This window comes from Cibotium barometz, chromosome 21 (genome assembly GCF_041138505.1).
Source record: "Cibotium barometz isolate CiBa-2024 chromosome 21, ASM4113850v1, whole genome shotgun sequence".
Classification (NCBI taxonomy): Eukaryota; Viridiplantae; Streptophyta; class Polypodiopsida; order Cyatheales; family Cibotiaceae; genus Cibotium; species Cibotium barometz.
The window spans coordinates 56,872,004-56,944,092 of NC_141066.1; the positions used below are offsets into that span (position 1 = coordinate 56,872,004).

The following is a 72,089-nucleotide window of genomic DNA, read 5'->3' on the forward strand; positions in this document are numbered from 1 at the left end:
GTCCAATCAATATACACATAGATTTTACAAGACATGGTGAGAGAGAGAGAGAGAGAGAGAGAGAGAGAGAGAGAGAGAGAGAGAGAATAGTGGCAATGGGGGGGCTACCATTTGCTTTATCTTTTTTGGGACCAATTGATGATTTTTTATTCATCTATATGTCGATGTCGGAGATGATTAAATGAAATTAAAGAGCTCTAATTATGGAGATGATTGCATGATATTATAGAGCTCTAATTTGATGCTAGATAGCTAGTGAGCTGCCAAATGATTTACTATAGGGATGTGGGTGCTATACAAAAAGATGCTATTATTGATGTGCAAGAATCTCCATCTACGTAATTGTGGAATCAATTTCTCAAGCATATGAATTGATCAACCATTTCGTATAAAGCAACTGCAACAAATTCAACAGTTATTACTAGTCATGCCTGTAGTAGCGTGTATAGCCGCGCGTAGCTATAGCCACAGACTATCTTTATAAAAGAAAGTGCGGACATAATGGGGGAGAGATATGGGGACATGTGTCCCCACATCTCTCCCCCATTCTATGCTCATTTTTTTTTAATCACATTATTTAAACACTACTTAATCACATTTTTTTCAAAACACTTAAATTATAAAAAATAATTACAATACAATGTCATGGATTATATTGCAAACCCTTCCTTGCAACCAATAGTTACTTACACAAAGTACTTGTATTACATGCTATTTTATTTTGTGATGCATATAAGTAGGTAGGTGCTTGCATAATTCAAGAACATGCATTGAGCATCTTTACTTGTTTCAACACACGCACATGCATTGACATCAGCATACATGCTCTCAACATCATCTGTCTTCCTACATATTACCATCTTTTCATACCATAACCAATATTATATACCTTCAACATTGTGCCAACCTCGAGCATTAATCCCTTGCCAATAATTCATCAACCTTGCCAATCGAGAATTCATTTTCTAGGCCCACAAATGGACCTAGGACCAGGAGGGGAGAATGTTAACCTAAGGTTAATGAGGACCACCACATGTATCTACAATGGGCTTACACCATTACAATGGACATGTGAATTGGCCATGAGTAAAGACGAGCTATCTACAATAAAATAAAAGCATGTAGAAGCACTTGACAGTCACTCACGAAAGGATACACAAGAACAATGGGCACTACCTAAAAGATCTTTATCCGCCCTTAAGAATGTATTATCTACGCAAGTTGTATTTTGTGAGACAAGTTGCATTGAGGCAACTCGTCTTGGGCAATCTTGGAACATGTGGTCAAGGCCACATCGTTCACGCATAGGTTGAAAAGTGTCAATGATTATGGACATGGAAGTATTCCAAACTATGCAGTCTCCACTTTGTGAGGTCCATGATAATAGAAACACTTAAGTGTTCGATTAACTACTTCTTGAGCGGTTTCTACCATTTGGACTGTTTCTGTTTGGTGCATGGGAGATGGAGGTTTTAGTTATTTGTAGATGAATTGAAACACGACGTAATATCATGACCAAAGGATTTACAATATATGCAGTACAAAAAAACAAGTGCCTTATATGCAAAATGGCGATTGGGATGTTCCTTTGGTATGAAATAGGCCCACTTGGGGTATGAAAATGTAGGAACTGGGCCTATGATAGTGTTGGTGTGCATGTATTGCATATTAATTGTACTTTAATTTCCTAATAATTACGAAAACAAATAAATTTCCTTAGAATTTGTAATTGGTACAGATTGTATGATAGGAAAATATATAGAGGACATGGCTATACGAGTATTTATGGCTGTAATAATTGGTCCACCTTATATTAGGTATGCCTATCTCTAGGCTCATGTTTAAAGGCTCACATTTGTAGGCTCATATGTCTAGACTCATGGCTCATGGCTCATGTCTCTAGCTCACGGCTCACCTATTTATGACCCATGAATCACATGTCTAGTCTTACGGCTCACACCTCCATGCTCGTCTACATGTTCACATGTGTTTATGTAGGATTGTGCGCTCATGTCCCCTACTCAAGAGCTAGTTTAACTTGGTTTTAACACACACTCATATCCATATGCTAAAGAGAATGGAGTAAAGCCAATAGCTTCCTTGTATGTTATATTATGCACCCACATAGCACGCAATGTCCCAACCTCTTTTATGCGATGCAATAGTCTTCCTGAGGATGGCAATCAATTGTTTATTTATACTCTCAACTTGCCTGCTAGTAGAGGGATTGGATGGTGTGGTCTTATGATGTCATATGTTTAGGTAGTCAGTGATGTGTTTGATGACATCATTTAGGAAATGAGTGCCATGATTTGAGACCAACTCTATGGAAGTCCAAACATTAGGGGGTATTTGGACATATTCTGGGGCTTTTACTAATGAAAGTAATTAGCAACGGACCAATAGGAATAGAGGATTGTGCACATTTGGTCTCCTTTGAGTATAGGGAGGGATAGGCTATAGGGAGGGGGACTAGGCTTTTAGTACTTATAATTACACTTGTCCCTTTAAAAAAGTAGGCAGTTTAGGGTAGGTATGGTGCCACCGTTTTTGTGGCTCAAAAAATCCTTAAAATTTTGAAATTTTTGAGATCCCCCCAAAACTCACATTTCCCCCCAAAAACCCATCTCAAATTTCATTGTAATCAAAAATTTCATTTTCAAGTTCACTTTCCCTCTTGAACGTTCAAATTAAACTCTTTCTCCCTTTCTCTTCCGTCTCTATCTCATTTGCCTACCCTAATGAAACCATCAAAGCCCAAAACCCTAAACTTTCTCCTCCATCTTAATCTCCCTCCCTTCTCAGAGCTCCATCTCTTTTATCTTCAAGGCTCCCATAAAACCCTAGTCTGCACATATCTTTCCTTTTTACTTTAACCCTAACCTTTCTACTCTAGCTTCTAAGAAGATATGGCCGTATCAAGAATACCAAAAGACGAGATTGAGGAGGTATCCTTGCACAACAAGAAGGACGATGATGGTGCTTGGGTGGGAGAGGCATTTCGTAAGAGCGCTTGGGTTTATCTATATAGCCTGCTGCAATCGGGCCTCACCGAGTTCGATGGCAAAATGTACTGGAGCACCATTAGAAAGGTCATTTACAAGGCTTCAAGAAGGCAAGCAGGAAAACTAGTGGCCATGGTACAACATGTTTACACAGCACGAGATATCCATCTTTGCCAACAAACTCGATTTCCATACAATTGTAAGTATCGCAGGTAGAAAGGGGCATGTGAGATTTTCTGACACAGATGTTTCAATCTAAGTGAACTTATTTCTTATTTGCAGATATTTTTCCTTCAAACATGGTAGAGGAGCAACCATTGGAAAGCCTTACCAGAACATTTCAAGCATTGCATGCAGACATTGGTGAGGCAATGTTTTCTTGTAAAACAAGTACATAACTTCTTAAGGAAAAGGTCTTCTTTTACCAGCACTCCTATCTGGTGCCAAAGCAGAACGGTGGGTTTGGTAAGCTACAGATAATCACATCTCCACCCCTATCTTCTATAGAATGGCCAATTCCAGATGCTTGGACTGTAATGGTCATGAAATCAAAGATGCTTTGTGATATACAAGGGTCTTTGAAGTTTGCAAAGCCCTCTCGATCTGTGAGTCTTAGTTCCGTATGCCCAATACATTTTTTTGCCAAGATGTTCAATCAATTTTGTTTCTCACAAACATCTACCATGTTTGTGTGCAAGAAGGTATTAGGTGATGAAATGGTAGGCCTTGCTTGGAGACCAGTGGAGGACTATAGAAGGGATACATAAGGATGACACAGTCAAGCGCAATATAGTAGAATCTAGTGAATCATTTCGGTATCTCAAAGCTCATGCCACACTACACATACGCTTCTATTATGAGCGGTGGATGAAAAAGAATAGTCGTTGGGTCCCAATGCCGGCAAGTGAACAAGTTGTTTTGCCTCTCGACATATGCGTTCGGTTGCCCAGTGGTGCAGTGGAAGTTGTAGGTGCAAGTAGACATTGGAGCCTCCTAAATATTTGAAAGCACCTAAATATCATGGGAGGTGAGGATGTTAGGAGAGCACAATTCAAGGTGAACAATAGGAAGATTTGAAAACGACTAGAGCCAAAGACCTTGGTAGATCTCGATTGGGATGTTGATGGTATATCACTCAGTTAATGGGGATTTTGAATTTTGTGAATTTTGAAGCTACTTCAAGTATGTTAATTTTGTAGAGTCCTTGCCCTGAAAAAAGTGTACCGATTTTGAGCAAATGAATTTTTGTCTTGTAACAGCTAGAATTTAGATTTTTATATTAAAGTTATAATGTAACTTGACAAATTTACTCTAAATCTATCTTGTATGTGCACAATAATGGTCAGCTCAGTGTAGGTACTAGGGTTCCTATTCCAAAAATGGTTTAGTGGCACAAAGATTTACAGCACATGGTTTTTTTATGTCAATGGTTTCGGAGTCCATCCAAAATAGTATATAAAGACCAATCCATAAGGGAATTGAGAACATAATATCTTACAACTTATAAGCTCTATACAAAAGCCGCCCATGGATGCAAATTCTTTTAATGAGAGGACTGTTCCTAGGCCAGCTATTTTAGCTGTTCCTTCTGATGATGACTCCTATTCCTCTATTGGGGATACAGATGATCAACCTATCCAGATATCTGAAAGCTTCAAAAAAGACCTTGAAGATGTAGACAAACTGATAGATGAAGCCACAGAGGTGCATCAAAGAATTCTTTAGATGAACAACCCAGAGAAGCAGATGGAGGAAAAATCTATCGTGCGGAATTAGAAAGGTCTTGTATTCAGGGACTTAGGCCCAATAGAAGTCATTGTAAGACTTGTACTGAACTATTGTATCCTAGCAATGACTAATGTGATGAATGTGTCTACTCTACAAAGTACTCATAATGATTTTGAAGCAAACGTCTTTAAAATTCAGTTTTAACCAAAGATGAGTTATGAGAATAAAAATTCTCAACAATCTTTTTTATTATGGCAAAGCACAATACTCACAAAATACAAAAATGAGTAGGGTTCAATAAAAATATCGAATGTTTATACAAAAATGAGCCGAGCTCAATAAAAATACAGAATCTTTACAACGTTGTCTCTGGATATATACAAAATGCCTCTAAAGCGGTTTCGGGCTCTGTAGCCTTAGCCTTGGCCTCCTCTTTTGACTCAGCCTTGGCCTCCTCCTTCGACTCAGCGTTCGGCACCTTGGCCTCCTTAGCCTTGGCCTCCCCCTTTGTCTCCTTTGTTGTTGGCACCTTGCCTGCCTTGTCCTTGTCCTTGCTTGCAAATGGCAGCTTCCTCTTTGCCTTGCCCTTGCTTCCCTTCTCAGGGACTCCTTGTTTAAAGCTGAAATACTTATAATAGGGAAATGAAACGGCATCTTTTTTCTGTTCTTTGATGCACTAGTGCTAGCAACTAGTGGAAGTGGCGAGTTAGGGTCATCAGGCATAATTGCATTGTTGAGGATAATGTTTATTGCCTTTGCCCGCACACTCCACAACCAGAAGTCATCTGAGCGAACAAACTGCAAAACAACATAAAAGTCAGTTAGAATAATGCAGGATCTCTCATGAAATGAACATAGAGAAATTATATTACGGTGACACAAGAAACTTACACAGCTATCAAAATTAGTGTACTTGGAAAGGAGGAACTTCTAGAAATTTGCGACTACGTGCCAACCACAAGAGTGTGAATCTTTTTGTATTATAGGAACGGGTTAGTTGAGAAATTTCCACTCTATATCCTTTTTCAATTCAGGAAATAGAGTTTCAATCAATGCAACGGCCCTCTTACATGCCCTACAATCAACGATATAAAGAATGACATACAATGAACAATTAGGAAGCAAGAAGGAATCGATACAAAGTATAATGACTTACAATTTAGACTATCCGTGCATTCCGAGAAGGCTATTCATAAAAAATTATTTGGCATTTCACCACATTAATTAAACAAGCAGACCAGTGCCCTCTGAAATTGAGAAAGTAAACAAAAAATAGAAGAAACCTAACACAGGCAACTAATAACTTAAATTCTATCAACTTGAAATCCAAAGAAAATACGTACTTCTCTATATATGGTAGCACAACAAAGCAGGTACCCGTAATAACTCCCTGGAAATAAGGAGCACGGTCCTCTTTAAAACTCGACAAGTCAATCATGATAGTTGATACTAAAGGATCACAAATACATCCTTGCTTTGCTTGGTCTGGCAAAAGCTCTTTCAACAGTACCCTACAGATTGAATTAAAAACATTAGGAAAAGGAAAAAGAAATCAAAATAAGAAAGCATTCAAAAAAAGGCGAAAAGTACACACCTTAAACAAGTAAGCACAATATTGTCATTAATCTCTCTATTCTTTTCAACGAGCATATAAACATCCGTTGTTGAAGCGATATGGAGGCACTTCTCCTGCTCGGCGTTGTACGAGACATTGCATATGATCTGACCAGGCACCGCCTTAAGTCTGTCATTATTCTTTCCCTCTAACTTCAAAAGGTTTTCTACCAATTCATCCCTAATGACATTCTCTTCTAATACTGTCTCCTTTCCCTTCATATCCGCCCCCTTTACAAGCCTCTTCAGCCCTTGTGGACCTAGTGTTGTGACCTCTTCAATAACCACCTTGTGAGCAACCCTGTTCCTCTTCAAAGCAGGAGGAATGGAGAGGATTTTTGCTGCCTCCCTATCCTTGAATGGTAGAGGTCGCATGAACATATCATACCTATACCTAACCTGCTTACTAATGTCATGTTCTTGTCCATTAGTGTGACCCTCCTGGCATGGGTTGCACAAATGTTACTATCATTTAATAAGTCTATAAGGAAGTCCTCTCATGACTCTTGAAGAAATGCAAGGGCGCTACTCTGCCATTTAAAGTAACTTTTGCACTTTATTATATTGCTAATGGATTTGACAATCCTCAAGAAAGGAGTTTTGGGGATGAGGAGATTGGTAGCCTGCACTTATCTCCGCAAACATTTTTCTTTGCCTCTACAAAGTGACCCTGACTTTTGAAATATTCCTGCTGGTGCTGGGTTTGACATCAGGAAGCACAGGTTCACTTGCAACATCCTTTGGAAGATCTAGAACCGGAACTAGATTTGGCGTTGGATCTAGCGCTGGCACTGAAACTCTCCTGACGGTCTGTTTCATGCGTGCCATTGTAGTACTAGAAAAGAGAAGGCAGAGTAATTAGCCAAAAGTCACAACCGCGCGATAAGGTGAATCCAAATGTGGACCAATGTTCATTTTGCATGGTGAACGAAACAAGAAATTATCAATAAAATTCACCCAACCTTCCACAGAGCGATATGTCAATTCGAAAACATGGAGAATGGCCATATCACACCGTGAACGAAATCAACAAAGAAAAAGGGAAGAGAGAACTTATCAATAAAATTCACCCAACCATCCATGGGTAGCGATATGTTGATTCGAAAACATGGAGAATTGCCATATCGCACCGTGAACAAAATCAGCGAAAGAAAAGGGGAAGAGAGAGAAAAACTTACAGGCGCTTGAAACAAGGGCTGGGATGGATGGATTCAGCGAGCTGCACGAGCAAAGCGCGGAGAAACGCAATGGAAAAAAAGCATGGAAAAGAAAATATTCCTCCTTTTTATCGAGCAAAATGCAATCATGATGTTGACTGCATAAGCCCTACACGTGGCAAGCCCTACCACACATGGCATTCAATCCTCAATCATGTGACATTAGCCCTATTATTCAAAAAAGGAAAAAATAATTTTCATCTTTCTATGTGTGTGTAAATACTTTTTTTGTTTCGCATTTATAGGCGCGTCTGTCAACACGTCTATAAATGTATCTATAAACACGTCTATTCTGCAAAATAGACGTGTTTATAGACTCCTTTTTAGACACACTTTTAGACGTGATTTTAGACGCGCTTTTAGACGTTAAAATAGATGCGCACTGTGTGACGAAAGAGATCGAGAATTAAACCCGAGAGTATTTTAAAAGTATGCAAAAAGGGGCAAAATGTAGTTCTTACGACGAAAACCTTCCCGCCCTATTTCTAATCCTCTCTCACTCTCTCAAGCTTCGAACTTCATCACCAAGCTGCAAATCTACTTTACAAAGAATTGTGGAGGAAGAGTTTGAAGGTACATACCTTGGTTGTGGTGAGTCTCTTTCTCTTCTTCTTGCTCTTGCTTCTTTTCTTCTTGTTCTTCTTCTTGCTCTTGCTCTTGCTCTTCTTCTTGAATTTTCTTTTGTAATAGACTAGCTCACTTTTGTTTTTGGCTATTTTATAGATTTTTATATACTTGACCTCAAAAATCACAAATAACCAAGGTAGGCCTCTTTTTACACTCATTTTATTTAAGGTGGTGGTTATTGCATTGTCTATGTATTAATTCCCAGGGTCATTTGACTTAAAAAGCCTAGACTAATTGTTTTTTAAAAAAAAAATTCTTGGTTTATTTATTTATTTTTGTTTTGGAGAATGAGATGATTCCCGAGGTCAATTGACTGAAAGAGCCGGGAAGTCTTTATTTAATAATATTTTCTTAATATTTGATTATTTTTTGTGTTTTGAGGAATGAGATGATTCCCGGGCCGGGGTCAATTGACTTAAAGAACTGGGAAGTCTTCATTTCATAATATTTTTTAAATATTTTCTTTGTTTGTATAGATGTGGCATGGGCCCTCGTCCCACAGACCCACAAGTTGAGGCTCTCATCGAGTCTCGATGATGGTTTGCTAGGGAGGTAGAGGGCATCTTTGGCTACACTCCCACTCTCAAGCAATTGCCTAAGTAGCAGGCACTCCTTTACCATCAGGTCCGTCCACAGCCCAACAGAGTCCCTTGCCAGTAGGCACTTCACCTGCCTTTACATTCACCCCTCATCTGTAAGCCCCAGTTAGTGCTATAGCATCTCCTACACCTCCACCTTCAGGAGATGTGACACCTCATAGTTATCATGGCTCTCATGAGAGTGGCAGCCGTCGTCGTAGGGAGGGTAGTCATGGAGATAGTGGCGGTCGTACCTCATGCCGCACTAGCACTCAGAAAGGAGGTAGAGGAGATAGAGTATGCCTAGGGCAATGCTTTGGGGGTGGGGATAGTTCTTCAGAGTCACCACCACATCATGGTGATATATCATATTATGATATCACAGATGTGGGTGGCATAGTTGATGACTCTCGTGGGAAGGAGGTGGTAAACTACTTGTGCCAAGTAGTTTTTGCACGCTATAAAGACTGCTTTATACATTTTAAGCGGCAAAGGAGGAGCCTAGTGGATGATTGCATTAAAGCTGTCCACAGGAAGTATCCTAATCCTCACAACCAAAGGTTTAACAGTAGATGGGCACGATACAAAATCAAAGACATACTTAAGAATAGGAGGTCTCTAGTAAGGAGACATGCAAAGGAGGAGAAAGCTCGAAATAGATGGTGGTCAAAATGGACAAGGTAAGCTATCTACTACTCATAGGGTGAGTGGAAGAAAGCCAAGGAGCTCTTAGAAGGAGTAGTGAACCAAAATCAAAGAGAAGCGCAATGAATACAAATGGAGCGATATGGATCGTCATACTTCGGATCTGGAGGTCGTGCATCATGGGAGGCTGAGTTTGTAAGTATAGGGCAACTTCATGTCTTCTCTCTGTATGCTCTCTATTTGAGTTGTGTTATAATTGTTGTAATGTTTATCTTGTGATGTAGCGTGACATTGTGGGGGTAGAGATCCTACCCTAGCAGAGACTGGCTACCATCGTCTCGCCACAGTAGAGGTGATACATGGAATTACCTTCACGATGAAGGGATCATCTCCGATGAACAATACAATCAAGCAAGGAGAACACCAATGCATGTAATACTTTTTATTTTTATTTAAAAGGCATGTTTTGACGTTTATAATACTGTTTATTTTTATTTATATATATCTTCACTTTGTGTAGGCACGACATGGACAAGAAGGAGGATAAAAAGGCTCGGAGAGTGATGACTCCTCCAAGTAGTCGCCCGCTAGTTTTCTTCATGTATAGTTTTGGTTTATGCAACTATGTTTCTTTTTCAAGCCCATCATGTATGGACAAATTCTTGGATATAGGATGAAAGTTTTCATCTTCTTTATGTATCTATGTTTTTATTCAAGCCTTATGTGGCTACAATCATATATGGATAAATTTTTGGATATAAAATGTAAATTCTCATCTTCTTTAATCAATATTCGAGGTGTGTTCACAAATCTTTTTGTGCATATCTATCTTTAATTTAAGTTTTTATGTTGATATCTTTGCTGATCTTGATTCGTCTATGTACAAGTAAGTAAAACCTTAAACTAGAGAGCTGCGTGTGCAGAAAATGCAGTTGTACATTTGCATAGGCAGCACTTTGGAAATTTTTTTAAATTCCAGAGCGCGTCTATATGCGCATCTATTATGTAGTATAGATGCGCTTATAGCCTCTATTACAAATGTGTGTCGATAGACGCGCTTATAAATGTGCCCGTTAACATTTGAAACCACGTTGTCAAAACACATCCATAAATGCACCTATGGTCCCTTTTCCTTATAGTGCTACCTTTCTCTCTCTCTCTCTCTCTCTCTCTCTCTCTCTCTCTCTCTCTCTCTCTCTCTCTCTCTTTGCTTCCTTGTGTTTTAACAATCTTAAGCTTATAATGTTTGAGTTTTACAATTTTCTGCACTTGAATGGTTAGACTTCATAAGCAATGCCCATGTTACTTTGGAGGATATCCTAAAGCAGTCCATAATGAAGTCCATATGGTTACATGTGGAGGCTTCTGTTGCGATGGGGCAACCCTCCCACAAATGCTTTGGGAAGTTAGATTTGATTGGCCTACAACATAGATGTATGGACTAAGTGCCTCTAAAAAAAAAAAGAGTTTTTAGGGTCAAAAGAAAGTAAAACAAAAATTTATTTTCCACAAGGAGATAATGTTTCGCTTGACGATAATCGTGAATGGCCAAAACTTTTGCCCTTGTGTCCATGCTTATTTGAAAGGCATTTTGGCCTTCCCAAGTGTGTTTTTGGACTATCAAGGGCATTACTTTTTTACTCATAAGTTAAGATATGTGGGTGTTGGTACTCTCCCTACCTTGCCCCTTCATGCTTATATAGGAAGGTAGGGATTGTACATATTTTCTTAACCATTGAGTTATGATGTAACCCTTTTATTATTATAATACAATACTATTCTTAAAAAGAAGAGCTTATTCTCATCTAGCTTGTTATAGAGCTAATTAGGATAATTAGGATGAGAGTGTCTAGAAGATTGTAGAGTTCACTATAATATTTAGCTTCCCTCATGTAATTTTTATTAGTCGTTTGTGTGTTTAATGATAGAATCAACCACTACTAATGATAAAGGTCCCAAAATGTGTTTTATAGACATAATATAAAAATTTGAGCTAGTTTTGAGATGGAAACTTGGAAATAGAAAAAGTGTTGTGGATACAGAAGTTGTTACGGATTTTTTAAGGAGGAAAAACTTTGAGCTTTTAAGAGGAAAAAATTTTTATTTTTAGATTTTTTTGGAGCTATTTTTCCCCTCTAATAGTAGCCCAATGAATGTAAAAAAGACATTTTGAGGCAAAATTTCTACCAAAATCATGGAATTTTGCATGCCCTACCCAAACATTAAAATTTCACTCCAAGGCATCTTGTAGAGGTCTAAAGATACTAGTTCCATATCGGTAGCAAGATATGGAACCCAAAACTTGGCCTTCTCAATTAAAGGTGGTATGGCATAAATTTAAGAACCCTTAAAGACTCCATGAAAATCAAAAGATGGTAGTTTGTGAAGCAAAAAATATGTGATACTTTTTAAGACGAAGACTTTTAACATTATAAGTTCTTTGATTATGGAAAAATGAGAGAGAGTGAGAATGTCTATGAATGTGCACATATATGTGAGTTACAAGTGAGAGTGGAAGTGATAGTTATAAGTGCAATTGAGTTGGGTGGGTGGTTTTGAGCTCATAAGAGCAGCTCTAAGTAATTTTCTAATTCGAAATGCAGTTGGACTACCTCTTGCAACTTCTTTTGTTCCCTTTTATGCTCTTTCAAATTTTTGTATGTCTTGTTTTTTGGAGCCCCACATCTCATCTATGTCTAAAATCGCACCTAGCTGTGGATCTTATCCTTAACCACTAAGAACACCTTCAGCAAGTGTCTGTACATACTGGCGCATAGTTGGCAAAGCCTTGATTCCATTAGCTAATGTATGGGATTTCATGCTAGTCTTTTTTGAAGCTTTCTTTGCCTTTAATGGAGGCTTTAGAGAAGCTGGAGTATCGAAAAATTTAGCATTCATGGGGCATGAGAGAGGTTTTCAAGCAATAACAACAAGGCTTTGTTAAGGGAGTTGACCATAGAGCTATCGTGAGAAGATGCAAGCTTGTTGGTAAGGGTAGCAAACATTTTAGCTTGCTCATGTGATTTATCCTCGAATGAACATAGTGATCTGTTGATATATAACTTCCTGTGGGATGATGAAAGGTGTATTATAACCAAGGAGAATGTTAACAATGCGATGCAGTGTATATCCAAACCCTAAAAAAATCATGTATTTGGTGTCTAATTTATCATATCCTTATGTGATTTATCCTTGAATGAACATAGTGATCAATGTTGATATATCACTTCTAATGGGATGATTAAAGGTGTACTATAGGCAAGGCGAATGTTTAACAAAGTGATGCAGCATATACCCAAATCTCAAAAAATTATGTATTTAGCATCTGAGTTATCCTCTGCATCCCTCTATTAAATAGAGAGCGATTCATGGTTTATGTAGAAGCTTAGATAAAATGCCAAGTTAGGCCATGTCCAGTATTGACATCAATAATAATGTATAATAAGTGATGCACTGTATAAACATGTAAAAAACCATGTTTTTTTTTGTGCATCTGACTATGTGCATTGGATTGCCATATGCATAGGGCAATGCAAACGATATACTTAAAAGCTTTGATAAGGCTAAATTTAGGCCGTGTGATTGATTAGCCAATGTTATGCAAAACGATGCACTGTATATGTGTCTCTGAAAAAATCATGATTTTGGAACTCAAGTTATCAAATGCATCTCCTTGCCTTTCCATGTAGCAAGGATGCTGCACGGTATACGTGAAAGCCTTGGCATCGTCTTCTGCTGCCATCACATCTTGGGCAACATATAATTATGGCTTAGTTCCACACACACTTGGCATACTAAACATTGCCTTTTTCTTGACACACCAATGGATTGTAAAACTTAAGGCTTAAAATCCATTTGATGAGACCAAACGGTAAATGTGATCCAAAGAATGGACACATTTGAAATTAGAAATTGTTCTACGATAGCAAGTCAATTCGTAAGAGATGGACACATAAAGCTTTGAGGACCAACAAACAACCAATGTAGTTTCACATAAAGCTAACAAAGAACCAATGTAGATTCAAAAGTTGTGAAGTTTACAAGAAAATATTGTATTATTTACTACAGCTTGTTGTCTTTTTGAAGAAATTCACGAGGTTCTTTTTTTTTTTCCATGTATATTGAGAAGCACAATTATCATTTTTGTGAAAAGATCAAAATATAAGGTGTGGGTAGTACATTTTGATTGAAACATGTTCTTTCAGAAAGACACACATTTTTATGTCAAAGGAGGAATGTTATCTATGCTTCTAAAATCCATGAAATATTATGCATTTTGCTTACAGTGTTCAGAGAGGGAATAAGCTTCTTGCTGGTAGGTAGTGAACATCTTGTCCTGGTGATGTGATTTATCCTGGAATGAACACATTGGATCAATGTTGACCCACATGGGTTGATTATAAAAGGTGTTATCGAACGAGTATGTAGGCGTGGTGTATCTGGGAGTCTCTTGGCTCAGATGCTTAGGTTCATGTATAGAGGCTCACACCTTCTTCTTTTGTATGAACTCAGCTCAATACTTCCTTCGTATGAAACAGGCCCACTTGGGGTATGAAAATGTAGGAACTGGGCATATGATAGTGTTGGTATGCATGTATTGCGTATTAATTGTACTTTAATTTTCCAATAATTACGAAATCAGATAAATTTCCTTAGAATTTGTAATTGGTACAGATTGTATGATAAGAAAATATATAGAGGACATGGCTATATTTGTCTATACGAGTATTTATGGCTGTAATAATTGGTCCACATTATATTAAATATGCTGTGTTTTGCCTCTCGACATATGCATTCGGTTGCCCAGTGGTGCAATGGAAGTTGTAGGTGCAAGTAGACATTGGAGCCTCCTAAATATTAGAAACCACCTCAATATCATGGGAGGTGAGGATATTAGCAGAGCACAATGCAAGGTGAACAATAGGAAGATTTGAAAACGACTAGAGCCAAAGACCTTGGTAGATCTCGATTGGGATGTTGATGGTATATCACTCAGTTTATGGGGATTTTGAATTTTGTGAATTTTGAAATTACTTCAAGTATGTTAATTTTGTAGAGTCCTTGCCCTCAAAAAAGTGTACTGAGCAAATGAATTTTTGTCTTGTAACAGCTATGAATTTAAATTTTTATATTAAAGTTATAATGTAACTTGACAAATTTACTCTAAATCTACCTTGTATGTGCACAGTAATGGTCAGCTCAGTGTAGGTACTAGGGTTCCTATTCCAAAATGGTTTAGTGGCACACAGATTTATAGCACATGGTTTTTTTATGTCGATGGTTTCGGAGTCCATCCAAAATAATATATAAAGACCAATCCATAAGGGAATTGAGAACATAATATCTTACAACTTATAAGCTCTATACAAAAGCTGCCCATGGATGCAAATTCTTCTAATGAGAGGACTGCTATTTTAGCTGTTTCTTCTGATGATGACTCCTATTCCTCTATTAGGGGATATAGATGATCAACCTATCCAGATATCTGAAAGCTTCAAAAAAGACCTTGAAGATGTAGACAAACTGATAGATGAAGCCAAAGAGGTGCATCAAAGAATTCTTCAGATGAACAACCCAGAGAAGCAGATGGAGGAAAAATCTATCGTGCAGAATTAGAAAGGTCTTGTATTGAGGGACTTAGGCCCAATAGAAGTCATTGTTGAAAGACTTGTACTGAACTATTGTATCTTAGCAATGACTAATGTGATGAAAAATTTCTACATGAACATGTGTCTACTCTACAAAGTACTCATAAAATGATTTTGAAGCAAACCTCTTTAAAATTTAGTTTTAACCAAAGATGAGTTATGAGAATAAAAGTTCTCAACAATCTATTTTATTATGGCAAAGCACAATACTCACAAAATACAAAAATGAGTAGGGCGTAATAAAAACATAGAATGTTTATACAAAAATGAGCCGAGCTCAATAAAAATACAGAATCTTTACAACGTTGTCTCTGGATATATACAAAATGCCTCTAAGTGGTTTTGGGCTCTGTAGCCTCAGCCTTGGCCTCCTCCTTTGACTTAGCCTTGGCCTCCTCCTTCGACTCAACCTTCGGCACCTTGGCCTCCTCAGCCTTGGCCTCCCCCTTTGTCTCCTTTGTTGTTGGCACCTTGCCTGCCTTGTCCTTGTCCTTGCTTGCAAATGGCAGCTTTCTCTTTGCCTTGCCCTTGCTTCCCTTCTCAGGGACTCCTTGTTTAAAGCTAAAATACTTATAATAGGGAAATGAAACATCATCTTTTTTCTCTTCTTTGATGCACTAGTGCTAGCAACTAGTGGAAGTGGTGAGTTAGGGTCATCAGGCGTAATTGCATTGTTGAGGATAATGTTTATTGCCTTTGCCCACACACTCCACAGCCAGAAGTCATTTGAGCGAACAGACTGCAAAACAACATAAAAGTCAATTAGAATAATGGGGGATCTCTCATGAAATGAACATAGAAAAATTATATTACAGTGACACAAGAAACTTACACAGCTATCAAAATTAGTGTACTTGGAAAGGAGGAACTTCGAATTCTAGAAATTTGCGACTACGTGCCAACCACAAGAGTGTGAGTCCTTTTGTATAGGAACGGGTTAGTTGAGAAATTTCCACTCTATATCCTTTTTCAATTCAGGAAATAGAGTTTCAATCAATGCAATGGCCCTCTTACATGCCCTACAATCAACGATATAAAGAATGAGATACAATCAACAATTAGGAAGCAAGAAGGAAACGATATAAAGTATAATGACTTACAATTTAGACTGTCCATGCATTCCGAGAAGGCTATTCATAAAAAATTATTCGGCATTTCACCACATTAATTAAACAAGCAAACCAGTGCCCTCTGAAATTGAGAAAGTAAACAAAAAATATAAGAAACCTAACACAGGCAACTAATAACTTAAATTCCATCAACAGCTTGAAATCCAAAGAAAATACGTACTTCTCTATATATGGCAGCACAACAAAGCAGGTACCCGTAATAACTCCATGGAAATAAGGAGCACGGTCCTCTCAGTACCCTACAGATTGAATTAAAAACATTAGGAAAAGGAAAAAGAAATCAAAATAAGAAAGCATTCAAAAAAAGGCAAAGAGTACAAACCTTAAACAAGTAAGCACAACACTGTCATTGATCTCTCTATTCTTTTCAACGAGCATATAAACATCCGTTGTTGGAGCGATATGGAGGCACTTTTCCTGCTCGATGTTGTACGAGACATTGCATATGATCTGACCAGGCACCGCCTTAAGTCTGTCGTTATTCTTTCCCTTCAACTTCAGAAGGTTTTCTACCAATTCATCCCTAATGACATTCTCTTCTAATACTGTCTCCTTTCCCTTCATATCCGCCCCCTTTACAAGCCTCTTCAGCCCTTGTGGACCTAGTGTTGTGACCTCTTCAATAACCACCTTGTGAGCAACCCTGTTCCTCTTCAAAGCTTTGCCCAAAAGTGTGTGTAAAACTAGTTAAACATCTCCTTGAGGTAATTTGTACGAGTCTTCCCTCCTCCATGTTGGGTGTTTTCAAAATATAATCCTCTAGCTTGATAGTGAGATTTCTCCATTCTTTCTGTGCTCTACATGTCCAGAGAACCATACTCATTCATGAAGTATGCACCATGAGCATAAAGAATGTGCTGCACAAAAATTAAGAGAGGCAGTAGTTATTCATACTCGTTTCTTAATATCCAGTAGGAAGGAGCAAATGTGTTTACCATGTAGTGCATAATGTTGGTTTCACACCATGTATCAACCATGGACTTAGTAAAATTAGAAAGCTCGTCTTGAAATTTTTGTCGCTCCTTTGTGGTTGTCGTGCTTTTGGTCAAAAGTTTCACCATCTTATTGAAGTTTGATCAAACCTTCTCACATATTACAAGGCTTGAATTGGTGCAGTCAAATGTTGTACATTTGCATAAATCCTTCCACAAGTTCCAAGGCTTGGTTGAGTCCTTGGCATTTTTTGGCTCCTCTAGAAAACGTCTTGCTTTATTTCCACTCATGGACACTTGTTGTGCAACCTCATCATTAGGACCTCAATGGAAGGCTTCTTGGGCCCTTTTATTTGGCAATTTAAGGAGTCAAATCTTTTCTCTTAAGAAGAAACGTTTTCTAATTAGAAGCTTCAAAACGGCTACTTTATTCGAATTTGAATTTTGGGGGGAAAATGGAATTTAAAATCTAGCGGACAAAACCATATCATGTAACATATCTATGGAAAGCTCTTGATGTGTAGATCACGGATCTATAATCTCCGCTCAAATCGGAGCTTATATGTAGAAGTTATGGAGGTCTGAAAATTGTAAAATTGCCTCCCCCCTTTTTGGGGAGAAAAGTGCACCCTTTGACCACTCTTACACCTCTCTTACAAACCCAACATTTTAGTCCACATGGCAACCCCCCATTTGGCTATTCCTTAATCACCTTGATTAGGCTTGGGCAAATTAAAGGGCCCAAGAAGACCCCATTCACTTCCTAATGGATTCATGCCAGAGGTCTTTTTGTTAACAGTAATTTGCACATTGCCGCCATGGCACCCAATTGAGTTGAGTTGTTGCTCTACTTTATGATGAAGAGCTTTCCTTGTCGTTCTTTGCCTTGCATGGTAAATGCATAATCTATGTGACACTTGAGAAAACGATCAAACACACGCATGAATGCATGAAGTGTATAAAATTGGGCATTCTTCAGTTCAAATGGAATTATAGGATTCCATTCTGGGTCTCTCAAATGCTTGTTTGTTGGCACAACTAGCATGTTGGCAGACAAGACACCTCCAACCTAGTTGCCAGCAACATCGTCCATGGGGTCGTGCTCAATATCTTGATTCTCAAGCATCGTCTTCTTTCCTGACTTTTGTTTGTTTTCCCTCACCATTCTCATGCACCACGGACAAGGATTTGGGGTATTGGCACCTTTTGGACACCCAAGCAAGCACTTTATTGTCTTCAGATCACCCCCCAAATGCCAATCTACTATACAAGTGCCCTTGCCCTCTACCTCAGTTTTTCTCCCTCAATCTATGCTTTGATGATAGTGGTAATCCAGGGTATCCTATCAAACATCTAAGCGAGAACTTCATGTGTCTCTTTTGGTACTTCAAATGCGCCAAGCCACCATATCTCTTTCTTAGATTGGACACTATATGAGGAAAAGTCTAGCTTGCAAATCCTCTCCCTATCAGGAGTTTGGTTGATCTCAGTATTCCCCTCAAATGTGTCTTCACTGAGAAAAGACGATAACTCTGAACTTTTTGCATATGCCATAGCCTCATTCATGAGTGTGATACTCGTTTGCTCTATCCTCTTTCCTTTCACAATCTAACACTCATCCATTTTCAACACAAAGCTAACTTTGTCACCTTGCATGACAAACAAAATTAAATAAGCTTTGATTTTTCATAATCTTTTTCAACTACTTTGCAAGAGATAAAAGTTACTTACAATTATTAGGTAATCCATAGAATAAGATCATAACTTTTTGAAGATGCTGTAGATCAACAAATATATTGTTAAACGCATTGTAAAAGGAACCACAATATTACCATTTTTGCCTTGTTTTTTTCCCCAAGCTCTAATGGTCAGCACATCATTGACGCAGTGGTACTCTCCAATCTTACGTTGCACATCTTTATTGCATGTTCTCTTTGCTAATCTTAATGTTCTTGGGGCACGAAAAATATTTCGTGTGATGCCTTGTTTTTGCGAAGTGTATCTTGTAGTAATTAGTATCCTTTTGTGCTTAGGCCCACTTCATCGCATGCATTCTGAACTTCCTTAATGCCTAAAATGTTAGTTATATCTTTCATTATCTCATTTGCAAGTATCTATCGTACCTTCTTGTAGCTTGGATCTTGAACTATGGAAAGAATGTCATGTTTTCTCACGCAGTTACGTAGCATATCTCCAATATCTTGAGAACCATTATCACCACACACATCTTTAAGAAAGGTCCTATAATTAACTAACAAAGATTACTTATAGCAGCAATATTATATAATGAATTAATAGTAAATGAAAAAAATCAAACAATAGATACACTCTAATAAGAATAACGTATAACCAAAAAGATGAACAGAAAACAAACCTTGCTGCATGAATTCTTCGCTTGAGAGCACTACCACCAATTGCAAGTGTTTGAATGTTGTTCATTGTCCTCTTTCGCTCTCTGGCTCCCATGGGTGTGCTCTTAATACACGAGATTGTATCCTGTAACTTCAGGATGTGGTCCTCTTTCTCTTTGCCCTCTCTCTATAGTTGTAAAATATTATTTTGTGCTATTTTGAGATCTTGTTGCACACTACTCAAAGTGACTTGCAAGCTATGAATTTGTGAGTTTAGAAATTGAACCTTTCATGCATCACATATACTTAAGCATTTACAATATCCAAGGAGCCCATTCTCACCCTCTCCAACACACTGAATGAATGAGGGTAGGTCTATGAAAGGTGGAGAGAAATTTGAAGAAGGATCATTAGGATATAAATACCCATCAACCCAAAGATCCACATTACAATGACCCTACTGTCTTCTTTCTTGCTTCTCCTATGCATTTAGACGTTCTTTTCTGATAGGTGCATATTCATTCAAGATGCGAATATGCAAGTCTACCTTCCTCACTCATGATGAATTTGAGGTGTTTGTTATTTCTGTGAGTGCCATAGTAGACACAATGGAAGATGGTAGATAGCTTGGATCCCAAAGAGAAGCTTGAAAGAGAGACCTGCTGCAATGAGAGAAGGGCTTGGGGGAGAGAGAGAGAGAGAGAGAGAGAGGGAGAGAGAGAGAGAGAGAGAGAGAGAGAGAGAATCTTTTAGTTGTTGAGTCGGATAGAGAGGAGATGTGATAGTAATCAATGAAGAAAATGGTTTTTTGGTGGGTTTGCTATAAAATATAATTTTTAAATTTTTAGTCTATCTGAGAATTTAAATTTAAATTAAAATTTTTATTTTTCATGCATTTAAAAGTGAAAAAAATAAAAAAACGTAAGTTTTCCTTGTCTTTTAATGACCGTTGATTTAGAATTTGTGGGAACTTCAAAAACGCAATGAAAGTGTATTAAATGGGATTGTCTTTTAATGACTGTTGATATGGAATTTAGAGGGAACTTCAAAAACGTAATGAAAGTGCATTAAATGTGATTGAAAGTTATTTTGAATTGTAATAAAAAATATTTTTTGGGGCCCCTATATGGACAAGATTGATGATGCTTCGAGAGTTTTAGTGGCTAGAAAGAGAATCCTAGAGTGAAAATCCTAGAGAGGGAAAACTAGAGAGATCCCCTACTTTTAGGGCCAAAAGTAGGCGTCATTATGAGGTTTGTCTCCTTAAGCCTCAATAAAATTAGTCTTAATTCCTTAAAATTAGGGATCCTTATAGGGCCCTTTTGATGTTCAAATGCCCCCTAATGAATCTAAATTTTTTTTGCTCAATTAAGAAATCAACCATTTTTCGGCCTCATCTTTGCTTATCGCATGAGCCTTAGACCATTTAGTAAAATAAGCGATTGTTACTATGAGGTAATGGATCCCACATAATCAATCTCCATTTATGGAATGGAAGGACTGCTAACATGGGTTTGTTTGGCCTTAGATGATTCTCAAGTCTACTTACACATTGACACGTCTCACATTTATTACACCATTCATAAGAACTTTTGAAAAGGGAACACCACAAATAATCGACCCTTAAAACCTTAAGTGCGGACGTGAGCTTTCCACAAAAATGACCTCCATATATAGTGTTATGACACTCCTTGAGGATGTTGAGATGTCAAGCTCAACATTAGACACTCACGAGGTGCCTGTAGTATGATCGTCCGACATTTATATTACTGGCAGGTTTGGTACATCAACATATCGCCAGAGACTCGACAGTTGGACTACACCGACTAGTCCACATCTACTCACTCCTCGTAGCATGTTCACATTATGGACCACTTGTACACACTCTATTATGTGTGTTAGTCACTTATCTTCTTTTGTAGACCTCTTTTGTTGTGTGAGAAGAAGAATTTTCAACCTCTCACCTTGTGTGTTCTCTTCTAGGGTTTGTGTGAGTGTGTGTGTGATTTCAAGAGCTCAAGCTCTCTTCTTGCCTGCATCTTTTCATGGTATCAGAGCCTGGTTGATGCTAAGGGCTAAGTGGAGCACAAGAAGTGGTACAAGGGTAAGAGCTTAATCTACTCTTCCCCCTTTGTGTTGGCTACTACACCCTTGTCGAGAGCTCTTCGGGAGGCACGAGCAGCAGACCAACTCTGATTGAGGAGCTTTATTCATCACGGGAGAGCTATAGGGCAACTACATTGTCTGTTGGACTGAATTTTCTAAGCCAAAAACGTGTTTTGGATGCATTTGGACCTCCATTTTTCAGTTCGCAAGCGTTCATGGTGGGCACTGCGGGTCAATTTTCGATTCTTTGCAGAACATGCTTCGAACTACCAGGAAGGGTGATTGGTTGTGCAGACATTGTGTCTACTGCAAAGAGATCTCAAAGTTGCCATTGGGTGTATGTATGCAAAGAAAGGTCACTGGTTGTGATAGTTTCGATGCAGTATAGTACCACTGGAGAGAATACAACAGTTTTTGTCCAGGTCAAATAAGAGTGCTGTTTTTGGTAAAATTTGTGTTTTGCAGAAAAGATGTTGAATGATGGAATAAACCAAATTGTTGTAGAGAAGATTGACAAGAACAATTTCCATGCTTGGAGGTTTAGATTGATAAATTTCCTGGTGGAAAAAGGTTACTGGGACTACATTGAGAAGGTGAACATGAGGAGGCACCAGAGATACCGAAGATTAATCCAACAACTTTAGATATAAAAGAGTTTAAGGATTGGAATCAAGGAGCAAGGAAAGTCATGTATTGGCTTTCCATTAGTATATAGGACACCATGATTCGGTATATACAGGATGCCAAGTCACCTAAGGAGGCATGGGACACCTTGGTGAAGCTGTATGAAACTAACAACAAGGAACGAAAGATTCAGTTAAAGAATGAGCTTCATACTGTGGAGAAGAAGAATATGTCTATGAATGGTTATGTATTGAAGATCAAGGGCATTGCGGAATCCCTTGCATCAATTGGTGTTTCTATTTTGATGATGATGATAAGGTGGAAGTGTGTTTACATAGTCTTGGGGGGCCACAATACAAGGCGTTCAAGACATCTATTCAGACTTGGGAGAACATTCCTAACTTCTTGCAGATTTGGTGTCGATGCTGATCATTGAAGAGAAGAACTTGGGTGAAGATCAACAGTCTTCATAAAACAAAAATAGTTCAGAGCAGCAGGCCTTCTACACAAGTTCAGGTAGAGGACGAGGTAGAGATCGTGGATGTGGCCAAGGTGGTGGCCAAACAGGTAATCAGAATTATGGTTAACAGCAGCAATTGTCCCAATATTCACAACAACAACACACGGGTGGAAGAGGCCAATTTAGAGGTAGGGGGAGTCAAAGAGGTTGTGGTAATTAGCAAAGGCAGCATAATGATACACGAGGTTGCTTTTATTGTGGTAAGCCTAGACATGTGCAGGCAGATTTCTATAAGAATGTGAAATGGAAAAGTGCAATAAAACAACTATGGATCCTCTAGGAGAAATAATGAGAGGTTGTTTGTTATGCAACATGTGGTTAATTCTGTGTTGTCTGGAAATGATGTAGCAGCATGCAAAGATGATGTATGCTATGTTGATTCAGGTGCTTTGAACCACATGACAAGTCATGGTGAGTGGTTCAAGGAAATAAAGAGCCTTGAAAGACGAGGTTTTGTTAAAACAGGGGGGGATGACACCACTCATCCGATTGCCCATTTGGGGATGTGCCATTGTCCATGCAGGATGGTAAGGTGAAGTACCGTGCAGATGTAATTCATGTTCCAAACATTAGAAAGAATCTAGTTTTTGTTGGCCAGATGATTGAGCAGGGTTTGCAAGTCCGGTTCAACCTTGATGGCTACTATGTAGAAGACTTTAAAGATAAGTGCAGGTTGGTTGCAAAAGGCAACAGAGTGGGCATAATGCTTACATTGAATGTAAATATGCCTGAAGTGAGTGATGCAATGTTTGTAAATGGTTGAGTTGTTGTTGCGCGGATATAGACATTCGGCAGCATAAGAGAATTGTGCAAAGAATGAAGTCTATGTAGACTAAAGAAATTGTGATAGGTCTCCCTAAGTTTAAAGCTAAAGGTATGCAGAAAGTTTGTGAAACTTGTCAATTTGGAAAGCAAACAAAACATGTATTTCCACATGACAGAAATGTGAGCAGGAATGTGCTAGATGTTATGGATTTAGATGTATGGGGTCTTGCGAAGACTATGTCTATGGGTGGTTGTAGGTACTACGTAACATTCATTGATCCACACAAGGAAAGTGTGGGTGTATTTCATGAAGGAGGAGAGTGAAGTATTAACTCATTTTCAGAATTTTAGAGTTAGCTGAAAAACAGATAGGAAAGCATGTGAAGTGCCTAAGGTCAGATGGAGGGGGAGAATACTTCTCCAATGAGTTCTTTGAATTCTTGCAGAAGAATGGCATTCAAAGACAATTTACATGCAGATACAATCCACAGTAAAATGAGGTTACTAAGTGAAAAAATAGGCACATTGCAGAGATAGCACAAAAATTGATGGGGCATAGAAGAATATGCCGCATAGCTATTAGGTTGATGCTGTGTCTACAACACTTTATATCATGAACAAGACTCCTATTGCAACCATACATGATGTAACGCTAGAGGAGAGGTTTACTGGCAGGAAACCTGATTTGTCTCACTTGAAAGTTTTTGGATGTATTACATAGTGCATGTGCCAAATGAGTCATGTACCAAGCTGGATCCAAAGGTAGATAAAAAGGGATATAGATGTTATAATACTGCTACACATGAATTGAGGGTAAGCATGGATGTCTTTGATGAGATGAGTAGCTGGTATGCTATCGAAAAAGATGCTGTTGGGGCTGATGTAAGTGGAAATGTGGTTGTACAGAATGCAAGTCAACGATCATAGTCATTGAGTGGACCAGGAGAGTCCTCATCTAGTGGTTCTGTTGATAGACCATGGAGTGGCAGGCTGTGTCATAATACTAGTCCTGAAAATGTAGCTGGTACATCACATAAAGGTAAAGAGAAAGTAGTTGAGCCCCTTGTATGCTTGATATTTCTCCAGGGCATTCTCTTGTTGATGGAGATTCGAGTGGCTCGGAGATGAGCCTTGATGAGGAGCTTGGGATTCTAGCAATGAGGACACCTCGTGTGAAGAAGGCTATGGAAGCCATGAATGAAAAGTTACAAAGATCTGGAAGAGGCAAAAATCTTGTGCAGAGGTTAACTTATGATGGTTATGTGGCACATCACTATGCGTATATATTAAAAGTTGTGCAGGTTGTAGAACCCACATGTTTTAATGAGGCTATTGGAAATGTGTGTTGGGAGAAAGCTATGGATGAGGAGATGGATGCATTATATGGAAATGAGACTTGGGATTTGGTGTCATTGCCTGAAGGCAAGAAAGCTATTGGTTGTAAGTGGGTGTATGAGGTGAAACATAACAGTGATGGTAGCATAAGCAGGTATAAGGCTAGATTGGTAGCCAAAGGATATGCACAGACACATGGGATTGATTATGAGGAGACATTTTTCCCAGTTGCAAAGATGGCAACTATGAGAGTTGTGATTGCGGTGGCTACAGCTAAAGGTTGGTTTTTACATCAGATGGATGTAAAAAATACGTTCTTGTATGGTGACTTGCAAGAAGAGGTGTATATGGATCAGCCACCAGGCTTTGAGGATACAGGTCACCTTGAGTATGTATGTAAGATTTGTAAGGCCTTGTATGAGCTGAAGCAAGCTCCATGAGCATGGCATGAAAATATTATTGAGTATCTTGTACTATTGGTTTTCATACGGCAGATTATGCTGATCACTCTTTGTATGTACGCAAGAGTGATAAGGGTGTTGTGATAATCACCATATATGTAGATGATCTTATTGTTGGAGGTGACAACTTGGAAGAGATTGAGCATGTGAAAATTATTCTCACAAGAAAATTTGAGATTAAGGATTTAAGAGATATGTGCTACTTTTTGGGAATTGAGGTCATTCACACACCTGAGGGTATTTGGCTATCACAGAGATAGTATGCATTGGACATGTTGTCGAAATATGGGATGGCTGATTGTAAGCCAATCTCGGTGCCATTAGATCAAAATAGCAAGCCTAGTGCGAATGTAGGTTATGTGTTGGGAGGACCCCACTATGTACAGGAAGACCGTGGGGTGTTTGATCTATGTCACGATCTCAGCAGCCTAGATTTGAGTTACAATGTTGGCTTAGAGAGTCAATTTATGCAGGTTTCGTGCAAACCACATCTTGATAGTGTGCGTCGCACCCTTTGGTATTTGAGGGCCACTGTTGATTATGCATTGTTTTCTGCAAAACAGGTGTACCATTGGCGCTATATGGTTATATAGATGCAGATTGGGTAGGTAGCATCTCAAATAGGAGATCTTATACTGGATTTATGTTTTCATTGGGGAGTGCTGTTGCTGTGACATGGAGCAACAAGAAGCAGCCCACACTTGCATTGTCGAGTACACAGGAGCTGCCATGGCAGCATGTGAGGTAGCTTGGTTACGCAAGCTACTTGCTGATTTGGGGTAGCATGTGAAGAGAAAGATTGTCATATATTGTGACAATCTTTAGCAGTATATAGTTGGCTAGGAACCTAGTTTTTCATGCACGGATGAAACACATTGAGGTGCATTACCACTTCATCAGAGAGGGAGTCTTGGTAGCGACATAGACTTGGCCTACGTCAACACACAGGATGAGGTCGCTGACATCTTCACGAAGGCCTTGGGAGCTGAGAAGCACCACACATTTCAAGATATGCTTAGAGTTCATGAGATGGAGTTGAGCTTGAGGGGGAGTGTTAAGATATCAAGCTCAACATGAGCTGACACTCACGAGGCGCCTGCATGACTGTTCGACATTTATATCACTAGCAGGTTTGGTAGCTGGGATCGACATATCTTCTCGAGAGATTCGATAGCAGTTGGACTACATCGACTAGTCCACATCTACTCACTCCTCTTAGAGTGTTCACATTATGGACTACTTGTATACAGTCTATTATGTGTGTTAGTCACTTTATCTTCTTTTGTAGACTTCTTTTGTTGTGTGAAGAAGAAGAAGAATTTTCAGCCTCTCACCTTGTGTGTTCTCTTGAACTAGGGTTTGGGTGAGTGCGTGTGTGCTTGCAAGAGCTTAAGCTCTCTTCTCCCCTGCATCTTTTTAGAGGATATGTAGGATCTCTTCTTCACACAACGTCTATAAAGTCCTCCCACTCCATGAGGTGAAGATAATTCTTAAGAAGAAGTTTCAAATGAAAGATTGGGTTAAGCTTGTGATACTTCTTGGGTATAGGAGACGATTATATCACATGATGGGATTTGGATTTTGCAAAGGTATTTTTCTTTGGAAATGCTATCCACGTATGGGATAATAGGGTATAAACCAATCTCGGCCCCATCGGAGCTCGAGGTTGTCTTTAGATATAGGTAATCTCTTAGAGGACCCTATTAACATGACTATCACTAGTCCATGTTTGAGCTATTTGATTGGATTGGTGAATTAGCTTGTGTAGGCCCCAAGTAAGCCATAATTAGATGCAACTTGGAGGATACTCAGGTATATAAAGTCCACAATACATTACTACAACTTCCTTGATCTTGAAGACCGTCCAATGCACTGATGCAGGTGTCTAATGTGCACATCACTTCAAGTTAGCTAATGACAATAAAACCAAGCTTATGTGCAATTACATCTCTCTACTAACACAAAGGCAACACGTTCTCTATACTTGATCATTCATTCAAATCAATATATGATCATCTTTTCCCCTACCTCTCTCTTGTCTTTGTTGTATCTAGCCCACTTTAAATGAATATATGATCATCTTTTCCCCTATAAACTACAACATAAAGCAATCATAGATGCACTGCATAGACACACAAGTTACGGGGGCGTCTATAATCGCGTCTATAAATGCATCTATAATCACGTCTAGTTCCTTTGAAACTAGACGCTCTTATAGATGCAAATTTAGACCCGCTTATAGACGCAGTCTGCAACAATTTCCTATGTAGTATGTCGACCTTGCAAAGAAAAACAGAATCTTCAACAATCCCCAAAAATACAATTTACTGAGTTATGTGCACAAGATTTTGATAATATGCATTATTTTTTTGTGCATTTATATATAAATAAATCTCTAAAAATATTTACAAGGAAAGAGAGAAAAATAGGTATAAATCGAGTAATGTGGTGAAAGGGATAGATACATGCAGAGGGTTAGGTATATCAAGTAATGCCATGAAAAACAATCCAAAGGACAATGATTCAATCCCCGCATCTTTTCATCAAAGTGAAGCTTTTTAAAAAAATCTTGAACCTTCACGGTTGGATACATGTAAAGGCTCGGGCATATCAAGTAATTCCATGAAAAGCAGTCCAAAGGTGAATGATTAAGTAATGCCACGAAAAGCAACATATCACAATAAATCTATACATGTAATCTCAAAAGGTATGAATCTTTACATGTAATCTCAAAAACATAATAGCAACATATCACAATAAATCTATATCGGGCTATCTATGTCTCATTTGTCTAATTGTAGTTCCATTATAAACATATTGGAATGCAATGGATTGATGTGGAGGATACATAAATAAGGTGATTTTCAAGACTCGCATACATTGTGAGTCTTGTTGATTCAAAGTGCTCAAATCCATCTCATATTATCCATGTCTCATTTCTCTAATTACAATTATGAATTACTAATAAAACAATCAATCACCAATAACAAATAACCAAAAGGAAGACTATATCCATAATAAAAGTACAATGAAAGAACTAGAGTTCAACCTCATCTTCAATGAGGTCAACCCTTGCTAAAGTATCTATCTCAATGTCCATGCCTATATCCAAATCTACAAAGAGATCAATCCCACTACTAGAATCATCACTATGAGAGGAAATATCATCATCGCCAATAGCACGATCATCATCTCCAATGACACGAGCATAATCAATGTTTTCCAAGCTATCCCCCTCCATAGTTGAGTTGACATGCTCCTCCATATGCTCAATGTGAGTGAATGTACTATAAATGGCTCTTGAACGTGGTGAGATTGGGATTATATGCCACCATCTCTTATTGTCAATTATTGGTTGATACACAATCTATTCAAGCACAAAGATACATCATATAAAAAAATTATATCTCTACTATCTGTAAATGCATATATTATAACTACCAATAATTATATGTACCTGTTCACAATGTTGTGGTAGCACTAGAGTCCCATCCTTTCCTTGCCAAAACTTTGTAGAGTCAATGGTCACAAAGCCACTTGCATGAGGCTTGATTGTTGCATTAGGACCTCTTTCCACAACATCCTTAAACCACTTGACATCCAAAATATATACAAAGAAGCTTCGAAAGTCAAGCTTAATGATATTTTCAATCCACAATAATCATCCATGGCTCCATTGGCTTCCTCAAAGCTTGCAATTATCCCACAATCTTGGGTGTTCCTCTTCTCTCATCAATCCTTTGTGTGCGAAAATGTTTACCCTCCGACCACAAAGCATTAAACATTGTGCACTATACCAAGACAAAAAAATTTATAAACACCTCGAAATAATTTTTTGCAAGTTTAACATACTAAAATATGATTGAGAACACAAGTTTGTTTACTTTTTTGAAGCATCCTCGGGCATACTCCCACTCCTCTAATGTGATATGCATGTTTTCGTCTTGCACCACTCTCTCCATCTCCTCATATAGCCAATCTACATCAAGATCCTTGGGAAGTGATCGTAGGTGCTCAGGGTATGGCACACTATGCTCATGGCTCTTACGGAATGCCGACCTTTCACTTTGTCTTCTTGCCTTTTCATCCTCATACTTTGCCACCCATCTTCTCATCACATCACTATTAAGCACACAAAAGGTATTAAGCTTACTACGCATCTATGTATCCATGACTTTGGTCTTTCCCTTTTCTTGAGAGGAACATGAGAGGTCATCCTCAAGTCTTCTTCATTTCTTCATAGGTGAGGGAGAGAGGGATCCACTTCGGCAAGGTATTCTGAGATATAAACAAGTGATTCTTGTACCAACCAACCCTTAGCCATACTACCTTCTGGCTTTGCATTTTACCTTGCAAAATCCTTCAAGGTCTTCATGAAATGCTTAAGAAAGAATATCCATCTAGCATGCACAGTGCCACATATGGCAGTCTGATCAATTAGATGAACCATAAGATGTAGCTGGCTTGTGAGAATTGACCGTGGGAATGTCTCCTCCACCAAACAAACCACCTCCACTGCCCATGACCCTTGCATAGTCAAGTGTACATGGATCGATTTCCTTTGAGCTCACATATCTACAATGCAAAATAATAAACAAGTCATTTTGAGAAAGACGCGTGTAGAAAATTTGCCATGAGGGTTTGGGGTACAAACCTCCTCACAAGCTCCCCCATCTTGTAAATCGTCTCTCGCACTTTGTGGAATGCACAATTGAAAATGCTTGTAGGAAGAATAAACTATAAACATTTACACACCATGATTAGATACATCATGATTGAACAAGTTAAATATGTAAAACTTCAATGTTTTACTTACTTGAAGCATCATGTGCCAATCATGGGACTTCAAGCCATATAATTGCTCAACACCTCTCTTCTTTGTCTTTGTGAAGGCACCTTTTAAACACCTCATGCATCCCGTTGGAGTACGGAATGTAGTAATGGCATCTTTCACCAACTTCTCCTCCTTCTTTGTCAATATCCAAGGTGCTCGAGGTAGATTTGTCTTCCCATTTGGTCCCTCTCGTGGCCAAGCTCTTTGCATCCTCTCTATGCTTTGTAGATCCTCTGTTACAAGCAAGGAGTCTCGTGTTCCTCTCAAGTGCTCCCAAATGTTAGAGGTGACATTTTTGAAGATGTGCATTGGATTAAGACGATGGTTGATTTTGAGGCTCATCCAATATGGTAGGCGAAACAAGATAGAGTACCTTATCAAATAACAATAAATATTAAGAGGATTATCTTTTCAAATCAAAGCCTGTATTGGAATTCTATGTCAAAGATATATTACCTATTCATGCTTGGGGGAGGAGGACTTTCCACTCCATTCCATAATGCCTTCCAATCTCCCATGCTTAGTGGATGTGGAGGGACTCCCATCCAAGAACGAACAAATTTGGGATGATGATGAGGAAGAATCGATGATGATTCTCATATATCACTTTCTTCAATCTCTCTGGCCTAGATGCCACCAATGATGGACCACAAATAGGACATGCATGGTATTCAGATGGGGAGAGACCTAAACAACATACACATTTAAGCATGTCAAAAAATAGTACAATGATAATAAAGAATCATCATGAATAGAAACCCATTTGACTCACCTGAACACTCGACATAACCAGGAAAGTCGTGCATCGTCCACATCAATATGGGCTTCAAGAGAAAGTCTCGTGAAGATGGAGGCCGACATATGTCATGCACATGGATACCTCTCCAAAGTATCTCAAGCTTATCAATCAAGGGATCAAGATATATATCCATATTCTTTACCTTATGTTGCCGAGGAATGAGAAGGGATAACATGACATGTCCTTTCTTTATTGCCATGGATGGAGGAATGTTGTAATTCACCACTACCACTACCACTGGCCATATGGAGGAATGTTGTAATTCACCACTACCATTGGCCATATGCTATATGAGGTGCTCTTGATTCCAAAAGGATTAACACCATCCATACCCAATCCAAGTGTCAAATATCTAGGCTCTTCCTTAAAGCTTGGCCACATTTCCTCGTGACGATGTGCTTCCATGCAGGAGTTTCTGCGGGAATTCTCATCTTTCCATCATTGGATCGATGAGAGGAATTCCATGACATGAGCTCTGCAGTAGTAGCAAAAGATTTGCACTTGAACATGTGTTGGATGCGAGGAATGATGGGAAAATGTCGCAACACTTTACGTGACACGTGTAGAGCTTTAAGGTCCTCTCGATATCTAGGCTCACCACAAGTAGGACACTCTTGAGCCGTCGCATGTATCCCACGGAAGAGAACACAATCATTGATACATGCATGGATGCGAATATAATCGAAGCCTCCAAGAGATGTCACAAAGCGCCTTGCTTGGTCTCTTGAGGTTGGCAATCTATTCTCCTTTGGAAGCATTTTTGACATTAAAGCCTATCGACAAAATAATCAAATACATTAATATAAAAAAAACTTAGATATCTATAATGGAAGTAGACAAATTATGAAAGTAGAAAACTCACTTGAGAAGTGCATTCAAACTTGCATTGCTCCATCCATAGATTGTTTGCAAGTTGAGCAACTCGAGAGAAGTGCATAGAATGGAATATGTGCATGCCTCAAAAAGTGGAGTCGAAGCCGCATTATAAAGGTGATCATTTTTCATGGCTTTTTTATTTTCACTACGCTCATTGAAAAATAGAGCACGTACCATATCTTCTAAAACCTCTTCCTCCACCATATCATCAGGAAAGGGTGGTGGGATTGTATCTCCATCATTCTAATCCTCCACCACTTCTACATTTTGTGAAGCTTCTGCCATTTCTCTACGACGCTTGGCCTCTTGACGCTGCCTATGAGTTAACATAGAAGGGTGCGGCACATTATCCTACACACGAGTATTTCAATGTGAGTCTCCACATTGAATACTAATTCCTAATTAAATTCTTACAATATAAGAAAAGTATACTTACCATTGACCCTTGTCGGTTCCCATTTTCCATACATTGAAATGTGATTCATCTCGTAATGCTATGTTGTCGATGCATACATCCTCGACAACAATCACACATACATTTTATTTTTTGTTGCAACACTAATGATCTTGATTTTGAACACGAAGGGACTCATCATCACTAGAAGAACTAATTGATGAAGACATCCTGCATATTCAAAAAAGGAAAAAATAATTTTCATCTTTCTATGTGTGTAAATACTTTTTTTGTTTCGCATTTATAGACGCGTCTGTCAACACGTCTATAAATGTATCTATAAACACGTCTATTCTGCAGAATAGACGCGTTTATAGAGCCATCTACTACTCATAGGGTGAGTGGAAGAAAGCCAAGGAGCTCTTAGAAGGAGTAGTGAACCAAAAACAAAGAGAAGTGCGATGAATACAAATGGAGCGATATGGATTGTCATACTTCGGATCTGGAGGTCATGCATCATGGGAGGCTGAGTTTGTAAGTATAGTGCAACTTCATGTCTTCTCTTTGTATGCTCTCTATTTGAGTTGTGTTTTAATTGTTGTAATGTTTATCTTGCGATGTAGCGTGACATTGTGGGGGTAGAGATCCTACCCTAGCAGAGACTGGCTACCATCGTTGCCATAGTAGAGGTGATGCATGGAATCACCTTCACGTTGAAGGGATCATCTCCGATGAGCAATACAATCAAGCAAGGAGAACAACAATGCATGTAATACTTTTTATTTTTATTTACAAAACATGTTTCGACCTTTATAATACTTTCTATTTTTATTTATATATATATTGACTTTGTGTAGGCACAAGGTGGACAAGAAGGAAGACAAAAAGACTCAGAGAGTGATGACTTCTCCGAGTAGTCGCCCGCTAGTTTTTCTTCATGTATAGTTTTGGTTTATGCAACTATGTTTATTTTTCAAGCCTCATGTGGCTACCATCATGTATGGACAACTTCTTGGATATAAGATGAAAGTTTTCATCTTCTTTATGTATCTATGTTTTTATTCAAGCCTTATGTGGCTATAATCATGTATGGATAAATTTTTGGATATAAAATGTAATTTCTCATCTTCTTTAATCAATATTCGAAGTGTGTTCACAAATCTTTTTGTGCATATCTATCTTTAATTTAAGTTTTTATGTTGATATCTTTGCTGATCTTGATTCGTCTATGTATAAGTAAGCAAAACCTTAAACTAGAGAGCTGCCTGTGCAGAAATGCAGCTGTACATCTGCATAGGCAGCTCTTTGGAATTTTTTTAAATTCCAGAGCGCGTCTATATGCACATCTATAAGCGCATTTATTATGCAGTATAGATGCGCTTATAGCCTCTTTTAACAGACGCGATTTTAGACGTGCTTATAAATGTGCCCGTAACATTTTAAACCACGTTGTCAAAACGCATCCATAAACACACCTATGGTCCCTTTTCCTTGTAGTGCTACCTTTCTCTCTCTCTCCCTCTCTCTCTCTCTCTCTCTCTCTCTTTGCTTCCTTGTGTTTTAACAATCTTAAGCTTATAATATTTGAGTTTTAAAAATTTATGCACTTGAATGGTTAGACTTCATAAGCAATGTCCATGTTACTTTGGAGGATATCCTAAAGCAGTCCATAATGAAGTCCATATGGTTACATGTGGAGGCTTCTGTTGCGATGGGGCAACCCTCCCACAAATGCTTTGGGAAGTTATAGAGTTGTCCTCCCTTCATGGAGTAGCTAAGAATGGACAAGAAATGGTTGCCCTATTTGGAGACCCTTTTAAGAACATTTTCTTAAAATAAGTTGTCATTCGATTGGCCTACAACATAGATGTATGGACTAAGTACCTCTAAAAAAAAGAAGATTTTTTAGGGTCAAAAGAAAGTAAAACAAAAATTTATTTTCCACAAGGAGGTAATTTTTCGCTTGACGATAATCGTGGATGGCCAAAACTTTTGCCCTTGTGTCCATGCTTATTTGAAAGGCGTTTTGGCCTTCCGAAGTGTGTTTTTGGGCTGTCAAGGGCATTACTTTTTTACTCATAAGTTAAGATATGTGGGTGTTGGTACTCTCCCTACCTTGCCCCTTCATGCTTATATAGGAAGGTAGGGATTGTATAGATTTTCTTAACCATTGAGTTATGATGTAACCCTTTTATTATTATAATATAATACTATTCTTAAAAAGAAGAGCTTATTCTCATCTAGTTTGTTATAGAGCTCTCTTTTAATAGAGATAATTAGGATGAGAGTGTCTAGAAGATTGTAGAGTTCACTATAATATTTAGCTTCCCTCATGTAATGTTTTTATTGGTCGTTTGTGTGTTTAATTATAGAATCAACCACTACTAATGATAAAGGTCCCAAAATGTGTTTTACAGACATTATAATATAAAAATTTGAGCTAGTTTTGAGATGGAAACTTGGAAATAGAAAAAGTGTCGTGGATACAGAAGTTGTTACGGATTTTTTAAGGAGGAAAAACTTTGAGCTTTTAAGAGGAAAAAAAATTGATTTTTAGATTTTTTTGGGAGCTATTTTCCCCCTCTAATAGTAGCCCAATGAATGTAAAAAGACATTTTGAGGCAAAATTTCTACCAAAATCATGGAATTTTGCACTCCCTACCCAAACATTAAAATTTCACTCCAAGCCATCTTGCAGAGGTGTAAAGATACTAGTTCCATATTGGTAGCAAGATATGGAACCCAAAACTTGGCCTTCTCACTTAAAGGTGGTATGGCATAAATTTAAGAACCCTTAAAGACTCCATGAAAATCAAAAGATGGTAGTCTGTGAAGCAAAAAATATGTGATACTTTTTAAGACAAAGACTTTTAACATTATAAGTTCTTTGATTATGGAAAAATGAGAGAGAGTGACAGTGGCTATGAATGTGCACATATATGTGAGTTACGAGTGAGAGTGGAAGTGATAATTATAAGTGCAACTGAGTTGGGTGGGTGGTTTTGAGCTCATAAGAGCAGCTCTAAGTAATTTTCTAATTCGAAATGCAGTTGGACTACCTCTTGCAACTTCTTTTGTTCCCTTTTATGCTCTTTCATAATTTTGTATGTCTTGTATTTTGGAGCCCCACATCTCATCTATGTCTAAATCGCACCTAGCTATGGATCTTATCCTTAACCACTAAGAACACCTTCAGCAAGTGTCTGTACATATTGGTGCATAGTTGGCAAAGCCTTGATTCCATTAGCTAATGTATGGGATTTCATGCTAGTCTTTTTTGAAGCTTTCTTTGCCTTTAATGGAGGCTTTAGAGAAGCTGGAGTATCAAAAAATTTAGCATTCATGGGGCATGAGAGAGGTTTTCAAGCAATAACAACAAGGCTTTGTTAAGGGAGTTGACCATAGAGCTATCATGAGAAGATGCAAGCTTGTTGGTAGGGGTAGCAAACATTTTAGCTTGCTCATGTGATTTATCCTCGAATGAACATAGTGATATGTTGACATATAACTTCCTGTGGGATGATAAAAGGTGTATTACAACCAAGGAGAATGTTTAACAATGCGATGCAGTGTATATACAAACCCTAAAAAAACCATGTATTTGGTGTCTACTTTATCATATCCTTATGTGATTTATCCTTGAATGAACATAGTGATCAATGTTGATATATCACTTCTGATGGGATGATTAAAGGTGTACTATAAGCAAGGTGAATGTTTAACAAAGTGATGTAGCATATACCCAAATCTCAAAAAATTATGTATTTGGCGTCTGAGTTATCCTCTGCATCCCTCTATTAAATAGAGAGCGATTCATGGTTTATGTAGAAGCTTAGATAAAATGCCAAGTTAGGCCATGTCCAGTATATTGACATCAATAATAATGTATCATAAGTGATGCACTGTATAAACATGTAAAAAACCATGTTTTTTTTTTGTGCATCTGACTATGTGCATTAGATTGCCATATGCATAGGGCAATGCAAATGATATACTTAAAAGCTTTGATAAGGCTAAATTTAGGCCGTGTGATTGATTAGCCAATGTTATGCAAAACGATGCACTGTATATGTGTCTCTGAAAAAATCATGATTTTGGAACTCAAGTTATCAAATGCATCTCCTTGCCTTTGCATGTAGCAAGGATGCTGCACGGTATACGTGAAAGCCTTGGCATCATCTTCTGCTACCATCACATCTTGGGCAACATATAATTAAGGCTTAGTTTCACACACTTGGCATACTAAACATTGCCTTTTTCTTGACACACCAATGGATTGTAAAACTTAAGGCTTAAAATCCATTCGATGAGACCAAACGGTCAATGTGATCCAAAGAATGGACACATTTGAAATTAGAAATTGTTCTGGGATAGCAAGTCAATTCGTAGGAGATGGACACATAAAGCTTTGAGGACCAACAAACAACCAATGTAGTTTCACATAAAGCTAACAAAGAACCAATGTAGATTCAAAAGTTGTGAAGTTTACAAGAAAATATTGTATTATTTACTACAGCTTGTTGTCTTTTTGAAGAAATTCACGAGGTTCTTTTTTTTTCCATGTATATTGAGAAGCACAATTATCATTTTTGTGAAAAGATCAAAATATAAGGTGTGGGTAGTACATTTTGATTGAAACATGTTCTTTCAGAAAGACACACATTTTTATGTCAAAGGAGGAATGTTATCTATGCTTGTGAAATCCATGAAATATTACGCATTTTGCTTACAGTGTTCAGAGAGGGAATAAGCTTCTTGCTGGTAGGCAGCGAACATCTTGGCCTGGTGATGTGATTTATCCTGGAATGAACACATTGGATCAATGTTGACCCACATGGGCTGATTATAAAAGGTGTTATCGAACGAGTATGTAGGCAAATCGCTAGGTAACCATTTACCTTTATCGTTTATCCGAGACATCGCATCACACGTAATGCCTCTCTCTCTCTCTCGCACATCAAGTTGCATCCCATGGATAATACACCAGATACGTATTTCTTAGGGAAATGTGTGGTCACAATAACTAGTCAATTACCTTTCCAGCCCTTTGGAGCATATCCCTAACCGTTCGAACCATCTTCGAAATCTTATCGAATTTCACATCCTACAAGTGTTTACTAGTGTGCTCCCAAAAGAAAGGTTTTGGGGCTCGGCATCAGTAACCTGGGCATGTTGGCAGCAAAAAAGACTCCATGAAAATCAAAAGATGGTAGTCTGTGAAGCAAAAAATATGTGATACTTTTTAAGACGAAGACTTTTAACATTATAAGTTCTTTGATTATGGAAAAATGAGAGAGAGTGATAGTGGCTATGAATGTGCACATATATGTGAGTTACAAGTGCGAGTGGAAGTGATAATTATAAGTGCAACTGAGTTGGGTGGGTGGTTTTGAGCTCATAAGAGCAGCTCTAAGTAATTTTCTAATTCGAAATGCAGTTGGACTACCTCTTGCAACTTCTTTTGTTCCCTTTTATGCTCTTTCAAATTTTTGTATGTCTTGTATTTTGGAGCCCCACATCTCATCTATGTCTAAAATCGCACCTAGCTGTGGATCTTATCCTTAACCACTAAGAACACCTTCAGCAAGTGTCTGTACATATTGGCGCATAGTTGGCAAAGCCTTGATTCCATTAGCTAATGTATGGGATTTCATGCTAGTCTTTTTTGAAGCTTTCTTTGCCTTTAATGGAGGCTTTAGAGAAGCTGGAGTATCGAAAAATTTAACATTCATGAGGCATGAGAGAGGCTTTCAAGCAATAACAACAAGGCTTTGTTAAGGGAGTTGACCATAGAGCTATCGTGAGAAGATGCAAGCTTGTTGGTAGGGGTAGCAAACATTTTAGCTTGCTCATGTGATTTATTCTAGAATGAACATAGTGATCTGTTGACATATAACTTCCTGTGGGATGATAAAAGGTGTATTATAACCAAGGAGAATGTTTAACAATGCGATGTAGTGTATATCCAAACCCTAAAAAAATCATGTATTTGGTGTCTACTTTATCGTATCCTTATGTGATTTATCCTTGAATGAACATAGTGATCAATGTTTATATACCACTTCCGATGGGATGATTAAAGGTGTACTACAGGCAAGGCGAATGTTTAACAAAGTGATGCAGCATATACCCAAATCTCAAAAAAATATGTATTTGGCGTCTGAGTTATCCTCTGCATACCTCTATTAAATAGAGAGCGATTCATGGTTTATGTAGAAGCTTAGATAAAATGCCAAGTTAGGCCATGTCCAGTATTGACATCAATAATAATGTATAATAAGTGATGCACTGTATAAACATGTAAAAAACCATGTTTTTGTTTTGTGCATCTGACTATGTGCATTAGATTGTCATATGCATAGGGCAATGCAAATGATATACTTAAAAGCTTTGATAAGGCTAAATTTAGGCCGTGTGATTGATTAGCCAATGTTATGCAAAACGATGCACTGTATATGTGTCTCTGAAACAATCATGATTTTGGAACTCAAGTTATCAAATGCATCTCCTTGCCTTCCCATGTAGCAAGGATGCTGCACGGTATACCTGAAAGCCTTGGCATCGTCTTCTGCTGCCATCACATCTTGGGCAACATATAATTAAGGCTTAGTTCCACACACTTGGCATACTAAACATTGCCTTTTTCTTGACACACCAATGGATTGTAAAACTTAAGGCTTAAAATCCATTCGATGAGACCAAACGGTCAATGTGATCCAAAGAATGGACACATTTGAAATTAGAAATTGTTCTAGGATAGCAAGTCAATTCGTAGTAGGAGATGGACACATAAAGCTTTGAGGACCAACAAACAACCAATGTAGTTTCACATAAAGCTAACAAAGAACCAATGTAGATTCAAAAGTTGTGAAGTTTACAAGAAAATATTGTATTATTTACTACGGCTTGTTGTCTTTTTGAAGAAATTCACGAGGTTCTTTTTTTTTCCCTTGTATATTGAGAAGCACAATTATCATTTTTGTGAGAAGATCAAAATATAAGGTGTGGGTAGTACATTTTGATTGAAACATGTTCTTTCAGAAAGACACACATTTTTATGTCAAAGAAGGAATGTTATCTATGCTTGTGAAATCCATGAAATATTACGCATTTTGCTTACAGTGTTCAGAGAGGGAATAAGCTTCTTGCTGGTAGGTAGCGAAACATCTTGGCCTGGTGATGTGATTTATCCTGGAATGAACACATTGGATCAATGTTGACCCACATGGGCTGATTATAAAAGGTGTTATCGAACGAGTATGTAGGCAAATCGCTAGGTAACCATTTACCTTTATCGTTTATCCGAGACATCGTCGCACCACACGTAATGCCTCTCTCTCTCTCGCACATCAAGTTGCATCCCATGGATAATACACCACATACGTATTTCTTAGGGAAATGTGTGGTCACAATAACTAGTCAATTACCTTTCCAGCCCTTTGGAGCATATCCCTAACCGTTCGAACCATCTTCGAAATCTTATCGAATTTCACATCCTACAAGTGTTTACTAGTGTGCTCCCAAAAGAAAGGTTTTGAATTTCACACCCTACAAGTGTCTATAGACTATGCTCCCAAAAGGAATTCCCACAAGAAAAAGTGAATAAAATTTCACCAAATGAGTGGGTTAACAAAACGTAAAATTGTCATACAGGAGAGAGGAGGACACATTTATGTCGTGTTACCAAACACCGGGGCCTTACAAGGCTAAAATGAGGAACGCACACGCGCCTACATTATTACAAGGCAATAGCATTGACCAGCAGAACGAGATCGGAGAAAGGGAGAGAGGGGTCCATTAAAAGATAGTTCGGTTCAAAGTTCAAACTTGAAACAATGTTGTCGTGACTCGTTCGCTATATACTCTTTTGCATAATATAGGACCTGCTCTAATAATGCGACTGGGTCTGCCGGGCTCATTCAACGTTGACATTAGGCCTAGTCGCAGCAGTGAGCACATATAATAAAACACAGGCCATCGGCGTCCCACAACAACTACAAGAAGCCACACACCTATCTTAAGGCTCTCTCTCTCTCACATCAGCTACCTCTCCTCCGAGCGATCAACAAGCTGCAAGCAAGCAACCACCACCAACCTCCTTGATACTGCAAAGTATCCAACGTCAGTACATGGCCTTGCGTAATCTAGGCACAGTCACTAGTCAGATCAGCAGCAGCACCGCTTTCTCCAGCCCGCAGCGACGCGTTTCGAAGGGGTCGCCAGCTGTGCAGGCTTTTGGTTGCACAGCACGCCATGGTGCCAGTAATTCAACAGCTCTGAGTAGTGCTAGGCTGCTTGATTACAGAAGCAGCAGCTCCGGTCGGCGTAGGAGCCTCCCCCCATCAACTGCCTCAATGTTTGTGCCGTCGGCAGAGCAAGAACTGCAAAATGATGATCATGCAGCCACTAGCAGTTCAACCAGCTCTTCCCCGCAGCGGCCCTTTTATACATCGATGAAGGCGGACCCTCTGGGTTTCTGGGACAGCCACAAGGGCCTACACAAAGCTGAGGAGGATGATGAGGAGCTATTCCTTGTGGCGGAGCTGCGGCTGCTGGCCAATGCGGCCAGTGACAGAGCCGAGATGCACGCCATCCTGGCTCAGCAGCGCGACAACTGGAATAAGCTCTTCCAGCGCATGCTCTCGGCGGCCACCATGACGGCGTGCCTGCTGGGTGGCCTGGACGGGCAGGCCCATAGCCTGAGCCTGAGCTTGCCGGCGCTGATGCTCAATGCCGGCTGCGCGGCCATGATGGCAGTCATCAACCTGTTCCAGCCGTCGCAACTGGCGGAGGAGCAGCGCACTGCCGCCCGCCTCTTCCGCAAGCTGGCCAGCGACGTGGACTACGCGCTGCAGGTGGCTCCCCATCTCAGGCAGCACACCCCGTTGCTACTGCGGGACTCTCGGCGCCGGCTCGAGGCTCTCGACAAGGCTTACCCCATGCCCCTGACCCCCGGCGGCCTCGAGAAATTCCCCGCCAAAGTGGCCCCTCCTGTGCTCAGAGCGCCCCCCGCCGACGATCGCAACACGGAGTCGACAATATTTATCAACGACGGAACCACGTCCAACGGTTGGGACGGACACGCCACCAGCGATTTGGAGCATGTGGCCGCCCTTCTACGCCGTTCCGATATCAAGACCTACACCAGCTGGGCGCAGAACCTGGTCAATGTGAACAAGTGCCTGGCAGTGGCCGCGCCAATGTTCGCCGCATCGGCCGCCGTCCTGAATGGATTGAGCAGCATGGGGCTCGGCATCAGTAACCTGGGCATGTTGGCAGCGATATGCAGCGTGCTTGCCGCCTTTGCGGGAAGCTTCTCGCACGACATGCAGCTCGGCATGGTGTTTGAGCTCTACCGCAACTCTGCAGGCTACTACGCGGACATCGAGGCGTCGATTCAGGAGACTCTGCGTACACCATTGGAGCAGCGAGAGAACGGCGTGCTCTTCCACCAACGGGTGGCTTACCAATTGGGCCGCTCCGCTGCTGCAGTCTCCAAGAAAGACCGTTCTCCCATCGTGCCCGCGGACTCCAAGGCAGCAGGGACCCTCTTTTGATGCGACTCAACGGCGTGACAGTCCATTCCACACCACATTAAAATGGTGCTCGCGGATTCTGCCACTGTCTGCTGCTCATCAGAGTCGAGCAGCTAGCAGCGACAGTGACAGTGAAGCCTTCAAAGGGCATCCAAACCCTTCAAACTTTCTAGAGAAGGCATCTCGAAAAATAGGGTTGAAAAAGAAGGCCACTATCTTGAAGGCCTCTTAGAAAACAGGGTTGAAAAAGAAGGCCAATATTTTGAAATTTCAACCTAGTAATGAGAGTCGACCAGGATGACTAATTCTTGTGTACCCCTGCCCTCTTTGTAACATATAAACCTCAATCACGAGAGTAAATTTTGTCCAAAATGGTTTCAGCTAGAGGGAGTCTCGGCCGATGCGCGTCTTGTTTATAGCCATAGATGATAGTGATGCTAATTTCTGTTCCCCCTTTTCTTCATCCTTGTATATTCCCACCAAAAACAATACATACGTGTACTCTTGACACACTAAGGTGGTCATGCCAATGGCATTTCTTCCTGTGTAACCCCTTTGAAGGCCAGAGACGAAGGCCTTTCAAGGCCAGAGACGAAGGCAGGCTTTTGGTGGCTTTTCCATTTTTATCAATCGTAATTAACAAAAAAAACTTGAATCATCTCGTGCATCTCGCATCGCATACTAGCCTTACACTGAAAAAACAAAATAGAAACAAAAATGGTAAGAAGGGGTGTACGGTTGATGTTGGTTTTTTGAAGAGGCGGGTATTGGAACCCTACATTGCCAATATTTAACCTAAGTCAACATAATAAAGTTTAAATACAAAGTTATTGGCACCCAAACTGCATATACACTGAGAAGACTAGAGACACATTTCGTGCAAGGACAAGATGCGACCTTAAGCATGAAGGCAAGGTAAGGGAGGTAAGCCCTATTCCTAATGCTATTGATACATGATGTGTGTGTTTGTACCATTAGGGTGTGAGGATCCATCAAGAAGGGTGTGCATGTATCCATCAAGAAGGGGGTGTGTGTGTGTATATATGTGCAGGTGTGTGTACGTGTGTAGGTGTGTGTAGGTGCATCGTGTAGATGTGTGTAGGTGTGTGCATGTGTGAATGTTTATTGATGTGTGTAGGTGTGCGCATGTGTGAATGCATGTAGATGTGTGTAGGTGTATGTATGTGTGTGTGAAGTAAAGAAGGATAGAGATAGGGAGAGCAGAAACCTTACCCATGAGAGCATCTTGACGAAGAGAACGACGAGAGAACCTTGTGGAGAAGGAAGGAGAAGGAGAAGGAGAGAGGGAGAGGGAGAGGGAGAGGGGAAACCTTACCCGTGAGAGCTCCTTGAGAAGGAGAAGGCAAAGAGCACCTCGAGGATTTGGTGTTAAGAAGGAGGAGAGCACCATGAGGAGGAGGAGAGCACTCGAGGAGAAGAGATGGAGACTCGCTCTAACAAGACACAATAAGGGAGAAAATGTAGGATTGGGGGGTTTAGGAAAAATTTCAGGACACGCCTCTCTCTCTCTCTCTCTCTCTCTCTCTCGCTCACTCTCTATCTCTCTCTCTCTCTCTCTCTCTCTCTCTCACACACACACACACACACACACACACACACACATACACACAAAGGAATAAATATATATGTTGTCAAATTGAACATTTTCATGCCATTTGAATGACTCTTAAAGTGACTAAGGTATCGATAAAAACATGTCATTTTTGTTTATATATAGATTTTTTATTTAATAAAAATGTTTTTTTCTTACATGTAGAAGTGAATTCAATGATTTCCTATCACCAAAAAGGGATCATAAGCAATTTAGTGCACTTATGATGGAGTTCATTTCTTCAAGTTCTCTCTAGATTCCTACCGTGATTGTAGGGGCTACATGGCTAAGATTCTCATCATGATTGTAGGGATTACATGGCTAAGATTAAGGCATTCATCAGGTAAGTTTATCCAATAGTCAGAGAGACCATGAAAGCTATAGATTTTCATGTCGTGAAAAAGATTTTTTCATCCCAAATTTTTTAACTATACGCCCAATTCATGGTTTATGAGTTTTCATATCGTAATTTTTCATAGTATGGCCATTTTACGATGTACAAGATTTTTATGCCAAAGGTTTTTTATACAGTACATCTATTTCATGCTCTACTAGCTTTGCACCCTCCAGTTTTTCGTTGTATGAACATACATGTTTTTCACCTAAGAGTTTTTAATATTGTAAAAAACTAATTTTTATGCCAAAGGTTTTTTTTTACAGTACATCTATTTCACGCTCTACCAGCTTTGCACCCTCGAGTTTTTCGTTGTATGACCATACATGTTTTTCACCTAAGAGTTTTTAATATTGTGAAAAACTAATTTTTTTCATGTCTTAAAACCATAACGAAGCTGAAGGAGGGGACACAAAAGGGCAAGAGAAAGTGGGGAGATGCTCTAGAGAAGTGGGAAGATGCACTCCACATGCTTAAAAGATGTGGAGAGGAAACAAATTCATATTTTTACGACACCCCTTTAAAGTGGACTCGTGGAGGAGATAAGAGGGAGAACCTTTCTTTCAAAAAAGGGAGCGGATGTAAAATAAAAACTCCTCAAAACCTTACACAAAGCATTCATAAGAAAACTACTTTTTTTAGAAACTTTAAAGTTAAGTGTGTGGGTCCTGAGAGATTTTTTCTCTATATATTTTGAAAGTTTGGAGTTGTGAGCAAGGAAAGTTGGAGACTCCCCAAAGCTCTCGGTTCCCCCTACTATCCAATACTCCACGACTCTAGCATGCATCGTGTAGCATAGTTCCACACCACCTTCCATGCAAAACTGCCACCCACCTTCACCTTCCAGTTACATTCATGCAATAGGACTTGTAATGTTTACACCTATGAGCTATTCAAGCCTTTGATATATTTTAGCAAAAAAATTAATTGCTAAGTCCCCTATAGGGGGTGTTCACATCTTCCACTACATTCCATGCATCACACAAGCCTTTCATACCATGCTTTATTGCCCTCCAAGTCAAGCACATTGTCCACACCCTGATGCCTTCTTGTTGACCGGAGAAAATCCTATCAACGTATGCACCCATGATCTGTCTTTAAGTGCATGTTGGGGTAAAGGCATTATGCCCACCCTTGTAGTGTGTACAAGCCCATAAGTTATAGTACATAGTACACTTAGTACTTTTAATGTACTAAGTGCACTATGTGTACTAGTGCAAATATACATGTATGATAGGGGAGTCACACACTCACACTTGATGAGTTGACTTATCTCCATATGTCTCTCTCTCTCTCTCTCTCCCTTCTTCTTTGTGTATGTCTCCCACATGAAACCCTAACTCTAATCTCCCTTCAACTGGTATCAGAGCCCACTTCGTCCATTGCTACGACTTCTGCTGCTACTTGTAGTCTTGCGTTTATCCCTTGGTTTTCTCACCATTTCGACACCAAACGAAGGAGAAGGTGGGGCTGCATCCACTCGTGGGCGTCCCAGCGGAGACTCCCCCATCGCTGCTTCCAACAGGAGTCCGGACAAGATATCCTTCGGGGACCAACTGCTTGACTATATCGAAGATATTGGAGAAGTGTGCTAGCGCTAGCCTGGCTGTCTGCGCTTAAACAAGCGATGGCGTTACTGTTGCGTGTTCTCTCATGGAGGCAATGAGTCCCTGACAGACCCCGATGTCCAGTGGACATTATACGCCTGGAGACTGGCAAGGTGAGGGTTTTTGACTACATCGACGAGCGCTACAAGCTCTTGGCGGACATGAGCAGGCCATAGAGGAGTCGGACCGCATCGCTGCTGATGCTCTCAGGGGTCTCGACGAAGCCAACGCTTTTCTAGCGCCGCCTCTTACTACACGTTGCCGCCACCTGGAATCTGCGCCACCTGGAATCTGCCGCTTCATTACTCTTCAGTGTTGCTGCAGGTGTCCTTCGCCGCCAAAACTACCTGGCAGCTACTGCCTGTACTGTGTGCCGCTACCGTACAGCCTAACAGTTCCACCAGCATCGCCGCCCATTGATAGCACCTCCTCCTTCACGAGTTAACAAATACGAAGACACCCCCTTTCTGCAACATAAATCAGAAATTGCCTGAGGTATTTGCTTCAATTTTGGAATTTGCATGTCCAATCATCAATTGAGCATGTAAAATCATCAATTGAGCAGGTACAGGTGCCAAATTGCTCAGATTTGAGCACAATTGGCAACAATTGGGTGACATTGGTCACATTCCGAATCAATTTGCAGGAAATTGGGTGACATTGGTCACATTTCGGGTCAATTTGCAGGAAATTGGATGTCAAAATTTGGGGCTTTTGATGTAATTGTGCCATTGGGCATTCATACATGCTGTATGATGTGAGCAATCTCACATTCGGGCCAAAATTGCAGGAAATTGGAGTGCAAATCAAAGGGCTTTTGTGCCAATTGGGTTGATTTGCATGCAGGCAGCACTAGCATTTGATGCTTTGGGCAATGTGTTGATGCCTGTCAAGCACTCAATGTGCCTGTAAATCAAGGGGCTTTTATGTATTGGATGTATATGTGGCCAGGGGGAAGCATTATGAAGACTCTGGATGCCTTCATGTGCGTTAATGTACCATGTATGATCAGAAATTGATCTTGAATCAAGGGGCTTTTTGCTCAATTTCTGTCCGGGACTATTTTATGCAGTGGTGAGGACTGTCAAGGTCTGATTTTCACTCATTTGGATAGCCAGGAGAGCATTTATTGCTACTGTACTTGCTGGTACAGATTTGGTACGACTTTGTACAAGTTTTGGCATGGCTGTACATTGATTTGAGTGAGGAAAAGGTTCATTTTCAGCTGCTATACTTGCCGGTACAGATTTGGTAGATCATTGCTGAGCACTTAGTACTGTTGTACAGTACTTTGGAAGGGGAACAGAGCACATCTAAGGTGCTGTCATAAATCTGCAGCAACTAGATTTTGGTGATTTTATCACATTCAGTGGGAGTAGAGTTGCATTTGTGCTTCCGCAGTGGGAGATAAACTTTGGGAGAACAACTGTGAGCACTTTGTGTGCTTTTGGTGCAGTGTTTGCACATCTTGCAGGGCGTCAGGCATTGACTGTGATAGGTTGCATATTGCTATGGCAACCACAGGTGAGAGCTCTTCATTGCTTCACATCAAGAAGCTTGAAGGCTCACATAATTATGACATTTGGCAAACCCAGTGCTATAATGTGTTGCTCCAGAAGAAGCAGCACAAGCCCATCAAAGAAAGGGATGTAACGCCCGCTTCTCTTACTGCTGAAGAATGAGAAGATATGGATGAGCTAGCAAGATCCACTATCATGTTGTCTGTGTCAGACACTTTACTTTTCAGCATACGTGAAGAGAAGACAGCTTGGGGAATGTCGCAAAGATTGCAGGACTTGTATGCCCAGCAAAGTGCCTCAAGCAAAGTGTATTGGTTGAAGAAACTCATAGGTCTTCAAATGAAGGAAGGGGCGTCTATGGCAGCCCATCTAAATGAGTTTAATGGTGTTGTTAGCCAGGTCATCAATCAAAAGTTGGCAATGGACGATGAGTTCAAAGCCACCTTTCTCTTATGCACTTTGCAAGAGAGCTGGGACACATTCAGGACAGGCACTAGCAATTCAAATGCTATGCTGTGATATGCAGATGTGGAAGGTGCTCTTCTTTAAGAAGAGATGAACAGGAAGAACAATTCTGTTGGAAAGTCCAATGCAATGAATGCACGTGGGAGATCCCAGCAAAGGGGTAAAGGCCAAGAATGGGGAAGGAGCAAGTCCCGCTCCAAAAAGGACTTGGAATGCCATTATTGTGGCAAGAAGGGACATATCAAAAAGCAATGCTACAAATAGAAGAATGATCAAAAGGAAAAGGGCAAAGGAAAAGACAAAGATAAAGATGAAGCCAAAGATGCAAAGCCAAAGGGCAAAAGTGGAGTCAAGATTGAAGAAGTCAATGTGTCACATGCAGGTGACAGTGAGGATGAAGTCCTATCACGTCTTCACTTGATGCCCATTCACTTCTTGCAGGAGATGGTCATGGTATGCACTCATGGATCATTGATTCAGGTGCCTCCTTTCATGTCACAGGTTGTTGCAGAGACTTGTTTGTCAAGTATACTACTGGCAATGAAGGAGTAGTTTATTTGGGTGACAACCATGCATGCAAGATTCTTGGCAGAGGTGATGTGAGGCTTGTGTTTTCAGATGGCTCACAGCTTATGCTCCATGATGTCAGGCATGTGCCTGAGATCAAGAAGAACCTGCTTTCTACTAGACAGCTTGATGATGCTGATTATGTTACCACATTTGGTCGTGGAAAGTGGAAGATTAGTAAGGGCTCACTGGTTGTTGCCAGAGGCTCTAAGGTGGACACTCTTTACTTCATGCATGCTGGTGTTTGTCACCATGTTAATGTAAATGCAATTGAGCTACCGAAAATCTCTATGTGGCATAGCCGGTTGGAACACATGAGTGTCAAAGGAATGGAGCAATTGTCTCGTTTTGGTTACTTGCCTTCTCTAAAGTTCTCAAGTTTTCAGTTTTGTGAGCATTGTATATATGGCAGGCAACTCCAGTGCCCCCACAAGAAAGCTCTTGGACAGAAAGATGCTCAATTAGAGCTTGTGCATACAGATGTATGTGAGATGCCTCAGCTTTCTTTGGGAGGGGCAAAATATTTTGTGTCCTTTATTGATGATGCCACATGCAAGGTGTGGGTTTATCCTCTTCGTTTGAAAAGTGATACATTCTCAGTGTTTGAGAAGTTTGTTGCTCATGTTGAGAATCAAATTGGCAAAACCCTGAAGGCTTTGTGTTCCAACAATGGTGGAGAGTATATGTCCAAACAGTTTCAGGACTTTTGTGATGCTAAAGGCATCAAGAGGGAGATCTCTACTCCTTATGATCCTCCACAAAACGGGACAACAGAGAGGATGAACAGGACCATTCAGGAGAAGGTCCGTTCTATGTTGTCACATGCTGCGTTACCTCATGGTTTTTGGGCTGAAGCTATTATGACAGCCGTTCATCTTATAAACAGGTCACCTAACACGAGGCTTGGTGGGAAAGTGCCAGAGGAAGTATGGACAGGGAAGCCTCCGTCCTACAAGCACTTGAGAGTGTTTGGTTGTGTTGCATACATGCACATATGCAGGGAAATACGCACCAAACTTGATCCTGAGTCTCACAAATGCATATTCCTAGGATATGGTGATAGAGGTGAAATGGGGTATAGACTTTGGGATCCCGTGAATAGAAAGATTATATGCAGCAATGATGTCATTTTTGATGAAACATGCATGTATAAGGAGCCTCCAAGGCAACAGGAGCCTGGCAGAGTCATCTTTGATGATGATGGACATCATGGACAACAACCAAGGGCTGTAAATCAGCCATTACAGCATCAAAATCAGCCCTTAAATGGTGCTGAAAATGGTCCAAATGGACAGCCAGAGATGGCAGAAGATATCCCTATGGATATCCCACAGTTAGAGGAGATACCGCGCATGATCTTTCAGCCTTATGGCATGGAACAGGAGCCACCAATAGGTGATATGCAGGCTGGACAGCAACTTGCAAATGATGGTCATTGGGTACGGAGGTCCACAAGACCCTCCAGAGCCCCTGACAGGTTTGTTCCAGGGGTTGACTACTTGATGCTCACTGACTGTGGGGAGCCCTCATGTTATAAGGAGGCTTTATAGAGGGTAGACAAGGCTCTTTGGGAGCGTGCTATGAAGTCAGAGATGGATTCTCTGCACAAAAATGGAACATGGAAGTTGATGCATTTGCCTACAGGCAAGAAGGTTTTGCCATGCAAGTGGGTTTACAGGCTCAAAGTTGCACCTGATGCAAAGCCAAGATATAAAGCCAGGTTAGTGGCTAAGGGCTTCAAGCAGGAATATGGTGTGGACTTTGATGAGATCTTCTCTCCAGTGGTCAAAATGACCACACTTAGAGCTGTATTAGCTTTGGTTGCTCATGATGATCTGGATTTGATTTAGATGGATGTGAAGACTGCTTTTCTTCACGGTGATCTCCATGAGGAGATATATATGCAACAGCCAGAGGGTTATGCAGTGAATGGAAAGGAGAAGCTTGTATGCCAGCTGAAAAAGAGTCTTTATGGGCTCAAACAGGCACCAAGGGAATGGTATCATAAATTTGATACATTCATGAAATCATAGGATTTCAGGAGGAGTGACATAGATCACTGCTTATACACCAAGAAAGCTTTGGATGGCAGTCTTTTGATCCTCATCTTGTATGTTGATGATATGTTGATTGCCGGGAAATCTCGTAAAGAGATGGATGCCTTGAAGAAGAGGCTGCATCAAACTTTTGATATGAAGGATTTGGGTGATGCAAATCACATTTTGGGTATGCGGATACTTCGGGACAGAAATCAGCATGTGTTGTATTTGTCTCAGAAGGAATACATTGGCAAAGTTTTGCAGAGGTTCAATATGGACGGGGGGAAGAAGACTAGTACTCCTTTGCCTCCATATGTGAAACTCAGTGCTATGTATAGCCCACAGTCGGATAGTGACAGGGCTAATATGGCCAAGATTCCGTATGCTTCAGCTTGTGGCAGTCTCATGTGGCAGTCTCATGTATGCCATGGTTGCTACCAGGCCGGACATTGCATTTGCAGTGGGAGTGGTTTCTAGATACATGGCCAACCCTGGCAAGAAGCATTGGGAAGCAGTGAAAGGTGTCATGAGATACCTAAAGGGCACACAGGATATGTGCATTTGCTTTGGCAAACAGGTGCATTAGTGCATGGTTACACGGATTCGGATTATGCCGGTCATCCAGATAACCGGAAGTCTACTACCGGTTATGTGTTTACATTCACAGGACGTGTTGTGTCATGGATATCCAGGATGCAGAAGTGCACTGCCTTATCTACTACAGAGGCTGAGTATATTGCAGCCACAGAGGCTTGCAAGGAGGCATTATGGCTATCTCAGTTAGTGGTTGATTTGGGTTATACAGGGGATATTCCAGTGTTGCATTGTGACAGTCAGAGTGCCATCCAGTTGGCAAAGAACCCTGTCTTTCATGCAAAGACAAAGCATGTGGATGTGAAGTATCACTTCATGAGAGAAGTGATAGAGAACAAGCAAATTCAGCTTGTTAAGATTCATACGGATGACAACCCGGCTGATCTGTTGACAAAGAGTTTGCCTCCAGAGCGGTTTTCTCATTGCAGACACTTGATGGGCATTGGATGAGGCCAGTTTCAGCCTTGATATGGCCTTGTATATTATCATGTACATGCTGATTTTTCTTTTCCTTCATTTAAGAGCACTTTGCCTTTAAGTGGGAGGTTGTTGGGGTAAAGGCATTATGCCCACCCTTGTAGTGTGTACAAGCCCATAAGTTATAGTACATAGTACACTTAGTACTTTTAATGTACTAAGTGCACTGTGTGTACTAGTGCAAATATACATGTGTGATAGGGGAGTCACACACTCACACTTGATGAGTTGACTTATCCCCATATGTCTCTCTCTCTCTCTCTCTCTCTCCCTTCTTCTATGTGTATGTCTCCCACATGAAACCCTAACTCTAATCTCCCTTCAGTGCATACATGCTTAGGCCTAACTTAGGGACCCCATAACACAGTCACATGTGCACCCACCGTCCCTCTTTGAGTGCATACATGCATAGAAACAAAGTAAGACAAGTTGTTTGCAATTAATATTGTTTACATTCATATAAAGCTCTTTGTGCTTACTTTTGGGTGTTTGAGACATAAATTAGATTGGCTATATATTTGCCCTTCACTTAAAAGGCTATTTCCATGCTCTTTGCGTGCAAGTAAGTCTCTGTTGTCATGTGAAGCCAAACCCAAAAACACCAAAATATATAAAATATCAAAAACATCTAAAACCTCAAAAAAATAAAAAAACGTCTAAAACATCTAAAACCACATTTTTTCTTACAAAACACAAAATAACATTTAAAATTTTTATAAGTTCCAAAAATTAAAACAAATTAAAAACATAAGAAGCAAAGAATAGTGTCTACTTTGAGAATTTTGCACCAGCTTAGCATTCAACATAATGTAAGCCTAACTCATGGGGATTAAATGTGCCTTGAGAAAATGTTATTCAAGAGTGAAAATCTAACAATTTTTGAGATCCACTCAATTGAGTACTACCAATTTTCCAAAAAAATTATAAGCATTGGATTATGAAATCTATGTGTAGGGCTACTTATCTTGAGGTGATGGTGATGCTAAACTCAACGTGAACAAAGCACTATAGTCTCATTCACGAATCAACCATCCAAAGAAAGATATTTGTGCAAGAATTTTATGCTTCACAACAATAAAGTGACTGGTCCAATCAATATACACATAGATTTTACAAGACATGGTGAGAGAGAGAGAGAGAGAGAGAGAGAGAGAGAGAGAGAGATAGAGAGAGAGAGAGAGAGAGAATAGTGGCAATGGGGGGGCTACCATTTGCTTTATCTTTTTTGGGGCCAATTGATGATTTTTTATTCATCTATATGTCGATGTCGGAGATGATTAAATGAAATTAAAGAGCTCTAATTATGGAGATGATTGCATGATATTATAGAGCTCTAATTTGATGCTAGATAGCTAGTGAGCTGCCAAATGATTTACTATAGGGATGTGGGTGCTATACAAAAAGATGCTATTATTGATGTGCAAGAATCTCCATCTACGTAATTGTGGAATCAATTTCTCAAGCATATGAATTGATCAACCATTTCATATAAAGCAACTGCAACAAATTCAACAGTTATTACTAGTCATGCCTGTAGTAGCGTGTATAGCCGCGCGTAGCTATAGCCACAGACTGTCTTTATAAAAGAAAGTGCGGACATAATGGGGGAGAGATATGGGGACATGTGTCCCCACATCTCTCCCCCATTCTATGCTCATTTTTTTTAATCACATTATTTAAACACTACTTAATCACATTTTTTTCAAAACACTTAAATTATAAAAAATAATTACAATACAATGTCATGGATTATATTGCAAACCCTTCCTTGCAACCAATAGTTACTTACACAAAGTACTTGTATTACATGCTATTTTATTTTGTGATGCATATAAGTAGGTAGGTGCTTGCATAATTCAAGAACATGCATTGAGCATCTTTACTTGTTTCAACACACGCACATGCATTGACATCAGCATACATGCTCTCAACATCATCTGTCTTCCTACATATTACCATCTTTTCATACCATAACCAATATTATATACCTTCAACATTGTGCCAACCTCGAGCATTAATCCCTTGCCAATAATTCATCAACCTTGCCAATCGAGAATTCATTTTCTAGGCCCACAAATGGACGTAGGACCAGGAGGGGAGAATGTTAACCTAAGGTTAATGAGGACCACCACATGTATCTACAATGGGCTTACACCATTACAATGGACATGTGAATTGGCCATGAGTAAAGACGAGCTATCTACAATAAAATAAAAGCATGTAGAAGCACTTGACAGTCACTCACGAAAGGATACACAAGAACAATGGGCACTACCTAAAAGATCTTTATCCGCCCTTAAGAATGTATTATCTACGCAAGTGGGAATGAATAACTCTTTCCAGTCTTTGTAATTCTCATGTGATTGCACTTAATGTGTACTCAAAGGGATGATCAAGCCAAGTAAAAGAGCCGGCATCCACCCCCAATGTGTGCTTAGATTCACCTAGATATGGTTAGGCTAAGTCGAGCACCCAATTATTTATTAGGTGTGGACACCCAAGTTTAAAACTCTCTTCTAAATAAGTCAATTTCTCTACTGAGATAAAGGGAGAATCCCTTGAGTGTTGAATGAGAATGTGCTCTAGCTACCTTGCACCCAAGTTCTCTTGCCCTCTTACCTCTTTGTGTATATGCCAATGCTTGTGTGTGAGAGTGTGTGTCTGTGTGTGATTCACTTGCTTTCTTACGCTGCTTTGGATTATATCTGAGTGGATGTGTGAGAGAGTGTGAGGGAGGATTGATGTCTTAAGAGGCTAGCATGGTCTCTTGTCTCTTGAGGCTCCCAAGCTGTACATAGACAACTCTCGTGGTGACAATGGGAGGTGGGTCTTCTTGAGTGTTAGCTAGCATCAACATCGTTGCAGCTTCTCTAAGATAGGGGGTGAGCATCTAAGTTTCCAATAACAAGAAAATAGTGAGTACTCTCCACTTGATTAATCTTGTGCTAGTGAGTGTGGTGTATTTGGGAGTCTCTTGGCTCAGATGCCTAGGTTCATGTATAGAGGCTCACACCTTCTTCTTTTGTATGAACTCAGCTCAATACTTCCTTTGGTATGAAATAGGCCCACTTGGGGTATGAAAATGTAGGAACTGGGCCTATGATAGTGTTGGTGTGCATGTATTGCATATTAATTGTACTTTAATTTCCTAATAATTACGAAAACAAATAAATTTCCTTAGAATTTGTAATTGGTACAGATTGTATGATAGGAAAATATATAGAGGACATGGCTATACGAGTATTTATGGCTGTAATAATTGGTCCACCTTATATTAGGTATGCCTATCTCTAGGCTCATGTTTAAAGGCTCACATTTGTAGGCTCATATGTCTAGACTCATGGCTCATGGCTCATGTCTCTAGCTCACGGCTCACCTATTTATGACCCATGAATCACATGTCTAGTCTTACGGCTCACACCTCCATGCTCGTCTACATGTTCACATGTGTTTATGTAGGATTGTGTGCTCATGTCCCCTACTCAAGAGATAGTTTAACTTGGTTTTAACACACACTCATATCCATATGCTAAAGAGAATGGAGTAAAGCCAATAGCTTCCTTGTATGTTATATTATGCACCCACATAGCACGCAATGTCCCAACCTCTTTTATGCGATGCAATAGTCTTCCTGAGGATGGCAATCAATTGTTTATTTATACTCTCAACTTGCCTGCTAGTAGAGGGATTGGATGGTGTGGTCTTATGATGTCATATGTTTAGGTAGTCAGTGATGTGTTTGATGACATCATTTAGGAAATGAGTGCCATGATTTGAGACCAACTCTATGGAAGTCCAAACATTAGGGGGTATTTGGACATATTCTGGGGCTTTTACTAATGAAAGTAATTAGCAACGGACCAATAGGAATAGAGGATTGTGCACATTTGGTCTCCTTTGAGTATAGGGAGGGATAGGCTATAGGGAGGGGGACTAGGCTTTTAGTACTTATAATTACACTTGTCGCTTTAAAAAAGTAGGCAGTTTAGGGTAGGTATGGTGCCACTGTTTTTGTGGCTCAAAAAATCCTTAAAATTTTGAAATTTTTGAGATCCCCCCAAAACTCACATTTCCCCCCAAAAACCCATCTCAAATTTCATTGTAATCAAAAATTTCATTTTCAAGTTCACTTTCCCTCTTGAACGTTCAAATTAAACTCTTTCTCCCTTTCTCTTCCGTCTCTATCTCATTTGCCTAACCCTAATGAAACCATCAAAGCCCAAAACCCTAAACTTTCTCCTCCATCTTAATCTCCCTCCCTTCTCAGAGCTCCATCTCTTTTATCTTCAAGGCTCCCATAAAACCCTAGTCTGCACATATCTTTCCTTTTTACTTTAACCCTAACCTTTCTACTCTAGCTTCTAAGAAGATATGGCCGTATCAAGAATACCAAAAGACGAGATTGAGGAGGTATCCTTGCACAACAAGAAGGACGATGATGGTGCTTGGGTGGGAGAGGCATTTCGTAAGAGCGCTTGGGTTTATCTATATAGCCTGCTGCAATCGGGCCTCACCGAGTTCGATGGCAAAATGTACTGGAGCACCATTAGAAAGGTCATTTACAAGGCTTCAAGAAGGCAAGCAATGGAAAACTAGTGGCCATGGTACAACATGTTTACACAGCACGAGATATCCATCTTTGCCAACAAACTCGATTTCCATACAATTGTAAGTATCGCAGGTAGAAAGGGGCATGTGAGATTTTCTGACACAGATGTTTCAATCGAAGTGAACTTATTTCTTATTTGCAGATATTTTTCCTTCAAACATGGTAGAGGAGCAACCATTGGAAAGCCTTACCAGAACATTTCAAGCATTGCATGCAGACATTGGTGAGGCAATGTTTTCTTGTAAAACAAGTACATAACTTCTTAAGGAAAAGGTCTTCTTTTACCAGCACTCCTATCTGGTGCCAAAGCAGAACGGTGGGTTTGGTAAGCTACAGATAATCACATCTCCACCCCTATCTTCTATAGAATGGCCAATTCCAGATGCTTGGACTGTAATGGTCATGAAATCAAAGATGCTTTGTGATATACAAGGGTCTTTGAAGTTTGCAAAGCCCTCTCGATCTGTGAGTCTTAGTTCCGTATGCCCAATACATTTTTTTGCCAAGATGTTCAATCAATTTTGTTTCTCACAAACATCTACCATGTTTGTGTGCAAGAAGGTATTAGGTGATGAAATGGTAGGCCTTGCTTGGAGACCAGTGGAGGACTGTAGAAGGGATACATAAGGATGACACAGTCAAGCGCAATATAGTAGAATCTAGTGAATCATTTCGGTATCTCAAAGCTCATGCCACACTACACATACGCTTCTATTATGAGCGGTGGATGAAAAAGAATAGTCGTTGGGTCCCAATGCCGGCAAGTGAACAAGTTGTTTTGCCTCTCGACATATGCGTTCGGTTGCCCAGTGGTGCAGTGGAAGTTGTAGGTGCAAGTAGACATTGGAGCCTCCTAAATATTTGAAAGCACCTAAATATCATGGGAGGTGAGGATGTTAGGAGAGCACAATTCAAGGTGAACAATAGGAAGATTTGAAAACGACTAGAGCCAAAGACCTTGGTAGATCTCGATTGGGATGTTGATGGTATATCACTCAGTTAATGGGGATTTTGAATTTTGTGAATTTTGAAGCTACTTCAAGTATGTTAATTTTGTAGAGTCCTTGCCCTGAAAAAAGTGTACCAATTTTGAGCAAATGAATTTTTGTCTTGTAACAGCTAGAATTTAGATTTTTATATTAAAGTTATAATGTAACTTGACAAATTTACTCTAAATCTATCTTGTATGTGCACAAATATGGTCAGCTCAGTGTAGGTACTAGGGTTCCTATTCCAAAAATGGTTTAGTGGCACAAAGATTTACAGCACATGGTTTTTTTACGTCAATGGTTTCGGAGTCCATCCAAAATAGTATATAAAGACCAATCCATAAGGGAATTGAGAACATAATATCTTACAACTTATAAGCTCTATACAAAAGCCACCCATGGATGCAAATTCTTTTAATGAGAGGACTGTTCCTAGGCCAGCTATTTTAGCTGTTCCTTCTGATGATGACTCCTATTCCTCTATTGGGGATACAGATGATCAACCTATCCAGATATCTGAAAGCTTCAAAAAAGACCTTGAAGATGTAGACAAACTGATAGATGAAGCCAAAGAGGTGCATCAAAGAATTCTTTAGATGAACAACCCAGAGAAGCAGATGGAGGAAAAATCTATCGTGCAGAATTAGAAAGGTCTTGTATTCAGGGACTTAGGCCCAATAGAAGTCATTGTAAGACTTGTACTGAACTATTGTATCCTAGCAATGACTAATGTGATGAATGTGTCTACTCTACAAAGTACTCATAATGATTTTGAAGCAAACGTCTTTAAAATTCAGTTTTAACCAAAGATGAGTTATGAGAATAAAAATTCTCAACAATCTTTTTTATTATGGCAAAGCACAATACTCACAAAATACAAAAATGAGTAGGGCTCAATAAAAATATCGAATGTTTATACAAAAATGAGCCGAGCTCAATAAAAATACAGAATCTTTACAATGTTGTCTCTGGATATATACAAAATGCCTCTAAAGCGGTTTCGGGCTCTGTAGCCTTAGCCTTGGCCTCCTCCTTCGACTCAGCGTTCGGCACCTTGGCCTCCTTAGCCTTGGCCTCCCCCTTTGTCTCCTTTGTTGTTGGCACCTTGCCTGCCTTGTCCTTGTCCTTGCTTGCAAATGGCAGCTTCCTCTTTGCCTTGCCCTTGCTTCCCTTCTCAGGGACTCCTTGTTTAAAGCTGAAATACTTATAATAGGGAAATGAAACGGCATCTTTTTTCTGTTCTTTGATGCACTAGTGCTAGCAACTAGTGGAAGTGGCGAGTTAGAGTCATCAGGCATAATTGCATTGTTGAGGATAATGTTTATTGCCTTTGCACGCACACTCCACAACCAGAAGTCATCTGAGCGAACAAACTGCAAAACAACATAAAAGTCAGTTAGAATAATGCGGGATCTCTCATGAAATGAACATAGAGAAATTATATTACGGTGACACAAGAAACTTACACAGCTATCAAAATTAGTGTACTTGGAAAGGAGGAACTTCTAGAAATTTGCGACTACGTGCCAACCACAAGAGTGTGAATCTTTTTGTATTATAGGAACGGGTTAGTTGAGAAATTTCCACTCTATATCCTTTTTCAATTCAGGAAATAGAGTTTCAATCAATGCAACGGCCCTCTTACATGCCCTACAATCAACGATATAAAGAATGACATACAATGAACAATTAGGAAGCAAGAAGGAATCGATACAAAGTATAATGACTTACAATTTAGACTATCCGTGCATTCCGAGAAGGCTATTCATAAAAAATTATTTGGCATTTCACCACATTAATTAAACAAGCAGACCAGTGCCCTCTGAAATTGAGAAAGTAAACAAAAAATAGAAGAAACCTAACACAGGCAACTAATAACTTAAATTCTATCAACTTGAAATCCAAAGAAAATACGTACTTCTCTATATATGGCAGCACAACAAAGCAGGTACCCGTAATAACTCCCTGGAAATAAGGAGCACGGTCCTCTTTAAAACTCGACAAGTCAATCATGATAGTTGATACTAAAGGATCACAAATACATCCTTGCTTTGCTTGGTCTGGCAAAAGCTCTTTCAACAGTACCCTACAGATTGAATTAAAAACATTAGGAAAAGGAAAAAGAAATCAAAATAAGAAAGCATTCAAAAAAAGGCGAAAAGTACACACCTGAAACAATTAAGCACAATATTGTCATTAATCTCTCTATTCTTTTCAACGAGCATATAAACATCCGTTGTTGGAGCGATATGGAGGCACTTCTCCTGCTCGGCGTTGTACGAGACATTGCATATGATCTGACCAGGCACCGCCTTAAGTCTGTCGTTATTCTTTCCCTCTAACTTCAAAAGGTTTTCTACCAATTCATCCCTAATGACATTCTCTTCTAATACTGTCTCCTTTCCCTTCATATCCGCCCCCTTTACAAGCCTCTTCAGCCCTTGTGGACCTAGTGTTGTGACCTCTTCAATAACCACCTTGTGAGCAACCCTGTTTCTCTTCAAAGCAGGAGGAATGGAGAGGATTTTTGCTGCCTTCCTATCCTTGAATGGTAGAGGTCGCATGAACATATCATACCTATACCTAACCTGCTTACTAATGTCATGTTCTTGTCCATTAGTGTGACCCTCCTGGCATGGGTTGCACAAATGTTACTATCATTTAATAAGTCTATAAGGAAGTCCTCTCATGACTCTTGAAGAAATGCAAGGGCGCTACTCTGCCATTTAAAGTAACTTTTCCACTTTATTCTATTGCTAATGGATTTGACAATCCTCAAGAAAGGAGTTTTGGGGATGAGGAGATTGGCAGCCTGCACTTATCTCCGCAAACATTTTTCTTTGCCTCTACAAAGTGACCCTGACTTTTGAAATATTCCTGCTGGTGCTGGGTTTGACATCAGGAAGCACAGGTTCACTTGCGACATCCTTTGGAAGATCTAGAACCGGAACTAGATTTGGCGTTGGATCTAGTGCTGGCACTGAAACTCTCCTGACGGTCTGTTTCATGCATGCCATTGTAGTACTAGAAAAGAGAAGGCAGAGTAATTAGCCAAAAGTCACAACCGCGCGATAAGGTGAATCCAAATGTGGACCAATGTTCATTTTGCATGGTGAATGAAACAAGAAATTATCAATAAAATTCACCCAACCTTCCACAGAGCGATATGTCAATTCAAAAACATGGAGAATGGCCATATCACACCGTGAACGAAATCAACAAAGAAAAAGGGAAGAGAGAACTTATCAATAAAATTCACCCAACCATCCATGGGTGGCGATATGTTGATTCGAAAACATGGAGAATTGCCATATCGCACCGTGAACGAAATCAGCGAAAGAAAAGGGGAAGAGAGAGAAAAACTTACAGGCGCTTGAAACAAGGGTTGGGATGGATGGATTCAGCAAGCTGCACGAGCAAAGCGCGGAGAAACGCAATGGAAAAAAAGCATGGAAAAGAAAATATTCGTCCTTTTTATCGAGCAAAATGCAATCATGATGTTGACTGCATAAGCCCTACACGTGGCAAGCCCTACCACACATGGCATTCAATCCTCAATCATGTGACATTAGCCCTATTATTTGACCTACATAAAGATGATGCGAGTTTTTTTCTGCTTTTCTCTGTGCGCTTGAAATATTCTCGCCTTCCATACCGTCCACAGTGCAATAGGTGCATTCGCACCCTGTTGCTTTCCCCTTATCGCATGGTGAACGGTACGGTTTCCACCCGGATCAGAGTAGCGCGACGATGGAGGTTAAGAGTTCTCACTTGTACAATGTTGCAGATGATGTGGATGATTTATTGCAGGAGGAGATTAAGGACGAGCCCAGCGCCACACAGAGCATCTCTTTGATCTACTGAGGAGGGCTGGGCGTAGGAGAAATCCCTTTTCCATGTAGAGCCTGTGTTCGATGTTCCTTTCAGTTTGGAGGAGATTATCAAGGACATGGCAAGGACATCCCTGGAGAGGGAGAGTAGACAGTATTGCAGGTTGGTCGGCGGAGGGACCGTCTTGGATGGGTCCATTATGTATGTCCACATGTCAAGCCTCGCAGTCACCTCATCTCAGAATTCAAGCATGTCGAAGAGGTGGGACACTTACTCAGATGATCAACGTATCAAGATTTGTGTTGACATGTGTCCAGTGCATGGCAAGAAATGCAGGTTGCTAGAATATCATTTTGGGTTTGTTGCCTATCTCTTTCTTCATGCTAATAAGGAGGATTACACAAAAGAGGAGCTCAAAGGAAGGACTGATAAATCAGAACAGTCGTTTATTTTTCAAGTGCTCAGTCCTGCAGAAGAAGAGGTCCTGGACCTTGTGTTCGAGAAGGAGGAGGAACTCTTTAGCACAAATTTTGATGTGGTAGAGTTTAAGGCCTCCACCATCAGTGATGAAGGAATGCCATCCGTCCATGGGGAGTGATTGACGTCCAATTTTGTCATCCCTGGGCTACCATCCTTCCTAATTAATGGGAAGTATTACCTCCTCCTCTCCCACATTCAAAAACTCCACAATTTTAGGGAGGATTACTGTCTTGCTATAATAGCAGATGGTTGTGAAGTTGCATCCGCCGGTGTTCTCGATGTAGAGAATGAACATAAGGTTTGAATTTCTCGCATTGGACATAGAAGTGACAGAAAACTTCTCAGAGGCCCCCAGAAGCAATGTCCTTGTGCTTTAAAAAAGCCAAGGAGAATGAAGCTTCTCTTCCTTCAGAGGAAGAATTTCAAGCCCTTCAGCAGGATATGGGCATTTCTGAGTTTGGCAAGCAACCTGTTCCCGAACTTGACCAAGAAAATGAAGAGGGCTCCATCAACCTTTGGGATGCAGCCAAGTTGGAGGAGGATGAGAACCAAAAGGTAAATTATTGCTTAAGTCTGTTGCCTGAATTAATCATTTCTTTAGTTTGTCTGGTTTAATTCTTATTGCTTCAGTCTGTTTGAATTATTTCTTACTTTAGTTTGTTCCCTCTTGGTTCTTTGTCAATGCAGATAGAGCTTGATGACGCTGATGGATTTCTTGGAGACAAGGTGGTGTTGGTCGTGCAAGAGTTGGGCAAGATGCCGCTCTTGCACACTACGTCTCTTCTATCGACAAAAATATATTTATTATATATCATAGCAAGTACTCTAGGGATGCAGAGATTCCACTCCTTACACTACTGAAAGCCCTATCTAGGTTTACAGGGTATACATTTATACCTTATAATATACATAAAGTCATGCTTAAAGAGAAGTGTGCTGCCATCTGTATCTTTAGATACGGCCCTGGTTTTTGGCCTTCTCAAGTAGGCTATTTCCTATGCTATTTAAGCTATGTCCTAGGTGTAGGAGTGGAGGATGTAAAGTCACTCAAGGGCTATAGTCGTAAGAGGTTTTTGCGTTATAGAGGGAAAATGCCTACCGAAGTGGGGGAGCAAGAAGAGAAGAGGCTCAAGAGCAATTAGCTCTTTTTGTTGTAAATATTTTCACTGTAAATCTTTAATATAATGGAATGGTGCAATTATTTTTTATTTTCAAGTCAAAAAGCTTTACAACTTTCTTCTAAATGTTGTCTACTTCCTAAGTCAAAAATGTTTACAACTTTATTCCAAATACTTTCAATTTCAAAGTGCTGTTTCTACTTCCAAATTCTTCTTATGTGTCTTCGTGAAGATCTCCATGCTGCTTGACGTGCTGGTCTTGGTGCCAGCTTTCCACTTTAGTGATCTTCTCTGTTTGGCATTATTTCATGCTGCCCTTGCTAGATTATTCATACGTGCCCTTTCCATGGATAATTTTTGCCCAAAAGTGTATGTGTAAAACTAGTTAAACATCTCCTTGAGGTAATTTGTACGAGTCTTCCCTCCTCCATGTTGGGTGTTTTCAAAATATAATCCTCTAGCTTGATAGTGAGATTTCTCCATTCCTTCTGTGCTCCACATGTCTAGAGAACCATACTCATTCATGAAGTATGCACCATGAGCATAAAGAATGTGCTGCACAAAAATTAAGAGAGTCAGTAGTTATTCATACTCGTTTCTTAATATCCAGTAGGAAGGAGCAAATGTTAGTGCATAATGTTGGTTTCACCCCATGTATCAACCATGGACTTAGTAAAATTAGAAAGCTCGTCTTGAAATTTTTGTCGCTCCTTTGTGGTTGTCCTGCTTTCGGTCAAAAGTTTCACCATCTTATTGAAGTTTGATCAAACCTTCTCACATAGAATTACAAGGCTTGAATTGGTGCAGTCAAATGTTGTACATTTGCATAAATCCTTCCACAAGTTCCAAGGCTTGGTTGAGTCCTTGGCATTTTTTGGCTCCTCTAGAAAACGTCTTGCTTTATTTCCACTCATGGACACTTGTTGTGCAACCTCATGATTCATGCCAGAGGTCTTTTTGTTAACAGTAATTTGCACATTGCCGCCATGGCACCCAATTGAGTTGAGTAGTTGCTCTACTTTATGATGAAGAGCTTCTTCTTGTCGTTCTTTGCCTTGCATGGTAAATGCATAATCTATGTGACACTTGAGCAAACGATCAAACACACGCATGAATGCATGAAGTGTATAAAATTGGGCATTCTTCAGTTCAAATGGAATTATAGGATTCCATTTTGGGTCTCTCAAATGCCTGTTTGTTGGCACAACTAGCATGTTAGCAGACAAGACACCTCCAACCTAGTTGCTAGCAACATCGTCCATGGGGTCGTGCTCAATATCTTGATTCTCAAGCATCCTCTTCTTTCCTGACTTTTGTTTGTTTTCCCTCACCATTCTCATGCACCACGGACAAGGATTTGGGGTATTGGCACCTTCTGGACACCCAAGCAAGCACTTTATTGTCTTCAGATCACCCCCCAAATGCCAATCTACTATACAAGTGCCCTTGCCCTCTACCTCAAGTTTTTCTCCCTCAATCTATGCTTTGATGATAGTGGTAATCCAGGGTATCCTATCAAACATCTAAGCGAGAACTTCATGTGTCTCTTTTGGTACTTCAAATGCGCCAAGCCACCATATCTCTTTCTCAGATTGGACACTATATGAGGAAAAGTCTAGCTTGCAAATCCTCTCCCTTCTATCAGGAGTCTGGTTGATCTCAGTATTCCCCTCAAATGTGTCTTCACTGAGAAAAGACGATAACTCTGAACTTTTTGCATATGCCATAGCCTCATTCATGAGTGTGATACTCGTTCGCTCTATCCTCTTTCCTTTCACAATCTAACACTCATCCATTTTCAACACAAAGCTAACTTTGTCACCTTGCATGACAAACAAAATTAAATAAGCTTTGATTTTTCATAATCTTTTTCAACTACTTTGCAAGAGATAAAAGTTACTTACAATTATTAAGTAATCCGTAGAATAAGATCAGAACTTTTTGAAGATGCTGTAGATCAACAAATATATTGTTAAACGTGTTGAAGAACGCACCTTTTAAACACCTCATGCATCCCGTTGGAGTATGGAATGTAGTAATGGCATCTTTCACCAACTTCTCCTCCTTCTTTGTTAGTAGATTTGTCTTCCCATTTGGTCCCTCTCGTGTGACCAAGATCTTTGCATCCTCTCTATGCTTTGTAGATCCTCTGTTACAAGCAAGGAGTCTCATGTTCCTCTCAAGTGCTCCCAAATGTTAGAGGTGACATTTTTAAAGATGTGCATTGGATCAAGACGATGGTTGATTTTGAGGCTCGTCCAATATGGTAGGCGAAGCAAGATAGAGTACCTTATCAAATAACAACAAATATTAAGAGGATTATCTTTTCAAATCAAAGCCTGTATTGGAATTCTATGTCAAAGATATATTACCTATTCATGCTGGGGGGAGGAGGACTTTCCACTCCATTCCATAATGCCTTCCAATCTCCCATGCTTAGTGGATGTGGAGGGACTCCCATCCAAGAACGAACAAATTTGGGATGATGATGAGGGAGAATCGATGATGATTCTCATATATCACTTTCTTCAAGCTCTCTGGCCTAGATGCCGCCAATGATGGACCACAAATAGGACATGCATGGTATCCAGATGTGGAGAGACCTAAACAACATACACATTTAAGCATGTCAAAAAATAGTACAATGATAATAAAGAATCATCATGAATAGAAACCCATTTGACTCACCTGAACACTCGACATAACCAGGAAAGTCGTGCATCATCCACATTAATATGGGCTTCAAGAGAAAGTCTCGTGAAGATGGAGGCCGACATATGTCATGCACATGGATACCTCTCCAAAGTATCTCAAGCTCATCAATCAAGGGCTCAAGATATATATCCATATTCTTTACCTTATGTTGCCAAGGAATGAGAAGGGATAACATGACATGTCCTTTCTTTATTGCCATGGATGGAGGAATGTTGTAATTCACCACTACCATATATGAGGTGCTCTTGATTCAAGAAGGATTAACACCATCCATACCCAATCCAAGTCTCAAATATCTAGGCTCTTCCTTAAAGCTTGGCCACATTTCCTCGCGACGATGTGCTTCCATGCAGGAGTGTCTGCGGGAATTCTCATCTTTCCATCATTGGATTGTTGAGAGGAATGCCATGACATGAGCTCTATAGCAATAGATTTGCACTTGAACATGTGTTGGATGCGAGGAATGATGGAAAAATGTCGCAACACCTTACGTGACACGTGTAGACCTTTAAGGTCCTCTCGATATCTTGGCTCACCACAAATAGGACACACTTGAGCTGTCGCATGTATCCCACGGAAGAGAACACAATCATTGATACATGCATGGATGCAAATAAAATCGAAGCCTCCAAGATATGTCACAAAGTGCCTTGCTTGGTGTCTTGAGGTTGGCAATCTATTCTCCTTTGGAAGCATTTTCGACAAAAGCCTATCGACAAAATATTCAAATAAATTAATATAAAATTTTTTTTCTTCTTAGATATCTATAAATGGAAGTAGACAAATTATGAAAGTAGAAAACTCACTTGGGAAGTGCATTCAAACTTGCATTGCTCCATCCATAGATTGTTTGCAAGTTGAGCAACTCGAGAGAAGTGCGTAGAATGGAATATGTGCATCCCTCAAAAAGTGGAGTCAAAGCCGCATTATAAAGGTGATCGTTTTCCATGGCTTTTTCATTTTCACTACGCTCATTGAAAAATAGAGCACATACCATATCTTCTAAAACCTCTTCCTCCACCATATCATGAGGAAAGGGTGGTGGGATATTATCTCCTTCTAATCCTCCACCACTTCTACGTTTTGTGAAGCCTCTGCCATTTCTCTATGACGCTTGGCCTCTTGACGCTGCCTATGAGTTAACATAGAAGGGTGCGGCGCATTATCCTACACATGAGTATTTCAATGTGAGTCTCCACATTGAATACTAATTCCTAATTAAATTCTTACAATATAAGAAAATTATACTTACCATTGACCCCTGTCGGCTCCCATTTTCCATACATTGAAATGTGATTCATCGTAATGTTATGTTGTCGATGCATACATCCTCAACAACAATCACACATACATTTTATTTTTTGTTGCAACACCGATCTTGAACACGAAGGGACTCATCATCATCACGAGAAGAACTGATTGATGAAGACATCCTGCATATTCAAAAAAGGAAAAAGTAATTTTCATCTTTCTGTGTGTGAATACTTTTTTTGTTTCGCATTTATATACGCGTCTGTCAACACGTCTATAAATGTATCTATAAACACGTCTATTCTGCAAAATAGACGTGTTTATAGACTCCCTTTTAGACACACTTTTAGACGTGATTTTAGACGCGCTTTTAGACGCTAAAATAGATGCGCACTGTGTGACGAAAAAGATCGAGAATTAAACCCGAAAGCATTTTAAAAGTATGCAGAAAGGGAAAAATGTAGTTCTTATGACGAAAACCTTCCCGCCCTATTTCTAATCCTCTCTCACCCTCTCAAGCTTCTAACTTCATCACCAAGCTACAAATCTACTTTACAAAGGATTGTGGAGTAAGAGTTTGAAGGTACATACCTTGGTTGTGGTGAGTCTCTTTCTCTTCTTCTTCTTCTTGCTTCTTTTCTTCTTGTTCTTCTTCTTGCTCTTGCTTCTTTTCTTCTTGTTCTTCTTCTTGCTCTTGCTCTTGCTCTTCTTCTTGAACCCTAATTTTCTTTTGTAATAGACTAGCTCACTTTTTTTTTTGGCTATTTTATAGATTTTTATATACTTGACCTCAAAAATCACAAATAACCAAGGTAGGCCTCTTTTTACACTCATTTTATTTAAGGTGGTGGTTATTGCATTGTCTATGTATTAATTCCCAGGGTCATTTGACTTAAAAAGTCGGGACTAATTGTTTATTTTTTTTAAAAAAAATCTTGGTTTATTTATTTATTTTTTGTTTTGGAGAATGAGATGATTCCCAAGGTCAATTAACTGAAAAAGCCGGGAAGTCTTCATTTAATAATATTTTCTTAATATTTGATTATTTTTTGTGTTTTGAGGAATGAGATGATTCTCGGGGCCAATTGACTTAAAGAATTGGGAAGTCTTCATTTCATAATATTTTCTTTGTTTGTATAGATGTGGCATGGGCCCTCGTCCCACAGACCCACAAGTTGAGGCTCTCATCGAGTCTCAATGACGGTTTGCTAGGGAGGTAGAGACATCTTTGGCTATACTCCCACTCTCAAGCAGTTGCCTAACTAGCAAACACTCCTTTACCATCAGGTCCGTGCCCACAGCCCAACAGAGTCCCTTGCCAGCAGGCACTTCACCTGCCTTTACATTCACCCCTCATTTGTAAGCCCCAGTTAGTGCTATAGCATCTCCTACACCTCCACCTTCAGGAGATGTGACACCTCATAGTTATCATGGCTCTCCTGAGAGTGGCAGTCGCCCCCGTCGTGGTAGGGAGGGTAGTCGTGGAGATAGTGGCGGTCATACCTCATGCCTCACTAGCACTGAGAAAGGAGGTAGAGGAGATAGAGGATGCCTAGGGCAATGCTTTGGGGGTGGGGATAGTTCCACCACATCATGGTGATATATCATATTATGATATCACAGATGTGGGTGGCATAGTTGATGACTCTCGTGGGAAGGAGGTGGTAAACTACTTGTGCCAAGTAGTTTTTGCACACTATAAAGACTGCTTTATACATTTTAAGCGGCAAAGGAGGAGCCTAGTGGATGATTGCATTAAAGCTGTCCACAGAAAGTATCCTAATGCTCACGACCAAAGGTTTAACAGTAGATGGGCACGATACAAAATCAAAGACATACTTAAGAATAGGAGGTCTCTAGTAAGGAGACATGCAAAGGAGGAGAAAGCTCGAAATAGATTCCGGTCAAAATGGACAAGGTAAGCCATCTACTACTCATAGGGTGAGTGGAAGAAAGCCAAGCAGCTCTTAGAAGGAGTAGTGAACCAAAAACAAAGAGAAGCGCGATGAATACAAATGGAGCGATATGGATCATCATACTTCGGATCTGGAGGTCGTGCATCATGGGAGGCTGAGTTTGTAAGTATAGGGCAACTTCATGTCTTCTCTTTGTATGCTCTCTATTTGAGTTGTGTTATAATTGTTGTAATGTTTATCTTGTGATGTAGCGTGACATTGTGGGGGTAGAGATCCTACCCTAGCAGAGATTGGCTACCATCGTCTCGCCACAGTAGAGGTGATACATGGAATTACCTTCACGATGAAGGGATCATCTCCGATGAACAATACAATCAAGCAAGGAGAACACCAATGCATGTAATACTTTTTATTTTTATTTAAAAAACATGTTTCGACCTTTATAATACTTTCTATTTTTATTTATATATATCTTCACTTTGTGTAGGCACCACGGACAAGGATTTGGGGTATTGGCACCTTTTGGACACCCAAGCAAGCACTTTATTGTCTTCAGATCACCCCCCAAATGCCAATCTACTATACAAGTGCCCTTGCCCTCTACCTCAAGTTTTTCTCCCTCAATCTATGCTTTGATGATAGTGGTAATCCAGGGTATCCTATCAAACATCTAAGCGAGAACTTCATGTGTCTCTTTTGGTACTTCAAATGCGCCAAGCCACCATATCTCTTTCTCAAATTGGACACTATATGAGGAAAAGTCTAGCTTGCAAATCCTCTCCCTTCTATCAGGAGTTTGGTTGATCTCAGTATTCCCCTCAAATGTGTCTTCACTGAGAAAAGACGATAACTCTGAACTTTTTGCATATGCCATAGCCTCATTCATGAGTGTGATACTTGTTCCCTCTATCCTCTTTCCTTTCACAATCTAACACTCATCCATTTTCAACACAAAGCTGACTTTGTCACCTTGCACGACAAACAAAATTAAATAAGCTTTGATTTTTTCATAATCTTTTTCAACTACTTTGCAAGAGATAAAAGTTACTTACAATTATTAGGTAATCCAAAGAATAAGATCATAACTTTTTGAAGATGCTGTAGATCAACAAATATATTGTTAAACGCGTTGAAGAACGCACCTTTTAAACACCTCATGCACCTCGTTGGAGTATGGAATGTAGTAATGGCATCTTTCACCAACTTCTCCTCCTTCTTTATTAGTAGATTTGTCTTCCCATTTGGTGCCTCTCGTGGCCAAGCTCTTTGCATCCTCTCTATGTTTTGTCGATCCTCTGTTACAAGCAAGGAGTCTCGTGTTCCTCTCAAGTGCTCCCAAATGTTAGAGGTGACATTTTTGAAGATGTGCATTGGATCAAGACGATGGTTGATTTTGAGGCTCGTCCAATATGGTAGGCGAAACAAGATAGAGTACCTTATCAAATAACAACAAATATTAAGAGGATTATCTTTTCAAATCAAAGCCTGTATTGGAATTCTATGTCAAAGATATATTACCTATTCATGCTGGGGGGAGGAGGACTTTCCACTCCATTCCATAATGCCTTCCAATCTCCCATGCTTAGTGGATGTGGAGGGACTCCCATCCAAGAACGAACAAATTTGGGATGATGATGAGAGAGAATCGATTATGATTCTCATATATCACTTTCTTCAAGCTCTCTGGCCTAGATGCCACCAATGATGGACCACAAATAGGACATGCATGGTATCTAGATGTGGAGAGACCTAAACAACATACACATTTAAGCATGTCAAAAAATAGTACAATGATAATAAAGAATCATCATGAATAGAAACCCATTTGATTCACCTGAACACTCGACATAACCAGGAAAGTCGTGCATCATCCACATCAATATGAGCTTCAAGAGAAAGTCTCGTGAAGATGGAGGCCCCGACATATGTCATGCACATGGATACCTCTCCAAAGTATCTCAAGCTCATCAATCAAGGGCTCAAGATATATATCCATATTCTTTACCTTATGTTGCCGAGGAATGAGAAGGGATAACATGACATGTCCTTTCTTTATTGCCATGGATGGAGGAATGTTGTAATTCACCACTACCACTGGCCATATGCTATATGAGATGCTCTTGATTCCAAAAGGATTAACACCATCCATACCCAATCCAAGTGACACGTGTAGACCTTTAAGGTTCTCTCGATATCTTGGCTCATCACAAATAGGACACTTTTGAGTCGTCGCATGTATCCCATGAAAGAGAAGACAATCATTGATACATGCATGGATGCAAATATAATCGAAGCCTCCAAGAGATGTCACAAAGTGCCTTGCTTGGTCTCTTGAGGTTGGCAATCTATTCTCATTTGGAAGCATTTTCGACAAAAGCCTATCGACAAAATAATCAAATACATTAATATAAAAAAAAATTACTTCTTAGATATCTATAATGGAAGTAGACAAATTATGAAAGTAGAAAACTCACTTGGGAAGTGCATTCAAACTTGCATTGCTCCATCCATAGATTGTTTGCAAGTTGAGCAACTCGAGAGAAGTGCGTAGAATGGAATATGTGCATCCCTCAAAAAGTGGAGTCGAAGCCGCATTATAAAGGTGATCATTTTCCATGGCTTTTTTATTTTCACTACGCTCATTGAAAAATAGAGCACAGACCATATCTTCTAAAACCTCTTCCTCCACCATATCATGAGGAAAGGGTTGTGGGATTGTATCTCCATCATTCTAATCCTCCACCACTTCTATGTTTTGTGAAGCCTCTGCCATTTCTCTATGACGCTTGGCCTCTTGACGCTGCCTATGAGTTAACATAGAAGGGTGCGGTGCATTATCCTATACACGAGTATTTCAATGTGAGTCTCCACATTGAATACTAATTCCTAATTAAATTCTTACAATACAAGAAAAGTATACTTACCATTGACCCCTGTCGGTTCCCATTTTCCATACATTGAAATGTGATTCATCATAATGCTATGTTGTTGATGCATACATCCTCGACAACAATCACACATACATTTTATTTTTTGTTGCAACACCGATTTTGAACACGAAGGGACTCATCATCACTAGAAGAATTGATTGATGAAGACATCCTACATATTCAAAAAAGGAAAAAAAAAATTTCATCTTTCTATGTGTGTGTAAATACTTTTTTTGTTTCGCATTTATAGGCGCGTCTGTCAACACGTCTATAAATGTATCTATAAACACGTCTATTCTGCAAAATAGATGTGTTTATAGACTCCCTTTTAGACACACTTTTAGACGCGCTTTTAGACGTTAAAATAGATGCGCACTGTGTGACGAAAAAGATCGAGAATTAAACCCGAGAGTATTTTAAAAGTATGCAAAAAGGGGCAAAATGTAGTTCTTACGACGAAAACCTTCCCGCCCTATTTCTAATCCTCTCTCACCCTCTCAAGCTTCGAACTTCATCACCAAGCTGCAAATCTACTTTACAAAGAATTGTGGAGGAAGAGTTTGAAGGTACATACCTTGGTTGTGGTGAGTCTCTTTCTCTTCTTCTTGCTCTTGCTTCTTTTCTTCTTGTTCTTCTTCTTGCTCTTGCTCTTGCTCTTCTTCTTGAATTTTCTTTTGTAATAGACTAGCTCACTTTTGTTTTTGGCTATTTTATAGATTTTTATATACTTGACCTCAAAAATCACAAATAACCAAGGTAGGCCTCTTTTTACACTCATTTTATTTAAGGTGGTGGTTATTGCATTGTCTATGTATTAATTCCCAGGGTCATTTGACTTAAAAAGCCCAGACTAATTGTTTTTTTTTTAAATTTCTTGGTTTATTTATTTATTTTTGTTTTGGAGAATGAGATGATTCCCGAGGTCAATTGACTGAAAGAGCCGGGAAGTCTTCATTTAATAATATTTTCTTAATATTTGATTATTTTTTGTGTTTTGAGGAATGAGATGATTCCCGGGCCGGGGTCAATTGACTTAAAGAACTCGGAAGTCATCATTTCATAATATTTTTTAAATATTTTCTTTGTTTGTATAGATGTGGCATGGGCCCTCGTCCCACAGACCCACAAGTTGAGGCTCTCATCGAGTCTCGATGATGGTTTGCTAGGGAGGTAGAGGGCATCTTTGGCTACACTCCCACTCTCAAGCAATTGCCTAAGTAGCAGGCACTCCTTTACCATCAGGTCCGTCC

The 72,089-nt window shown here is 39.8% G+C and overlaps 1 protein-coding gene and 1 pseudogene across 1 annotated transcript; one reads left to right on the plus strand and one right to left on the minus strand.

Moving 5' to 3' along the window:
* Positions 1 to 7,004: 7,004 nt before the first annotated feature.
* On the minus strand, positions 7,005 to 31,999 carry LOC147627409 (uncharacterized; annotated as a pseudogene).
* Positions 32,000 to 40,756: 8,757 nt separating this feature from the next.
* Positions 40,757 to 42,097, plus strand: LOC147627410 (putative F-box protein At4g22030). Its single transcript, XM_086816210.1, has one exon. The coding sequence runs from the start codon at positions 40,772 to 40,774 to the stop codon at positions 41,744 to 41,746; it is 975 nt and encodes a 324-aa protein (XP_086672336.1). The 5' UTR covers positions 40,757 to 40,771; the 3' UTR covers positions 41,747 to 42,097.
* Positions 42,098 to 72,089: the final 29,992 nt, after the last annotated feature.

What these genes read in the sequence shown, in the direction of transcription:
- LOC147627410 (XM_086816210.1), top strand. Translation starts at nt 40,772, where the DNA reads ATGCACGCCATCCTGGCTCAGCAGCGCGACAACTGGAATAAGCTCTTC.